We start from the raw sequence: 72,089 nt of genomic DNA, 5'->3' as shown, positions 1-72,089 counted from the left end.
TGGCCTGTAATTAGAAATTAGTAAGTTTATACCAAGAGCATCAAATAACTGGCTTTCTTTGGTCTTGGAAAAGAAGGAAAGGTACCAAGTCCATCATGACTCACTGGGGATAGTGAGCTGTAGTATCAAGCCCCACTGCTCCTCGAGCCATGACAAATGTGAGAAGTTTGATTAGACCACCAAATTGCCCCAATTCTACCTAACTGTTTAATTTAAGTTAAAAGAATACGAGCACCAGGTTTGTTCATTAAACAAATTGTCTGTAATCAGTGGCAAAAGAAAGAAATATGAAGTGCTAAGTTTTAACTCTATAATTTAAAGTCTGCCGCTTCTTAAACCACTATATACAAACACACACACACACACACACACACACACACATAAGACACACAAAAACATGGATTTTAAGGGTGAGATAAAACAGTTCAATAGCACCAATTCGGAGTTCAGGATTAGATGGGTTGACTTTGATTGCTTTCTTCCAATTTCCATGCAGGTTGTTGTGGCTGACACAAAGTGGTCGCCCAGCACTTTCAGTCTGTGGTTCTCTGGTTGAAACTTGCTTTTAGGTGATTTTTCCCCTTTTCCTCCTGACGGTGGTTTCTCAAAGAAAGTAGGATGCAGTGATGTGAGGAATAGCCAGCTAGCTACTATGGCAGGATTACTGGAGTCTTACAAAACACAGAAGAGAGAGGTTTCAGGTCTTTCCTCTTTTCAGGCTGGGAGCTGATCTACTGCACTACCTTATGTAGAATCTGGCCACGTGGTCAGGAGCCAAACAAAATGCCATCGCTAGGCAGTTCCCTCTTAAACCAGGTCTCCTTGCCAGCACCATTTTGTCCAACCTGGCACACACTGTTCCATAATGGTAACATTGTAGATTTTCTTCTTCCAAGGTAGTTTTTAAAGCCACAATCCAATCTTAAAGCCACAGTCCAAGAAAAAATAAAAATATGTTCTCTAAAAGTCCTAAATCAGCATTATGGAGAAAGCCCCCTTCAAAAACTGCCCTGCAACCTCCATGTCTTGTCCTCCAAACAGAAATATTGTGAAGTGGTTCGGAGGATGTGTCCATGATTCATCCTCAACCTCCAGAAGAACCTCTTGAAGAAACTCACTTCCTGCTGAAAATGAGGAAATCTATTTATAAGACTTAAAGGAGATGAGCTGCAGAACTCTGTCTTTGATTTTTTTTTTCTTTAGTCTTTCATGGAATGTAGGCCAGCATTTGTTGCCTATCCTAATTGCCCTTGAACTGACTGGCTTGCTAGGCTATTTCAGAGAGCATTTAAAAATCAACCACTTTGCTGGAGTCACATGTAGGCCAGACTAGGTAAGAATGGGACATTTCCTTCCCTAGAGTTCATTAGTGAACAAGATGGGTTTTTACAACAATCATTTCATGATCACAATTGCCAAGACTAGCTTTATTACCAGATTTATTAATTGAATTTAAATTCCACCAGCTGCTGTGTTCAGGATTTGAATCCATGTCCCTCGAGCATAACTGTGGCCTTTGGGTTACTGGGCTAGTGACATTACTGCTACACCACTATATCCCCTAGAATCAGTAATTTGTTTCCCGAAGAAACAAACTGTAGCTATACAGACTAGAGCTTGGAAGAGGCTGGGACAGAATGCTGTTAGGGGTCTCTCCCTTCATTGACATTATTCCTTGTTCGCCTACCATCCCCTCTCCACTGGACTTGATTGGCCTATAAAACATTGCATAACACAGAAGCTAACGTGTACATACAGGTATCGATGAATAGTTCTCTGTCAGGTATGGGGAATATTATAGGAATTACAGGAGACACTGGTTTTGTAAAGCATAGGCATCTGGAATTTCTGTGGAGGTTTTCCCGATTTCCTGCCATAACCTGCCACAAAAGATCATTGGAAAACCTGTAGAAATTGCATAAATATCTGTTTATGCCATTTCTCTGTGGTTTTTGCTAAACAGGCCATGGGAGATTCCCCTATGGAAATCCAACCCTGGATCTGTCCTGGGTAAACACAAAGGCCCTGAAGTTGCATATGGTCAATTGCACTGGATTTGCACTAAGTTGAGAAATTGTTCTGCAGAGCCAAATCTGCTGGAATTTGCAGGTGTCAGCTGTGACTCAGTTGGTAACACTCTTGCCCTGGGCACAAAAATCTAGACTGTTACTCCTGTTCAGTACTGAGGGAGTTCTGCGCTGTTGAAGGTGCTTTCTTTTGGTTGAGATGTTAAACCAGGGCCTCATCTGCTCTCTCAGGGGGATGCAAAGATCCCATGACACTATGTCTAAAAAGAGCATGGGAATTATTCCTGGTGTCTTGGACAATATTTGTTCTGCAATCAACATTGCAAAAAAAAGACAGATTCTTTGGTCATTATCACATTGCTGTTTGTGGAAGTATGTGCAAATTGGCTGCCACATTTCCTACCTTGCAACAGTGGACAGGGTTTTTCCCTCGTCAGGTGGGCTCAGCGGCGGGATCAGGGCCGCACTGCGATTTCACGCCAATTACAGCCTGCCTAGTGTGAAATGCATGCGGCAGTGCTGGTGGTGGGGGGAGGAGGGCAAGAGCGCAAGTTCATGAATGTGTGCTGTGTGTGCTGGAAAAGCTCCCTGAGGCACAGAGCTGCCTCAGGGGGAGGAAGAGGTTTAAAAATTAAAAATAAAGATTTTTAAAATGTTAAAAAACATGTCACCTCATGTGACTCTGTCACATGAGCGGAGACATGTTAGAAATTAAGGTAAATTTTAAAAAAAAATTTTAATGACGGAGCGAAATCTCATCCCACCCATGGATGAGGTTTTGCAAAAAATGCAAAGGCTGCCTGGCCTTTTCGCCTGCCCGCCAATTGTAAGGTAATGGCCTTAATAGGCCTTTTAATTGTCAGCAGGCGCACTGCCGACTTCTGTGCATGCCTGCCAACCGAAATATTGCGCAAGCCTACGATGATATCGGGACGCTCGCCTGATGTCATTGCGCATCATTTTACGCTCGAGCGGGTTGGGTGTGTGCCCAACTGCTCAGTGAAAAATCCTGCCCAGTGAGTACACTACAAAAGTACTTCATTGGCTTTAAAGCGCTTTGAAACTTTGTGAGATGTATTACATAAATGCAAGTCTTTCTTCCTTTTGCATTAAGGTTCCCTGGCACAAATTTTATGTAAAAAAAAGTACTATGCTAGGAATACTCAATAAGTAAAGGGAAGACTTTAAAAAGCCAAGCTAATAATTGTCTTGTGTGGCACTACCACTGTGCTAAATGGGATAGATTCAGAACAGATCTAGCAGCTCAAAAGTGGGAATCCATGAGGCACTGTGGGCCATCAGCAGCAGCAGAATTGCACTCAAGCGCAATCTGTAACCTCATGGCCCAGCATGTCCCTCACCTTACCATTATCATCAAGACAAAATAACTCAACACTGGCTTAATGAAGAGGGCATGCCAGGATACCTAAAAATAAGTTGAGAACCTGATGAAGCCAAAACACAGCCCTACTTGAATGCCAAACAGCAGAAGCAGCTTTTGAAATACAAAGCTAAGCGACTCCACAACAATATGCAGCCTTGCCACATTCTTTCATGTATAGTTGTGGACACTATACATATTATACATATATAGGAGGAGGTTCAAAAATACCCTCATTCTCAATGCAAATCACATCAGTACAAAAGACAAGGCTGAAGCATTTGCAACCACCTTCAGCCAAAAGTGCCGAGTGGATGATCAATCTCGGCCTCCTCCTGAGGTCCTCATTCTTCAGGCAATTCAATTCACTCCAAGTAATATCAAGAAATGGCTAAAGGCACTGGATACTGCAAAGGCTATGGGTCCTGGCAACGTTCCGACAATACTACTGAAGATAGGTGTTCTTATGCCATGCCCTTAGCCAAGGTGATCCAGTACAGCTACTACACTGGGATCTATCCAGCAATGTGGAAAATTGTCCAGGTATGTCCTGTCCATGAAAAGCAGGATAAGTCCAACCCAGCCAATTACCACCCCATTAGCCTACTCTCGATCATCAGCAAAGTGATAGAAGGTGTCATCGACAGTGCTATCAAGCAACACTTACAAAGCGATGACCTGCTCACTGATGCTCAGTTTGGGTTCTACCAGGCCACTCAGCATCTGACCTCATTAAAGCTTTGGTCCAAACAAAAGAGCTAAATTCAAGAGGTGAGGTGAGAGTGACTGCACTTGATATCATGGCGTCAATTGATTGTATGCAACATCAAGGAGCCCTGGCAAAAATGAAAATAATGGGAATCAGGGGGAAAGGTCTACATCTGTTGGAGTCCTGCCTAGCACAACGGAAGATGGTTATGGTTGTTAGAGCCCAATTATCTCAGCCCCAGGACATCAGTGCAGGAGTTCCTCAGGATAGCGTCTTAGGCCTAACCATCTCCAGCTGCTTCATCAATCATTTCCCTCCATCATAATATCAGAATTGGAGATTTTTGCTAATGTTTGCACAATGTTAAGCACCATTTGCGACTCCTCCAATACTGAAGCAGTACATGTCAATATGCAGCAAGCCCTGGACAACATTCAGGCTTGGGCTGACAAATGGCAAGTACCATTCATACCACACAAGTGCCAGGCAATGACCATCGGCAACAAGAGGAAAATCTAACCATCTTCCCTTAAAATTCAATAGCATTATCGTTGCTGAATCCCCCACTATCAACATTCGTGGGGTTACTATTGACCAAACACTGAACTGGACCAACCATATAAATATTGTGATGAAAAGATCAGGTCTGAGGCTGGGACTTCTGCAGAGAGTAACTCACCTCCTGACTCCATCATTCACAAAGCACAAGGCAGGTGTGTGGTATAATACTCTCCACCTGCCTGAGTGAGTGCAGCTCCAACAACATTCAAGAAGTTTGGCACCATCCAGGATAAAGGAGCCTACTTGATCTCCATCCCATTCACAAATTAAGCATTCACTCCCTCCACCACCAATGCAGGGTGGCAGCAATGTGTACCATATACAAGATGCACACCAACAACTCACCAAAGCTCTTTCAACAACACCTTCCAAACGTGTGACCTCTGCCAACTAGGAGGACAAGGGAAGCAGATGCATGGGAACACCACGACCTGCAAGTTCCCCTCCAAGCCCCCCTCCAAGCCACAAATCAACCTACCCTGGAACTATATTGCTGTTCCTTCACTGTCACTGAGTCAAAATCCTAGAATCCTTTCCTAACAGCACTGGGAGTACTTGCACCAGATGTACTGCAGCAGTTCAAGAAGGTAGTTCACCACCATCTTCTCAAGGGCAATTAGATCCCTAAATAAATGCTGCCCTTGCCAGTGATGCCCACACCCCATGAAAGAAGAAAAAAAACACACTGGGGAAGCACGAAATAAAAATGGAAGTGCTGAATGGCTTGTGCGATTTACCCAATTTTTCAAGAATGCATTTGACTGGCATGGATAGACAAAAAGGAACAAGTTAATTACACAGAGACTGTACAATTTCATTCAAATTCTTTCAAGGAGATTCAACAAACCGGTGAGAGAGAGAGAGAGAGAAATGTGTGTGAGACAGAGATTGGCTCTATGAGGAGAAGCTGTATAAAGACATATATAGTGTCATATGGACATAGGAGGCACTGGCATCGAGTGCAACCACTTTCACCCTTAAAACTACAGTGTCACAGAAAGTTTAATGATCTGACCAGGGCAAATAAGGTAACACAAAGGCCACTCTCTCATTTCTTCCTTGGATTTACTGAAAGCAAACATACTCTCCCAACTTGCAAAATAAAGAGTTTCTCAACTTTACTCTGATTAACACAGGTTTGTTAATTCTGGATTTTACAGTATGTGTTACTATTTCCACTAAAAGTAATCACTTCCATGCAGAACCTTAAAACCCCTTGATATGATTAGAGGTCTTAGCGGATATTGCTTTTCATTGGAAGCCTTTAGCAGTCTCTTTAAACGTGCTGGGATTGAGTCTTGTGCCTCTTTAATACAATTTGTTTGAGAAGTGCCTGGAAGTTTGAGTCAGAAGCATTCAGTAATCTTCTGTACCTGGGTGTTATGCCAGTGGCTATGTTTGGCTTCTGCTGCAGGCATTATTGAGGAGTATTATAAACAGATTGATGAGTCATATGGTGAAGTTATCTAGGAGCTAAGCATGTGAGCCAAGCACGCTTTCTTCCTTACCTTATTATTCCACCCCCTTATTCTGCTGCTGAAATGTAAGGCTGAACTGTCATCTTAAAGGCAGCAGCCCAGTTTCAATGGACTCCAGAGATTTAATCCTATTTTACACAGGATTTATGCTAATCACGATCATAATAGGCAGTCACTTATAATGTTTTTAAGTAAAGGCCTTGTTGCTTCACTGTCAAAAATGGCCCAAAACTTCCATTCTCTGGGGGTGGTGGGAGGGATCGTACGCTGGCCGTACACCAGAAGGTGCACTGAGGGACCCCCGTACTGCACGAAAATTGCCCGGGAAGTTTAAACTTCCAATGGACAATTTCTTGAACCTGGAACCATCCGAAATTCTGATTTAAGTAGGAGACTTTGGATGGTTCCAAATCTCTTAGCAGAATAGTTACCCAGGAAAAGTTGGAAAGATTAAAACCACTTCTAACTCCTGGGTAATTATGGTACTGGCCCCCTCTGACCACCTCACTGGACCCCCTGACTATCCCCACCCCCAAACCCCCCACACCATCAACACTACATCTGTTAAAAGAGGGTGTGGCTTTGCTTCCCCCTACGATGCTGCCCTTACCTGAAGGGACTCCACAGCTGTTGCGCTGCACATTTCTCACAGGTCTGGGTCGGAAGATAGGGAAAGAAGTGTGCAGCTCCCGACCTGGGTAAGTAAAAGAGAGCGGAGTGGCAATCCTACTGTGTTCTGGGCCATAGATATGCACTTAAACGGCACCTTATCCTATTTCTTAAAAACCTCAATGAATTTTACTGAAAATTTAAATACTCTGAAAGGGAATGACCATTGTTTTTAGGGAAATATAGTAAGCACATTGCTCATGGTAAGAACTCACAATATCTAGGGCAGGGAAGAATTTCTTCTGTGGACCTTTTGTCCACCCAAGTAAAATCAGCTCTTCAAAGAGAACAGTACCTGCAAATTTGCTACTGAACTACAGCAGTTTGGCACATCAAATGCAGGAGTATTATGAGTTTAATATTTCAATTTACTGTCCATTTCTGTAATTTTACTTTGATATGCCAGCCATACCATGATTTTTGTATGTATGGTTTTAGCTGCACTTCAGTTAGTTGCACTCCCAGCTCTGAATCAGGGGGTAGTGACCTGCGCACACAAATCTAAGCTGTTACTAAGGGAGTGCAGCACGGCCAGAGGTGCCATCTTTCAGATGAGGTGTTAAACTGAGGGCCTGTTTGCCCTCTCAGGTGGACATAAAGGATCCCGTGGCACTATTTTGTAGAAGAGCGTATTGATTTGTCCCCGATGTCCTGGCCAATACTTAACCTTCAAGCAAAATTACAAAAATAGACAAGCTGCTCATGATCATATTGCTGTTTGTGGGAGCTTGCTGTGCGCAGATTGGCTGCTGCATTTCCTACATAACAACATTTCAAAAGTACCTCATTCTCTGTAAAGCATTTTGGGAAATCCTGAGGTTCTGAAAGGCTCTATATAAATGCAAAGTTTTCTTTAATTACAAAGGGCTGAATCGTCCCAGATTTGCACTAAATGTGGAAGCAGGTGTGAAAAGGTCATTTTGCCTGTCGGCCACAATGGCAGGTTTTCACACTGTATTGTCCCCTTCCCAGAGCGTCCTGCCTTATTAATAATGCATTCACAGGGAACACTCTGGATCGCTGGCAGGTGGGCTCGGATTTGCACGCCATACTGTGACTTCAGTGTTTCCTCACTCCAGGGGCTATATTTAAAGTGCACCAGAGCATAGCCAACTTCATTTCTACAGACCAGGACTGCTCCAGGAGACAGATGGCCCCGAAAGCAAAGAAAGCGGCAGCCCCAAATTTAGCGATGCCTCTCAGGGGCGCAGTGGATGGCCACCACAATGTTCTCTACCTCTGCTCTGGCCACAGGAGATCAACCAGAGTCACCAACCTACCTTGGGAGGTCGTGGAAGCGGTGGTCAGCGCCACTGGAGCACAGAGAAGGTCTGTCATTCAGTGTAGGAAGAGGTTGAATGATCTCAGCTGTTTCGCTAGGGTAAGTCAACCACCTCATGACTCTCGACTCACACATTCACAAACCCAGCACACATCCATAGGGATCACACATCTCAAGGGGTAATACCGCTAACTCTCACACACACCTGCACATCTCCATCAGGTGCAAATCCTCAGGAACTTGTGTCCTTGTCCCATCCATGTTTCCACTCACCACACAAACATTCCACGCAGTGCCATGCGTCCTGCTAACACTCCCTCCATCTGTTTTCATGATGGAGATGCTGGCTCAAATCAGCAGGGGGATGTCCCAGACCAGGTAGAATGGCCAAAATTAGGCCCCTCACTCACTTTGAGGAACATGCCATTGCACTGACTGGTGAGGACGTGGACTGTGCCTACAGCGACAAATGTCCACGTTAGGATCCTGCACCACATCATCCCTCCCTCAATATAACTGTGAGTGCTCCGTCTCCTGCTTTTGATTCTGCTGCCATGCACTAATTATCTCTACTTTGGTTCACAGGGAGCTCTGCAAAGCAATCGACACCCTCAGCCAGCCAGCCTCTCAGCACCATCCACTTCCTCAACTCCAGCCAAGAGGATACCTACTCCATTGAACAGCTGGAAATAAAATAAGCAGCCTGAAAGATCCATCGCAGCGCTTACCCACACTCTCCACCAGCACAGAGACATCTGCCTTGGTAGGACCTAGATCTAAAGCAAACTTAGGTTCACATTTTGGTGGTCACCGCACGGACACCTGTCCGCAGCAGGAGAAGACAGGTTCAGCTAAGCTCCCCAGTACTCGAAGGACTGTTGGAGAAGAGGCATCTGTGAGGTCTGAGTCAGATGACGAGCCTCTGGATTAGACCTTCCAAATCATCCTGGAGAGGCAGCAGAAGGTGGAGTGACATGCGAGTCGGAGGAGTGCGTCCATCCGCTCTCTCGTGAAGTGGTGCCCATGTGTGCATGCATGGAGGTTTCCATGGGAAGGATGGCAGACACCATGGAGAACCTGGCCCAGCAGAACATGGAGATGTGCCCAAAGCTGCACTCCATCAAGGGAGCCATGGGTGACTTCCTGCAGTGGCAACGAGAGATGAAAACGGGGCACCTTGATGTCCCTCCAGGTGCTCCTTTCCCTCAAGCAGTCAGGCTGGGGCTCTCGGGCACCCGAAAAGAGGTGGAGTGGCAGCTGGGCACCCGTGGGTCATCCACTCAGGAATAGCATAGTCTGTCCACTGCCTGCGTGTCCCCTTTGCCTGTGGCCCACTCAACATCACCCTCTGCCACTGCAGAGGGAGCAGCTGGCCCACAGGAAGACAGCCAAAGCAAGCCATGGCCCTCAAGGCCTTGATTCACCAGAGGACGCACACTAAAGTCATCAGAGGCAACAGGGACAACCATTGCACAGACTGTCTCCACCCCAGCTGCGGATGTCAGGGCAGTACCTAGAAGAAATGGTAGGCCTAGAAAAGCTAGGAAATTCTGATCACAAGTGGTTGCACATGAAAACATTTTGTCACTTTATAACCTGAAAATATATCCATTTTCACTGAACAATTTGTAACGTTGTCTTTCAGCTTCATTGGCAGGCTTTGCAAATCCTCCCACTGCATCCTGCCCACGAACAAATCAGCTGCATGCAGCTGGCACACAAGTGATTCTGGAAGGAGAAGTGTGTGTGTGGCAGGGCCTTTCGGAGCCTCATGCAAGCACTCTCTTATGCACGCAGGACCTTCATCCATCACACTCATCTTATTATCCTGGGGTTCTCTTTCAGTTGTCCATTTGAGCTGATCTGCATCTCTGCCCACCCACTGACTGCGCCCCCATGCAGCACCTATGCGCATCCAAAACGAGGCTCCGCTCACTTTTGATTTTGACAACCATGGTTGTAATGAAGTATTCTGTTGGTTCCCCATCCTTTCCTCTCCCCCAGTCATCCATGTCCTTTCCTGCATCACTGTCGATCCCCTAGGTATCACCTTCACCTCCCCACCATCATCTGCCAACCTGAGCCCTTGTATTTCCAGAATTTCCAGGTGAACATGCATGTGCCCTACCTTTCTGAGAATCCCACCCCCATCCACATTGACCTCCCCAACCTCCTCCTTCCCACCCCCAAGGTGCGTGTCTGCCTCCGAGGCCCAACCAAACATCCTCACCGTCCCTTCTACCTCTACAATTGCACCCTCACCCTGCCACCCTATCGACTCCCTCTGTCCCCTCTCATACTCACCATCCCCTCCTCCCTCGCCCACCCTCAGTTCACCCCCCAGAAAATAATCATTGACTCCACAGAACCCTCCCTTGCACATTCAGCTGGACATCACCACCCCACCCACTTTACTCCCTCCTCCACACTTACTCCCTCTTACCCCCAGACACCTTCCCCATTTTGAACTCTCTCTGCCCCCCAGACACCTGCTCCACTTTGAACTCCCTACTCATCCCAGACACCTTCCCCCCCACCAAACTCCTTCTCCCCTCCGCACCCCCCCCGATACCTTCCCCCCTCAAACTCCTTCTCCCCCCGAGCTCCTTCCTTTGCACCTTCCTAACCCCTTACACCTACTTATCCACTTGCTGCATTCGCCCCCGTTACACCCTCCTCCCCCACCCGTACTCCCCCCACCACCCCCCAACACCCCTTGAAACCGATTTTTGGCCTTCTCACCATATTGTCCCACCCCACCTGCCATGACACTTGCAGCCAATGGGACCAGACTTTTCTGGCCAAAGTGTTAGAAATGCCTTCATATTTTAGTGGGTGGGAAAAATATACAAATTTTGAATGCTGTAAAAGAATTAAAAGAACTGGACAAATTCATGCCAATTTCATTGCCTGATTCAAATAGCACTGAATAGAATGCACAATAGTATAAAAATGGTATAACGTCTGATCGCATCAAATACTTCATTTCCATTTGTTAGAGTGGTAGGTTTGAATTACTTAAACTAACTTCTCACAGAATGCTTTGACTTATCATTGGCCACTAAGTTAAGAAGCATATCGTTGGTGGTTTGTTAATTGCAAACAGGTCAACATCATAAGTGCAAGTTTGAATCTTGAATCCATTAAGTAAACTTGTTTAACAAAGTCATTTCAATGGTATCTCAATGAACCTTGCAACTATATAGAGAGAAAAATTCATTTTTATGAACATATTGTTAAATAATAAGTATGGGGTATTGGAATAACTGTGATACCTAGGAGAAATCACCTTTGCCATAAATGTTCATTTTTTGCCTTGACTGGAAATTTTGCAATTTGAACTGAGACAGACCAAACTTCATAAAAATGCAAGGCTACATTCCAAGGTGAAGGCGAGAAACCAACAAATCACCCTTAGAGGAATGTGAAGAGAGAGACATTTCCTATAACCCAGAAACCCATTGAAACATGTAAATGTCTAAGGAAGAGACATTAAGAATTCAAAATACTGGATATTGAAACAATGGCTGCCACAGACAGACCAATCCAAAACCTCTTGGAGATACACAATGGGTGAAGTATTTCAAGGCAAAGTTGCTGAACCACTTGAGAGAGATTGCAGGTGACACAGGCCCTGTCAAAAAAGTCATCAGCAGAAGAAACAGGCTGAAGGCTGCTCTCTCTCCCTCTTTCTCTTTTGGAATAAGTGTGTCACCTGGTTTGAGAAGCCAACTCTACCAGAAACCTATCATCGAACCAAGATTTCATTATAATTGCAAGATCTTCTACACCTGACCACATCCAAGAAACCAACTAACTTAAATCAGACGCAGCATATAAAATCTATGTCTCAAGGACAATCAAAGCATAGTTAACCGTATATTCTTTTACTTAATTTTATTGGACTCTAACTTCCCTTATTTCTGATGCCTGTGTGTGTGTGCCCAAATAATTGCATGAGGGACAAATGTCTGACATTGCATTTTTATTATTTTTCTCGGGATTAGTGGTTAATAAATTTGCTCTTTCTTTGACTCAAGAAAACTTTGTTTGCTTGGCTCCTTATTGCTCAGAGCATAAATGGTTAAAAATACATTCTGATTTGGACAAGGCATAACCTCATGAAAAAGAAACATAAACCTTTGTTGTGGCCAGCTGAGGAGATTGAATGGCGATGGGGGCAGGGTGGGAGGTGTGGGGCAGATCCCTCCTTCTCATTTGGCTGAAGCACAGTAATAATTACTGTTGGTAATCAGATGATGAGCAGTTGGGGGAAGTGAACAATTACAAATTCTCAATGCTATTGTGGACAGTCAAAAGTGATACTGCATGACAATATAAACATTCCAGCAATGAGCAGCTTTTATTTGTCTAACCTTTGAGAAAAAAGATTCTATTTATTGAAATATTCCTGTCACCTTGCAAGAACACAAGGAAGAACACTCATGGTCAGAACTGTAAAATTTTAGTCAACAGTAAATCTCTTGGCCATCTTTTCTAGTGAGATCATTATGTCTCATCAATGATGATTAACATCCTATAAAAGCCTTTAGTGGACTATATTCTAATCCACATTGGCTACTGTGGTATAAACCAGTGGTTTAATAGTGTTTTGTCAGCCAGAATATTTCATGCTACTTATCAGAGTCACAGTTCCTCCAATGAGTCAGTTGTGGTCACTTTTGCAAAATGTGAAAGCCAGCAAATTTTATACAAATGCTTTTAAACACAGCAAAACTAATGATAAACTCATTATTGATCTCCAATGTCTTTAACATGAGGCCCGATTTTTGCATTACTTCTGATTGCTCAATAACCTTTTTTTTCAGTCAGAGGAGTTGGGAAAATAAATTTCACGCTGAGTTCAGCTCTAGCTGGTTTCAGCTGTGATAGAATTTGGGAAATTATAATTGTCTCTAGTGTTCCTCCTTCAGTAATGGGTGAGTGTAAATTGGAGCGCCACACTCGCTTGTCCTGAAGGCATTTCACTATGTTCTCCTCAAATGCCAAAATCACTTGATGACAGAGAATTCTCCATTTGGGTCTATCCAAGGTTGTTTTTTCTCATGTGTTGAGATCCAGCTTGGAGGCTCTGAGGTTCGCTTTTATATCTAAGTTTGGCATGTCCTGTGGTGCGGGTTGCAAAGTGAGTGCGATGCAAAGCCAATGCCTCCATTCACTCCTCCAACACTGACTTCATATGCAATATTTGCAATCAGTTATCCAAGTTGAGACTTGGCCTAATCTCACACATGAGACGACATCAACCTAGACTGTAAATTGTTTTTTTTTTTTGCTGAACACTCATCTTTTAAAGCGATGGGAGAACCCATCATCAAATACTTTCCAAAATGTGTTCATTGTTTTATGTAGACATTAGGTTAGCCTATTTGCACATAGCAAGATCTCACAAACAGCAACGAAATAAATCACCAATTAATCTATTTTTTGGTGATGTTGGTTCCAAAATAAATGTTTGCCAGTACATGGTGGACTCCCCTGATATTTTTCAATTAGTGCTATGAAACCCTTTATGTTCACCTGAGTAGGTAATCAACGCCTTGGTTTAACATTTCATCTGAAAGATGCCGTCTCCAATAGCACAGCACTCCCACAGTAATGTACTGAAATCACACCACATCAGCAATTAATCTAACAGTTATGGCAATTACTGCAGCTCATGTTTCATGTCTAATAAATAACTCAACAATGTTGACCTGCTACTTGTTTTCTAAAATATCAATTAAGGCAGTTGTTAAAGGGTGTACTTGACTAAAAAGAGGCCAGTTGTAAGATTATTAAGCTACTGAAGAGGGTACTTCCTCCTATCAAACAAGTACCACATCGGCTAGTTGAAGAAGTGAAACCACAATCCCCGATAACACAGAGACTCAGGCTTCCTTTACCGGTTTTATTCAAGCATATGCAAGGGAGCCACAATTATTCCTAAGAAGGAAGACCCAGCAGCTATCTGATTGATTACATTTCACTACTTTTGTACTTTTTCTTATAATACATTTGAGTACATTTGAATATATCCAATTGGTAACCTACACATAGGTACCATTTTAAAACTATCCTATTGAGTACATAAACATGTGATTTTGCTAACCAATTATTCTAAAGGGTGTATACATAATAAATTAAAACACGTACGCAAGACCTTGGTTCTCACAACTCAAGACTGCTGTTGTTTCATCAAAGGTCCCTCTGTCCATTGTATGTCCTCCCATATCTAAGCTAAAACCATCTGCCCTGTCCTTATCTGAGAGAGGAGTATACCTAAACTAACTTTATGTTATGTTTTATCTCCAGTCCAGCTCTCAAGGCTTCATCGCATCATTGCACTACTTGAATGGCTCTGCCTGTGGCTGGACATTGACTCATCTCTTGAAACTGTGTAATTCACAAAAACTCAAAGCCCCTTTGTGTGCAATATACATCTACTTACCCTCAGCTGTCATTAGGTTTAACATTCATGGCTGCTTGGAGATTTTAAGTGCTCTTCAGTAAATTCTTACAGTGTTCTCATTTAGCAATTTTAATTTTCCCTTAACACTACCAACCTGAATATTAACTGTTAAAATCTAACTTTATTAGAAGAAACTCACATCCAACTTTATAGTTTACTAACACTTGACTTTATTAGAAACCCTTCTTTGTAGGATAGGAAAGTGAGAAAACTTAGGAATAGAGCACAGTATAAAAAGATGCCAAGGTAGTGGGTTTCTGAAAGTTTATGTCAAGTTTTGCTGTTTACTGTAGCAAAAAGCTGAGACTTTAAAGGCCATCTGTGAGAAACAGCTTGTGTGAAAGTGGAATTTAGATGTCTCTCTCTATGAGACAAGGAAGCATGGAATGTAAAAACATTGAGAAACAGTAGTAAATATAAAAAAGGCATTAATTATGTGAATATGTAAGTTTAGCAATGGCCACATAAACTATTCCTGGTTGGTCAAGGAAAGCATGCTCATATACAGGGCTAAAGAAGGTCAGAGAAAGGGAGGGGTTAATTAGACATCAGCCAGGATAAAAGATGCCCGGATTTTGCCTCTGTATGGTGGAGTGAAACCATCCAGAGACAGAACAAACAAGACAAAACACAAGTGAGAGAGGGAGAGGAAGAGAGGCTTGAAGGCCAAATGACCAAAGTTACAAGAGAAACCCATTGTGTGCTCTTTCCTTGACACAGGTAATATAATTCATGTTAATCTGTAAATCATACTCAAGTTTATTGCCATATTTTATCTGAGGATTTAATAAACTTGCTCTATCTTAATCTCAATAAAGTAATTTCATGACTGAACTTTTTGCCAGTTTGTTCCAATAACAATTAAGGGTTCAAGAAACCCCCCAAAACCAGCATCATCTACATCACTATTGTCACTAGTAATCTAATTGTTATGATGTTTAGTGCAAGCTCTTTTTTATATATAATAAACAAATGAACAATATTGACCTGCTACTTGTTCACTAAAATATAAATTAAGGGAGATATTAAAGGATATATTTGACTAAAAAGAGGCCAAAATGACATTTTCCACATTAAAGAACCTTTAATTTCACATGCACTATTTTGTTATGCTTGAAGAAGGATTTCATATTTTTACCAAAGCATTCAGTGCATCAGTCATCTATGTGGGCTTCACTTTAGTCTCTATTTTATGTTCAAAAACCTCTGATTACCTGTTTCCTTTTGTCTTTCTGTACAAGTTGTCTATATGGGGGCAACTATGAGACAAAACATCTTTTATTGGCTAAAAGCTGACTTCTCAGCCAATCAAATGTCAAAGGTATAAAAGTCAACATGACTATGCCAACCTGTCTGATGGCTCTGTTGAATATTTTCCAGGAGATAGCTTACTCTGTGGACAGGGGGAGGTTAGTAGATGCTATGGACCAATTTTTTTCTTCCCCCAAAATTGCTGCATGTCAGATACAGTGCTGCCTGATCTCTTCATCAAAATTTCCCTTGATTAATTTAGCCACCTTCCATCACACTTTTGAAAAACTCAGTGAAATCTTTGAAATACCCCATTTTCTCAAAAGAAACAAATCCAATCTTTTCATTGTTTCTCAGAACTTACATTTTGTTAAAGGTAACAATTTCCTCTTTATGATTGGGTGATCAGATTGCATTTACTTGAGGAAGGATCTGACCACCATTTCATACTGAAACCTTTGTGATATATATAAAGTATCAAAACAGGAAAGACTGCTGATAGATGAGTAATCTTGCTGGCAACCCCATAGCTTCATCCCGCCTGGAAGAATAAACTCATCTAGACCACAGCTGAGATATGCCTCAAACAGCAAATATATTTTCTTCAAAGTTATTTTTTTGTTGTAACTTTAGAAAGGGCAGAAAAATTGGGAAGAATTTCCATGTGTTCAGTTGCATCATTTTTACTTCAATGAAAGCTTTGCATTGTCAATGGTCTTGAGAGGTATTTACATGAGAGTTTCCTGGGTCGGATCATTTCATAGAAAGAATAACTCAGACAAAAAATTGCATTGGAGTAGAGTATTGTATAAACCTCAAGTAAAACTGGTCTCATCTGCTGTAATGCATGGAAATTCACGTGCAGCCTTGAGGCATGATAGATACATTAGAATCAGTGCTTGGCTGCAAATCCTGCGAACATTTATTAGGCACATTTCAAGTATGTCTACTTTAGGGACAGCTGACACACACAGAAAAACAAGGCAGTGGTATAGCTTTAAAGCAGAGATGCTACAATTTACCCTATAGGTCCCCTCTGAGCAAATTGGGATCATGAGATGCTGGGTGTCCAAGGAAAGCAGCCTGAAATGTCACTCATGGCACCTGGAGGGAAGTGGCACCAGCACTGAATTGCAACTTTCACACCAGGAATGAACAGTGATGCAATAAATTGAATGACCTGACCAAGGTAGGTAAGTTAATAAACAAGCCATACACCCCGTTATTCATTGGGCCCCTCGGCACTGAGCACACACTTCCCAATATTGATGTTTCCAGTTGAAATCCTAGACAAGAAATGCTTCAATAGTGACCGAGGTTAAAAGTTATTGGAATAGGTTTTTCCAGATTCAGCACTTATCATTTCAAAATAGTTGAATTGTATTATACCAGAGATGCTGGCTGTATGTTTTTTGCTTCTATTTAATTAAAATGTATGTTTTATGCTTCTCTGTAATTATTTCCATACAGATAAATATTATCTTAGCCTAATCAAAACAGTCTGACAGTCTAAACAATATAAACTAGATGAAGAATAAAGAGAAAATAAATATTATAATTCAGTTTCATCTAGCAAAACAGGGTAATTTACCACACAAAGTAATTGCTCCATTCATTATCAGTGGCAGTGTTATAAATGACTGAAAGAAAAGTATTAGTTCCACTTTTCACTAACTTGTCCATCACATACTTACAAGAACAGCATTATGATATAACTCTTAACATGCAGTAATGACAACTTTGAACACGACCAGCATAAATGTTCTCTTTATTTTAAAAGTGTTAATCTGAATAAGTGGTAAAACCTAATGATTACTGAAGTGTTTTGTTAAATCAACAAATTGTCTCTCAGCTGTTTCACGGTGTTGAGACGTGTACCTGTTAGTCAGCCAAGGCCACTTGTTGAGTGATTCCAGCTCAGTGGGTAGCCAGAAGGGATGTGTAACATTTGGGGAGCTACTTGTAATGCAGTGGGAACCGTAAGAAGTATTTTTGGCACAAAATTTAAAAATAAGAAAATTTACAGCTGTTTTATTTTTCAATGACAACTTTAAATGAATGAACGAATGCTCAGTTTTTCTTTTATGCTAATCACACTCTAATATACTGAGCATGATTGAATTTCCAGATTAATTTATGCAGCATCAGGGAATTTGTAGAATAATACTGATCATACAGTAAAGAAGCCATTGTTTTCAAACTGGAAATGAAGCACCATACCTGCAGGGGGGTGGGGAGGGGGATGAGCTACATGGACTGCTTCGGATGCTGAGCCTCAACCACAAGTGCAAAGGGCAGTGTCAGCCCCCTAAGATGCTTATCTGAGGAAGGCATGAGGTAAAATATGTATTTAAAAACTTAACAACTCTCAGGCTGAAAATAAGAACTTAATCTGAAATCAGCCCCTCTGGGGTAAAATTCAACTTTGACGGGGACAGAAAATAGATAGTAGCAGATTGACAGTCCATGTTCTATCTGATTTTCCTATCCTGCACCCTCCCACATTTCAAATTACAATAAATGTGCCAGAAAGCGTGCAAGGCTAGGCAGCCAGTGCAGGTGTGAGGTGCAAATACCAGCAGCAACACTATCTTATGTCCTAGTCATACAATATTGACTGTGTACTAAGAGGTTCCCATGGAAACTCAACAGCTAGTTATTTTGGTCAGTCTTTCCTCTTGGGAAGCATCAAGAAAGAATAATCAATTACGTTTGCTTACTGTATATAGGTTGTAAGGCATTCGATTAAGCTCCACATAAGAGATTGTTAATAAAAATGAAGGTGTATGGGATTAGAGGCAATCCATTGGTTTGGATAAGAATCAGTTAAGAGGTAGGAAACAGAGATTAGGGATAATGGGATATCTACTCTAATTGGCAAAACATATATAGTGATGACCCTATATAGATCTGCACTGGGGCCTCAGCTTTTCATTATATGTATAAATGACTTGGATGAAGGAATAGCGAGCTGTATATCCAAGTTTGTGAACTACACTGTTAGGGGATGTGGCAAATATTGTGCATGGGTGCAGAGATTTTCAAAGGGACATTAATAGATTAAGTGAATACACAAAATGGTGGCAGTTTGGATTTCTATGTGGCAAAGTGTGAGGCCATCTGCTATGGATTTAAGAAAGAAAGAAAGATAGATCAGAACACTTTCCAAATAGTAAGAGCTAGGAGCGCTTAGAGGGATTTAAGGATCAATGCAAACATTGTTAAAAGCTGGTGGACTGGTTCAAAAATTGTTTGTAGATCAACATTTGTAGAATGTTGGTGTTTAACTCAGGAAGGTTGGAATACGGAGGTGGGAGTTATATTGTAGTTGTATGTACAGAGGTCTGGTTAGACCTCATCTTAAAATCTGTATTCAGTTGTGGGGATGGTAACTCAGAAAGGGTGTATTGGCCTTGGAAGTGCAGATTTACCAGACTTATTCTGGGACTAGAAGATTATGAAGACAGGTTGCAAATACTAGGCTTGTATTCCCTTGAATATAGAGATTAAGGGGTGATTTGATTGAAGTGTTGAAGATAATTAAAGGATTTGTTAGGAGGGATAGACAAACTATCTCCTCTGGTGGAACAGTCCAGAACAAGGATGTTACTTTAAAATTAAGAGCTAGTCTGTTCAAGGGTGATACCAGAAAGCAAATTTGCACACAAAAGGTTGTGGAAATTGGAACTCTCTGCCCCCAAAAGGCTGTTGAGGCTAGGCCAACTGAAATGTCAAAACTTGAGATTAATAAATTTTTGTTTGCTAAACATATTTAGAATTGTAAAACCAAGGTGGGTATGTGAAGTTAAGATACCAATTAACTGTGGTCTAACTGAATGGCAAAATAGGCTTGAGGGGCATAATGATAAAAGAAAAAGCCTTGCATTAATAAAGCACCATTTACAACCACTGGAAGTCCCAAAGCGCTTTACAACTAATGAAGTACTATTTTGAAATGTTGTCACTGTTGTAAGAAATTTGGCAGCCAATTTACACACTGCAAACTTCCACAACCAGCAATGTGATAATATCCAGATAATCTACTTTTAGTGACATCAATTGAAGAATAAATACAGGCCTGGACACTGAGGATAAGTCACCTGCTCTGCTTCTACATCCACTTGAGAGGCCAGACAGGAACTCAGTTTAAAACCTCACTCAAAAAGCATCACCTCTGGCAGTGGAGTTCTCCTTCACCATTATACTATCAGATTGTTGTAGTCAATCCCTGGTGTGGGACTTGAACCCACAACCTTCTGACTCAGAGGTGAGAGTACAAGCAACTGAACCACAGCTAATCTGTATCTTTTCCTATGCTCCTATAGGTGACTAATCAGTGTTGCTGAGCACACCAAACAAACTTCAAATTTCCAGGAATAATGCTACCTAGGAAGTATGCATTCACAAGCCAGGAAATATGGAGCTGCAACACTATTGGATCTCACCTATGCAGATACAAATGAAACTGGGGGGTTCAATGGGCAGATCAGATACAAGGAAATTTAAGACCCTCTTATTTTAATTCGTTTAAGGAATGTGGGAGTTACCGGCAATGTCAGAATTCATTGCCCGTCCCTAATTGCCCTTGAGAAGGTTGTGGTGCCACTTTCTTGAATCTCTGCAGTACTTGTGATGTAGGTACAACATAATGTTGTTAGGGAGGGAGTTACAGGACTTTGAACCAGTGACAATGAAGGAATGGCGATATAGTTCCACACCAGGATGGTGTGAGGCTTGGAGGGGAACTTGCAGGTGGTGGCGTTCCCACATGCCTGCTACCCTTGTCCTTCTATGCAGTGTAGGTCATGGGTTTGGAAGATGGTGTCAAATGATTGGATGATGTTGAGCTTCTTGAATGTTGTTGGAGCTGCACTAGTCCAGGCAAGTGGAGAATATTGAAACATACTCCTGACTTGTGCCTTTTAGATGGTGGACAACTTTTGAAGAGTCAAGGACTGAGTTACTCTCTGTGGAATTCCCAGCCTTTGACCTTCTGTTGCAATCACAGTACTAATGTGGCTGGTCCAGCTCAGTTTCTTGTCAATGGTAATCCCCAGGATGCTGATGGGAGGGGTTCTGTGATGCCAATGCCATTGAATGTCAAGAGGAGATGGGTAGATTCCCCCTTTTTGGAGATGGTCATTGCCTAGAACTTGTGTGGCCTGAATGTTCGTTGTCACTTATCATCCCAATCTGAATCTTGTCTAGGCACAGGGTGCTTCAGTATCTGCAGAGTTGCAATTGGAGCCGAATACTGTGCAATCATCAGCTAACATCACCATTTCTGACCTTATGTTGGAGGGAAGATCATTGATAAAGCAGCTGAAGATATTTGGGTCTAACACACTGCCCTGAAGAACTCCTACAGCGGTATCCTCAGAGCTGAGATGATTGGTCTCCAGCAACCACAACCATCTTCCATCATGATTGTTATGGCTCCAACCAGTGGAGAGTTTTCCCCAGTTTCCCATTGACTTAAATTTTGTTAGAGCTCCTTGATGCCACACTTGGGTCAAGTGCTGCCTTGATGTCAAGGGCAGCCACTCTCATCTCAACTCTGGAATTCAGTTCCTTTGTCCATGTTTGGACCAAGATTGAAATGAGGTCAGGACCTGAGTGGTTCTGATGGAACCAAAATTGTTTGTTGATGAGTAAGTTCCACTTGATTGCACTGCTGATGACCCCTTCCATCGCTTTGCTGATGATTGAGAGTAACCGATGGATGGTAAATAACTGGATTGGATTTTTCCTGCTTTTTGTGAGCAGGACATACCTGGGCAATTTCCACATTGTCAGGTAGATGCCAGTGTTGTAGCTGTCCTGGATTAGCTTGGCAAGGTGTGTGGCTAGTTCTGGAGCATAGGTCTTGAGTTCTACGAATGGAATGCTATCGAGGCCCATAGCGTTTACAGTATCCAATGTACTCAGCTGTTTCTTGATATCATGTGGAGTGAATCAAGTTGGCAGAAGACTGGAAACTGCGATGCTGGGGACCTCAGGGGGAGGCCAAGATGGATCATGCATTTGGCACTTTTGGCTGAAGATAGTTGCAAATGTTTCAGTTTTATCTTTTGCACTCACATGCTGGGCTCTACAATCATTGAAGATGAGGATGTTTGTGGAGCCTCTTCTTCCAGTTAGTTGTTAAATTGTCCATCACCATCCAAACCTTCGCATGACAAGGCTGCAGAGCTTTGATCTGATCCATTGGTTGTGGAATCGTTTAGCTCTGCCTACTGCAAGCTGCTCCCATTGTTTGCATGCATGTGCTGTAGTTTCACCAAGTTGGCACCTCAGTTGTTGTTGTTCCTGGCATGCTGTCCTGCATTCCTCAATGAATCAAGGTTGACTCCCCAGCTTGATAGTAATGGTAGGGTGAGGGAAATGCCAGGCCATGATGTTACAGAGTGTGATGGAATAGAATGCTGTGCTGGCTCACAGCATCTCATGGATGCCCTGTTTTGAGCTGATAGGTTTGTTCTGATTCTAGCCCATGTAGCACAGTGCTCAAGCCACACAACAGGATGCATGGTGTACTGTATTGAAAATTGCATTATGCATTTTGTCCTCTTAAAACTACCACACACATGTAATAGCAGAGGAAGTCTAGAAGGAGAATAGAGGAGTCCATGTTTTAACATCATGTGCAGCTGTTCTGCTCCTTGCTGGACCTTACTATTTCTTCCAATAACATCACAGACAGTATCAGGCAGGTGGTCACTCCTACCAATACTGTTATGGACAGGTGTACCTGTGCAATGTGAAGATGACATCAAGTAGGTTTTCCCTCTTGTTCTTTTCCTTACCACCAGATGCAGGCCAAGTCTGGCAGTTATGTTCTTCAGGGCTTGGCCAGCTTGGTCAGTAGTGGCATTACCAAGCCACCTTTGATGATGCATATCGATGCCTACTCCCAGTTATATTTTGTAGTCTTGCTACTCTCAGGGCACAATTTTCCCGTGGGCGTGCGGTGGCACATCCACGCGTTAAAATGACATGCGGTGACATCGGACAAGCGTCCCAACATCATCGTGCGCCATTGTGATATTTTGTTGGGCGGGCGCGTGATGATACCTGCTGCACGTCCGCCATTAATTAACGGGCCACTCAAGGCCCTTGACTCACCAATCAACGCCGATTTTTTGGCACCTGTGCAATCTTCAGGTCGGTGCACGAGCGCAATGGGCAGGCGGGTAGGACACATTTATATAAACCTCATCCACGGGCAGGATAAGAGGGCTCACTGGAGTTGCAAGTGTGGTCTCTCAAGTATTGATTTTTCAAAGTTTTTGAAACTTGCCTGTGTGATCTGCAATACTTCAGGACGCACACCAGCTGCTTTTTCTGGACTTATAACCTTCAGGTCAGCACTCTGCTGTGAGGAATCTTTTTTGGGCCTGCAGGTTTCAGTAAGTCTTCCCTTAGCCTGGGAATGGGAGCTGAACTGACCATGGGAGGCACCTCCCCTGAGGAGGAAGGGAGGTCTAGAAGGGGGAGGGGGCCAGGATTGCACATTCAGCCTCCAGGGGAGCCACCTTTGGGAGGGCAGGCACAGGCACAAGGGGTGCAGGGCCAAGAGGCAGACCAAGGCAGAAGGGGCTGCAGAAAATGGCACTATCCTGCTGCCAGGGTATACAGATGGCGAAGCAGCTACCTCAATACGTCTGAGGTGCTGTGCCGAAGGAGGCTCCGTCTCTCAAGGGAGACAGTCAACTATATCTGTCAGATGATTGGGCCTGAGATCTCCCCTAACTGTATGGGCAGACACCCCATGCCAGTGGCTCTAAAGGTCACAATTGCTCTCCACTTCTATGCCTCTGGCTTCTTCCAGGGCTCAGTGGATGATCTTTGCGCTGTCTCCCAATCAGCTGTCCACACTTGTGTCAAGCAGGTTACAGACACTCTGTTCAGCCGTGCATTGACTTTCATTCACTACTGTTGGGATCAGGAAAGCCAGACACAGGAAAGGATTCCACTCCATGAATGTGCGGATAGTGTGTGATCACAGGATGCTGATTCTACAAGACTGTGCAAGGTACCCAGGTAGCTCCCATGACACCTACATCCTCAGACATTCCCAGGTGCAGGGGCGCTTCACTGCTCCGGCCCGGCTGGATGGATGGCTGCTGGACGACCTGGCGGGCTGAGTGCGCCCGCCGTCGCCCACCCACTCCTGCAATGCATGGGAGTCGTGAAGTACACTGGGCGGGTCCTAATTGGCCCACCCACGTAAAATGGTGGCGATCGGGTCCATGCCCGCCCGGTTCCGCTCCACCCCTAACCCCCGACATCAAGAAAATCCTGCTCTCAATGTTTCTTCCAAGTGGCGTTCAACATGGAGGAGCACTGATTCATCAGCTGAGGGTGGGGATGGGAGGGCATGGTAGGTGATAATTAGTAAGATGTTTCCTTGCTCACGTTTAACCTGATGCCATTCAACTGCATAGAGCCCAGAGTCAATGTTGAGGATTCCCAGGGCCAATCTCTCCTGACCCTATACCCCTGTGCCACCACCTCTGGTATGTCCTTTTCCACTGGTGGAAAATACCCAGGGATGGTGATGGAGAAGTCAGGGACATTGGTTGTAAGGTATGCTTTGGTGAGTATGATTATTTCAAGCTGTTGTTTGACTAGTCTGTGGGACAGCTCTCTCAATTTTGAAAGATGCACAATTTCTTTGTATAAACAAAATGCATGCCAAGGACAGCAAGTAAATTCATTGTTAAGCAGTTAGTTGTTATATCATTTGCTGTTAAATTTTGTCATGGAACTATAATAATTTTCATAATATTATTGTGGGATATTGTAAAGTAGGTTTATAGGGGTCAGTATGGATGATTTTGTCTGTGTGTGATTTAATTGAATTGGACTTAGCTAGACTGCAAGCTTGAAATTATCAAAAGGAGTCAAGTGTAGAAGGGTACTTGATATGCTAATGAGTAAACATGGATAAGGTATATAAGGTGTGAAGGTATGCACATAAAGTGTGAAGGTAATTTGCATTTTTAGATGAAGTAGTTGTTTGGTTTTCAAAGGATGTTTGCAACTGGCAAGATAAGCAAGGCCAAGCAGTGTGTTTATTTTTCCCAAAAGGAAAGTGATCATGTTGGCAACATGAAAGATTTTTGTATAATGTAAAAGTAAATTTGCAAAGACATAGGGAACAATAGAATTTACAGATTAAAGAGAGAGAAACATACAAAAGAGGAATGAAAGTCTATGTTGGGGAGCCATTTAAGATCTAACAGGAATGTGTGAAACAGCCTTGAAAAAGCCTCTAGCCATTTTTTCGAAAGTCTGCTGTGTCCAGTAAATAAAATTAGAGAAAAACCTTTGGAATTACACTGTTGAGTGGGTGTTGTGGTAACTTGCTGACTCGCTTTTTAAATCTAAAATCTATTTTGGACTGTTGCCTTAAAGGGGGTGTACAGTTGAGAGTTATGTTAATTAAGAATTTTAGGATTTGTTGTAGTATTAAATAACTGTAATCTTATGAATGCGCTTGAACCCTTTTCTTTTGTTAATAAATAGTTTAATCTAATTTTTAAAATCTCTAAAGGCCTTAGTGGACTCATTGCTTCTGAATTCAATGCACACATCTTATTGTAATAAATACAAATTGCAAAACCGTTGTGATAGCGTGACCAAGTTCCCCTTGTGGATTTGGTCTGCCTGGCACACATCACCTGTCACATCATAACAATTTGTTCAGCAATCACAATATATTAGTTTAGATCAAGACATATGAAAACTCTATGGCAGCAAATGGGTCATTTTTCAAATGACTTTAATGATGAGAAAAAGTTACGTTATTACACAGGTATTTTTCCAACAGAATGTTTAATAAATAGGTTACCTTTTATTTACATATATTTCTCATTACATTTGTTACACTCTTCCAAGATCTGATTAAACTCAGGATTGGATGGTTGTGAAAAGTCATTCGGATCTAATCGCTCACAAACATTGCAAAGTTCTATGAGCGAGACTCAAACTAAAAATGATAGGTTACTAGATTTTAAACTGATATTTTCTACAAATCTGGACTCTAAAAAATAAAGATCTCAGAGCAGATGACAAATGTTTTCAAACCCTAGCAAACCAATTTCAATTTGTACCAGAGTGGAATCATAGCTAACTGATCATTAAGGCATCTCTGTAGACCATGCATGATAAATCCATTGTTAATATCTATAGACAGATTATTCTATTGCAGGAAATATTAGATGATTTGACTCACATTGTGTCTCATGTTTGGAGTGTGATTAATGTACTGCACAATTAACCTGCATTTTTAAAAATCAGTGAATTGTAAGAATTGCCATTTTTTCAGAGAACAAGTGCGCTCTGTAATATTTTCACCTCCTTTGTATTCAACACCAGGGAGGCATATTAGGTGTCAACTTTCTGACCATTATTTAAATGGTTGCCGGATCAATTCCACAGCTCTTTGGTCAAAGGAACGGAAGCAGCTCTGAGAGTTTCCCTGACCTTTGGTCAGTATTTCATTTATGATTTTCTTCTTAATTCATCCTACATCAATTCGTATCTTTGCTACTTTAATCTTCCAAATTTAATTTATTCCCAGTGAGACTCAGTTGCTGCTGGAGGTAAAATATAAAGAGGGTCCTGACAGTCACGTTGGTAATCAGGATAATTTCAGAAAAACTGCATATCATCAGGCGCTTAAAGGTCAATCCCAGAACCCTAGGGCTGAATTTTCATTTTGGGGCAAGGAGCCTGATGTGCAGACCATCAGTTCTGTGTCCTGACCCCACATGGCTTGTTCCAGACAGGTCGATCTCTATTTTCAAAGGAATGGCATGGCTAGGGAGTGGGCTCACCAGGCAAATAGGGATGGCAGGCAGGCTCTTGAGGCTAGAGGGCTGCCCCACCGCCATCTGGAGAGGCATCCCCTCCACTGTGTGGCCAGCTGTGGCCCAGTGCTCATTACAGGTATGGGAGTGGGTTCCTTGGGGGTTCAAATGAGTCCCCCCACCTCTTTCAAGACCTGAGCCCGCCACATTAGACTGGACCTGTCCCAGGCTGATGAAGGCTGCCCGCATACCAGTTGGAAACATTAATGGGCCCTTAAATACATTAGGTCACAAAAGCAAAATACTGCAGATGCTGGAAATCTGAAATAAATACAGAAAGTATGCTGGAAATACTCAACAGGTCAGACTGCATCTGTGGACGGAGAAACAGAGTTAACCGGCAGGATTTCCTGACCCCTCCTGCCAGTGGGACTATCCTGTCTCATCGAAGTCAAAGGAGATTTGATTGGCTCGCTGTATCTGCTGCAGGGAAGCCATGGCAGGGTCGAAAAATCCTGGCCAACGCTTAAGGTTGATGATGACCCTTCATTACTGACCTGAAGTATTAACTCTGTTCGTCTCCACAGATGCTGTTTGATCCGCAGAGTATTTCCAGTACTTTTCATTTTTATTCCTTAATTACATTAATTTGAACTAAATTGGCTACCCACTGCTTGTTGGTGGGTAGCTGTTCATGATCCGGCCAGCTTCTCTGAAAATGGCTGCAGTTTGGAATTGTGGTACTGCATTGACACGATGGTCAGCAGTGCCAAATTATGGGCTGCATCCAAGCTTGCCCCCACAGACATTTGAAAATTCAGCCCCTAGTCTTGGTTTCCACATAATTCTCACTGTAAGACATGTGTTGTAATTTATAACCTGGCAACCGACTTCGTTCAATCCCTTATAAGAATTGTGATTAAAATGATTAACATGATTGAGTTTTAAGTCAGTGATACATTCCATAACAGCCATTATGTCAGCTCTATGACTACTAATCTTGTATTTTGACATTCTAAATGAAAACTTGTAGCATAGTTATTATTTTCATTTAAAATGCAGAAAAAGCAACACAGTCTTACAGTTTGGAAACTATAAATTTAGAACATTATTATCTGAATCATTTGATCACATTATGGCCTTGTAAAATAACTGGTACTCATTACTGTTTAATGTGAACTCTCCATCTCAGGTAAAATGAAGAATACTTTGAAATTTTGATATTGCTAAATGAGAATGTCATGCTCGTTTATTGATACTACAAATATATGTAGTGTAAGTGTTAAGGGTTTAATTCATGGAATTAAAATTCAGCACTGATTCCGTGAGATCACGCCTAACATAAGCAAATTTTAGATTCCAGTCAGAGCCAAAAATAGGAAAGGTACATAGCAGTAAACCAACCAGCCTGAGTAGTTGCCTATTCTTTCCAGCTGCCTGTGCATGAACTCCTCTCAAAGGTATCAACTTGAAACTGTTACTGCTGAATCTAACGGTGTCCTTCCTGCACTTCCTAAATTCTCTCTCCTCCATCCAAATTTGTCAATTCTTGTAACTAAAGTAAGATTGATTTTGCTAGGATTTTACTTCCTCTGCTTTGGCAGGTGATTCAAAATTTCATTTGTGATAGTTAAATTGTGCCTTATGTTTTCATAGAAGAAATGGTAAGAAAGGTTATGTGATAATTCAACATAATGCTTGAAAGTTCACAGGACAAAGATAGGTAGTCGGGTGCCACTAAACCAAAAATATAATCCCTTAGTTATTGATGGTTGTTTTCTGCACACTGGTGGCTTGCTCTTGATGTGCAAATACAATTGTAGCATAGTATGAATCATCAGAAGAGATTGAAGATGCTAGATTCTGACGATCAATTTTTCCGGGGATCTTCAGTACAGCATAGTCCATGGAGAACACTGTGGAAATGGGGTCCTCTGCTTTCTGAAATGAATTGAAAGAAAATGTACATGAATAAGGTTTATTTTTTGATTCGTGCATTGTATAAGTTTTCCAGATGAAGAATCTTAAAGCGATTTTAGGCTTGCATCAGCCTAAATTTGCATCATTTGGAGTCATAGAGTTACACAGCACAGAAACAGGCCCTTCGGCCCATTGTGTCCATGCAGGCCATCAAGCACCCATCTATTCTAATCCTATTTTCCAGCATCTGGCCCATAGCTTTGTATGCTATGACATTTCAAGTGCTCATCCAAATACTCCTTAAATGCTGTGAGCCTGTTGTGAGCCAGGATCTCCCCTGCACCTTCTCCAATGCAATCACATCCTTCCTTTAGTGTGGCGACCAGAACTGCACACAGTACTCCAGCAGTGGCCTGTTAAGCTCCAACATAACCTCCAAGCTCTTATATTCTATGCCTCAGCTAATAAAGGCAAGTATCCCATGTGCCTTCTTAACCACCTTAACTATCTATGCCTTCAGGGATCTATGAACATGTACGCAAAGGTCCCTCTGATCCTCTGTACTTCCTAGGGTCCTACCATTCACTGTGTATTCCCTTGCCATGTTAGTCCTCCCAAAATGCATCACCTCACAATTCTCAGGATTAAATTCCATTTGCCACTGCTCTGCCCATTTTACCAGCCCATCTATATCAACCTGTAATCTAAGGCTTTCCTCCTCACTATTTATGACACACCAAATTTCATGTCATCTGCAAACTTACTGATCATATATCCTATATTCACATCTAAATCATCAATGTACACTACAAAGACTGATCCCTGTGGTACACCACTCGTCACAGGCTTCCAGTCGCAAAAACAACCTGCGACCATCACCCTCTGCCTCCTGTGCTAAGCCAATTTTGGATCCAATTTGCTAAAGTGCCCTAGATCCCATGGGCTCTTACCTTCTTGACCATTGTCCCAATGGGACGTTGTCAAAAGCCTTACTGAAGTCCATATAGACTATATCAAATGCACCCTCCTCGTCTACACAACTCCTCGAAAAATTCAATCAAATTTGCTCGATAAGACCTCCCCCTCACAAAGCCATGCTGACTATCCCTGATTAATCCCTGCCTCTCCAAGTGGAGATTAATCCTGTCTCTCGGAACTTTTTCCAATAGTTTCCCTACCACTGATGTTAGATTCACTGGCTTGTAATTACCTGGTTTATCCCTCTAACCTTCTTGAATAATGGTACCACATTTGCTGTCCTCCAGTTCTCTGGCACCTCTCCTGTGTCCAGACAGGATTTGAAAATTAGTGTCAGAGCCCTTGCAATCTCCTCCCTTGCCCCACATAGCAGCCTGGGATACATCTCATCTGGACCTGGGGATTTATCCACTTTTAAGCCCCCTAAAACCATTAATACCTCCTCCCGTTCAATGGCTGATTTGTTCAAATATATCACAGTCCCCCTCTCTGATTTCTACATCTACATCGTCCTTCTCCATAGTGAACACATTGAAAAATAATCATTTAAAACCTCACCTACATCCTCCAGCTCCACCCACAGATTGCCACTTTTGTCCCTAATGGACCCCACTCTTTGCTTGGTTACCCTCTTGCCCTTAATGTATTTATACAATGCCTTTGGATTTTCCTTTATCATGCCTACCAATTTTTACCTCTTTGCTCTCCTAATTACTTTTCTAAGTACCCCCCTACACTTTCTATATTCCTGTAGGGTTTCTGCTGTCTGTTTCTGCCATAAGCCTCTTTTTTCCTTAACCAATCTTCTATATCCCTTGACATCCAGGGTTCCCTGGACTTGTTGGTCCTACCCTTCACCTTTACAGGAACATGTTAGCCCTGATCTCTCACTATTCCCTATTTGAATGACTCGCACTGGTCTGATGTAGACTTTCCTACAAGTAGCTGCTCCTAGTCTACTTTGGCCAGATCCTGTCTTATATTGAAATTGACATTCCTTCCCTAAAGAGCATTGGTGAACAATGGTAGGTTTTTATGACAATTGGCAATGGTTTTGTGGTATTGTCAGGCTTTTAATTCCAGATTTTTATTGATTTAAATTTTCACCATCTGCCATGGTGCGATTTGAACCCAGGTTACCAGAGTACTGCCCTGGGAATACTAGTCCAGTGACAATACCACTACACCACCCCCTCCCGGTATATCCATATGCAGGTCTTAAATTTGGATACCTGTACAATCCTGAACCACTTATGTGTCTTAAGGACCAGTCAGCCTGACGTCGGTAGTGGGGAAGATTCTAGAGTCCATTATAAAAGATTTAGTAGCTGGGCACGTGGAAAACAATGGCAGAATTGACAGAGTCAGCATAGATTTATGAAAGAGAAATCATGCTTGACAAATCTACTGGAATTTTTCGAGGATATAACTAGTAGAGTTGATGAAGGGGAGCCAGTGGATGTGCTTTATTTGCACTTTCAGAAGGCTTTCGACAAAGTCCCACCAAGAGATTGGCGTATAAAATTAAAGCGCATGGGATTGGGGGTAGTGTATTGAGATGGATAGAAAACTGACTGGCAGACAGGAAACAAAGAGTAGGAATAAACGGGTCTTTTTCCGAATGGTAGGCAGTGACTAGTGGGGTACCGCAGGGATCGGTGCTTGGACCCAGTTATTCACAATATATATTAATGATTTAGATGAGGGAATTAAATGTAATATCTCCAAATTTGCAGATGACACAAAGCTGGGTGGGAGGGTGAGCTGTGAGGAGGATGCAGAGATGCTTCAGTGTGATTTGGACAAGCTGAGTGAGTGGGCAAATGCATGGCAGATGCAGTATAATGTGAATAAATGTGAGGCTATCCATTTTGATTCCAAAAACAGGAAGGCAGATTATTATCTGAATGGCTATAAATTGAGAGAGGGGAATGTGCAACGAGACCTGGGTGTCCTTGTACACCAGTCACTGAAGGTAAGCATGCAGGTGCAGCAGGCAATAAAGAAGGCAAATGTTGGCCTTCATGGCGAGAGGATTCGAGTACAGGAACAGGGATGTCTTGCTGCAATTTTACAGGGCCTTGGTGAGACCATACCTGGAATATTGTGTGCAGTTTTGGTCTCCTTATCTGAGGAAGGATGCACTTGCAATAGAGGGAGTGCAGCGAAGGTTTACCCAACTGATTCCTGGGATGGCGGGACTGACATATGAGGAGAGAATGAGTTGATTAGGATTATATTTGCTGGAGTTCAGAAGGATGATGGGGGATCTCATAGAAACCTATAAAATTCTAACAGGACTAGACAGGGTAGATGCAGGAAGGATGTTCCTGATGGTGGGGGAGTCCAGAACCAGGTGTCACAGTCTGAGGATATCGGGTAGACCATTTAGGACTGGGATGAGGAGAGATTTCTTCACCCAAAGAGTGGTGAGCCTGTGAAATTCGTTATTACAGAAAGTAGTTGAGACCAAAACATTATATGTTTTCAAGAAGGAGTTAGATATAGCTCTTGGGACAAAATGATCAAAGGGTGTGAGGAGAAAGCAGGAGCAGGCTATTGAGTTGGATGATCAGCCATGATCATAATGAATGGTGGAGCAGGCCCGAAGGGCCGAATGGCCTACTCCTGCTCCTAGTTTCTATGTACATATCATCTCGCACATACCTAATTTGCTAATGGGAAGGAACATATGTCAGGTTACATGTGCAATTTCTTAGAATATTTAAATCTTAACATTGCAGGTGACGCAGTGAGATAGATTCTAGCTCGAGCAACTAGTGTAAATACCTTACTGCCCTGTTTACACCAATGCTCTGGTAGCTGGCATCAGGCCGTAGTCCCTTTTAATTTGCAAATCCAATTCTACCTGATTGCGATTTTGATGGAAACCTGGTAAAGCTTATGCCATGTATGATCTGCTCAGTATTATCAGCTTGTATGCAGGAGAAACACCAAAAAAGCAAGTTGAAATGGTGTTTTTATGGCTTGGAGGAGCTTCTCCTCTCTGGTAGATGTAGAAGATCACACAGCACAATCCCAACAAGAGCAGGGGTTTTCTTCCAGTGTCCTGTCCAATTTTTATCCAACACTTATAGTCATTTATTCTTTGCTACTTGTGGGACTTGGATGCATTCATGAGTAATTCATTGGCTGCAAACTTCCTTCCTTCTTCAGATACTTATTTTTTCATGGGATTTGGGCATTGCTGGTAAGGCTACCATTTGTTGCCTATCTCTAATTACCATTGTACTGATTGGTTTGTGAGGCCATTTCAGTGTCAACCACATTACTGTGGGTTTGAAGTCACCTGTAGGTAAGGACAGCAGATTTCATTTCCTAAAGAACATTAATGAACCAGATGGGTTTTATGACAATCAATGATACGTTCATGATCATTATGATTGAGTCTAGCCTCCACAGAATCAATTCCAGGTTTTATTGAATTTCAGCTCCAATAGCTGCTGTGGTGTTATTTGAACCCATGCCCTCAGAGAATTAGCCTGGGCTTCTAGATTACCAGTCGAGTGACGTTGCTACTATGCCACTGTTACAGCTTGTGAGCTACATGAGCTTGTTACAGATTGGGTACTCACAGGGCTATCTCAACCATGTCTTCTCTTAATAGCAATTAGCACTATTGAGCCTCTTCTACCCTTTGGCTGGGAGCAAACTTGCAACAAGGCCCACATTATTACATATTACTATTTCTTATAATCTGCACATCCTTCTATAGACTTTAATCCATTTCATAGTCAACATAAAATAGAATGGCAGAATCACCTCTGCTCCTCACTTTTACTTTTTGTGGCTGGTGAGAATCATGTTATTTGCTGGTATGGAAGAATATCAACTGAATACCATCCTATACAGTGACATTTGAGCAAATGTTCATTGCACAGATTATCATCACTTTAACTGAATAAATTCACCATGCCAACAGTAGGATCAGAGCTCATAGAAATGAAACCAGCGAATGATTTAAATCCTGATATTATGTGATGATTACCGAGAACACAATTACCTGACAACTGACATCTGCTGCAGGAGGACTGGCATCCGTACCTATAAGAAGCAAGAGACTTGTTAAATACAAATTCACAAGCTGCATATGATACATCCGCAAGTGGATTGGATGGGAAAAGCACCATCTGCTCCAAAATAAACCTTTGTACTGTGTGATATCATTCTAGAAATCACCTCTTACCAATGTGAAAAATGAAACCCCCTAGCATGTATGACTTCTTTTCTAACCAATCTCTGTAAGTTCAGTAAGTGGTCACTTGTACCACAAATGCCTTATTACCACATTCGTCACATGTTGGTTAGTTATCACACTGCTAATCAACAGGAGCTGGACGCAATCATTTTTGAACGTATTTTTTACAATATCTATTTCAGCTTTCAGGAAAAAAAAACTGGACAAAGAGATGGCAGGGAAATGCAGGTCTCAGCTTTCTCGGTTTAATGGAATGAACACTGTGAATGATTATAACCTACTTAAAATCAGGGTATTAATAGACTGAAGTAGAACCAAAGCACAAGTAAATACTGAAAGCTTTAAGTAGCTAAATTACTGTTGTGTCCTGTGTAAACTTAATGCAAGTTCTCATTTTAGAAATTATGAACAACCTGCCTTTGAATTTTCTAGGTAGTTTTCAGAATATCATAATTCTATAGCTGATTAGGTGAGAGCATACGTATCGATAATTTAAACTGTATATGAATGCCTGAGCAAGGTCAGCAGTAGTGGTCGATTCAATCTCCACAAATAGATGGAAGGCATTAATTTCTGTGTCTATCATTCCTCTCATTTTTTTTTATCTTGGTTTTCCACCGATTTTCCATAGTGGAACGTCAGGACAGGGGACTATTACAAATGTTGGTTTAGTAAAGGCACAATTTTTTCTTTTTTGTTAAAAAAAGGTGTTAATATACATACAGTTGCAAAGCCTTCTGTCAGTAGATCTTACTACGCTCATTCTTTTGTAAAAGCTCCAGGAAAGAGACAAAGTAGTCCAGCAAGGCAGAGTAGAACATTCCATTCCACTCAGAAATGATCTTTGCTCTCTAAGATTTCAGATTTAGTCCTTGTACTTGTGTTTATGTTGAGATAATCGTAGGGAAGGGGAACATGCTTTTCCTGGAAGAAAAGATTTTTGTCTCAACTTCACGGACCAGTTATTCCGTTTCTTTTATGGTCAAGTGGCTTCTAATAGAACCTAAAGTGTACCTTTGGAGTTCAACACTGCTCCTGATTTTAAATGGATGTCATGTGTATGAAACATCAATCTTGGAGCGAGGGAAATCATTTATTAAAGACATGGAATAAAAAGATACAGTAAAACATGTGGGGTCAAACATACTGCAGCTCAGCCTTTGAAACTGTAACTAAAGCAGTGCTCTGATAGTAATCCATGCTCCTTGTTAGTGTAGACTAGGATCTTCTGACCCCTCCCACTGTAAGTCCTTGGAATTTTGGCTGGACTGCCACATCCCTGCAGCGGGTGCCACTGCAGCGGGGCCTGAAAATCCCGGTGATGCCATGACTGATGTTTTTATTGGCTCATTTAAATCAGGAACTGGACAATTAATCCTGAAACCTGGACTAATAATCCAAAGAATTTTAGTTTAAATCCCATTCTGGCAGTTTGGGAATTTGAATTCAATTAACAAAATCTGAAAGTAAAAAAAAAACCAATGTCAGTTAAACAGTCACTATGGGCAGGATTTAATTCAGCCTGGCAGAGCAGGAATGATGGCAGAGAGGGACAGGAGAATTGGGCGGGAGTACCCGGGTTGGGAAAACTGGCCTCAATTAGGTTGGGAGCACAAAGGACCCAATGTGGGAATCTTGTCTGCCGGTGGGATGTCAATTAGGCTCATTAGTGAGCCAAATGACACCAATTCTCCCTAAACCCCTGGAAATTTAGTGGTGGTTCAGGGATTAAATGGGAGTTGCATGGCTCTCCTTCATCAGACAAAGACTGCCCAGCAAAACCCTGTTGGGCATGCTAGCAGCCTCCTGGATGGAGGAGTCCCTTGTTGTCAGGCACTTAGTGCTTGACCATGGGACCTGGAATTAGGAGGGGGGAGGGCCACTGAAAGGCCTTTGCCCTCGCCTCTGACCCTCCAGCCCTTCCACATTCCCCTCCCCGCAACCACCATCTTACCCTCATTGACCATTGGCCTGGGGTCCCTCGTTGGCCCTGAGCTTCTGGTGGGTGTATTACCAGCAGCTGCTCCCAGTGGCACTGACAGCAATGAGGAGTTGTCAGCTTTTGATTGGCAAGCTCCACTCACAGGGTCCTCAGTACAAGGAAGGCTCGACAGGGCCATTTAAGTGTCTGATGGGCACTTAATTCTATTGGGCCTCCCCCATGGACTGATGGGTGTTCCTCACCAGTTCTTCTGACAGTGGGTGAGACCCCCATCGAACCAATTAAATCCTACCTGACAAAGCTATTGGATTGTCATAAAAGCCAAAAATGATTCATTAATGCCCTTTAGGGAAATAAACCTGCGATCCTTACCTGATCTGGCCTATATATGATTCCAGTCACAAACCAAATAATATGGTTGATTGCTTTCTGAAGTGGCTTTGCAAGGCACTCATCTATAATACTAACTACTCAGGGCAACTGGGGATAGGTAATAAATGCTGACTTTGGCAGCGAGGTCCACATGCTGAGAATGAACAATGAAAAGAAAAGGAACTCTGTCTGAGCTTCAAAATAGGCTGTTCATCTTCTCAATTTGGAACTATTTGTCATAGATTTGTTTGTACGAACATAAATAGTTCGATCCTGAGGAGATTTGAACTTCAGATTCTCTTGATTTCTATTCTAAAACCAAACAAGTCATCTTAATAATATTACTGTTCATTTAAAAATAGTCCTTTTGTTTTCTCTTTCCCTTCCTACCATTCTTAGTGCCTGGACAGAGGCCAACAAGGCCTCTGTCAATCTTGCTCCGTAACCATCTGCTGGAAGAATGACCCAAGCTGACTTGTCTCTTAATTTTCATCCTCCTAACAGGGAAGAATCTGACTTCATTGTATTGAATTTTTTTCCCCTTGGTGCCCTCTTGTGTATGACATCTTGGAGCTTTACTTCTAAGGGTATGACCGGGGCTCAGAAATTTTCCAAATGGGACATTATCGATGCAAACCTACAACACGTGGACCATTGTACAACACGTTGACACACCAATGTTGTATCTCATCCAGGTCAATCCATAGTATATCCATCTGCAGAGGAAAAATATGTTGGGCTCAAATATTATTTTACCACTTGCCTCTATTGGGGTTTCCACCAAATATGTTTAATTTGAGATCTTTCCCCAGTAATGGCAACACTCAAAAGGTAATTTTTACAATCAATCCCAGGAAATCCATTGCTTGCTATGATTTAACTAAAGGTTAGATTATGAAGGTAAAAGCTAATCTTTTGGATACTGCACAATTTAAAGGCCAAAAGTATTGCAATAGTGATTCCATTTCGACTGTGTGACTCCTTAACAAATTTCCTCTAAATGGTGTTGTGACTGTAGATTTTGTCTTGTTTTTATTTATAATAAAACATGATAAAAATTTCAATGCTAATAAATGCCATAGATGTTGCAATCATGCAATTGCATTGTGATGTTGACTTCGGTTTCCCTATCTTTGTACAATCACAGTAATATGTCCATCTCTGTCAGGACTACAGGAACACCAGAAAATGATAAATAACCTCTGTGGGAATAGTAGGAAAAAATAAACTGTGGTTTGGTACAATATCAAATTCCATTTCGCCTTCAGTCTCTGAAAATGTTAGATGATAGATAAATGCAGATGGTTTAAGATAGATAAGGTTTATATGTTTGGAAAGTACAAGTTTTGAACCATATGGTTATATAATATTTGACCAGTTTGCTTTAGAGGATTTTCTGGTGTATCTACTTGAACTATAAAATTAGTTAAACCAATAAAAACCCTTGTGCTATTTACCTTGTTTTTTTGGTCGGTATCTGAATAAAATGTAAATTAGAAGACAGATGATGACGAAGGCAGCTATTACTGCTGCAACGATTATCTGAATTCTAGCTCCATTATCCTGGAATTCTTCAGTCATGTTGTCTGTGTTGTTTCTGCTTCCTGGGGTTGGAATCTGCTGCTCTAAAATTGAATAATATTTAATTCAGTGCACAATAGGAAATCTCAATTCTCCTATAATTCTCAATAACATTTTACAGAACCAGCCTGTGCCAACACTTCAAAACAAATTTTTTGCCTGTAATTGAAATCAAACTTACTTTTAAAAAATTATCAATTTTTCCAGCCCTCTATCACCTTCACATGGTCCATCTCCGACACTTCCCTTCCCCTTCTTGACCTCTCCATTTCTGTTGATAGGCTGTCCACCAATATTCATTACAAGCCAACTGATTCCCACAGCTATCTCGACTACAGCCCCTCACACCCTGCTATCTGTAAGTACTCCATCCCATTCTCTCAGTTCCTTTGCCTCCATTGCATCTGTTCTGATGATGCCGCTTTCCAAAACAGCGCTTCTGACATGTCTTTCTTCATCTTTATCTGAGGCTTCCCCCCCCCCACCCCACCCCACCCCCCACCCCACTGTGGTTGACTGAGCCCAAAGCCGTGTCCAACGCATCTCCCGCACCTCTGCCCTTACACCTTCCCCTCCCTCCCAGAACCATGATAGGGTCCCCCTTGTCCTCACCCTTCACCTCACCAGCCTCTGCATTCAAAGGACCATCCTCTGCCATTTCTGCAAACTCCAGCATGATGCCACCACCAAACACATCTTCCCTTCACCCACCCTGTCAGCATTCCGTAGGGACTGTTTCCTCTGGGACACCCTGGCCCACTCCTCCACCACCTCCAACACGTCATCCCCTTCCCAAAGCATCTTGCCATGCAAACACAGAAGGTGCAACACCTGCCCCTTAATCTCCTCCCTCTTCACCTTCCAAGGGTCCAAACACTTGTCTCAGGTGAAGCAGCGCTTCACTTGCATCTCCTTCAATTTGGTCTACTGCATTCCCTGCTCCCAATGTGGTCTCCTCTACATCGGGAGACCAAACGCAGACTGGGTGACCGCTTTGCGGAACACCTCCAGTCTATCCACAAGCATGACCCGGACCTTCTGGTATCTTGCCAATTCAACACACCATCCTGCTGTCATACCCACACGTCTGTCCTTGGCCTGCTGCAATGTTCCAGTGAAGCCCAATGCAAACTAGAAGAACAGTACCTCATCTTCCGATTAGGCACTTTACAGCCTTCTGGATTTGACATTGAGTTCAACAACTTCAGACCATGAACTCTCCCCTTGATCCTCACCCCCCTTTTTTAATCCCCCTTTTTCCATATTAATTTTTATTTTTTATCAACTTATTTTTATTTTTATTCATTTATCTGTGGTTTTATCCCCCTTTTTATCTCCCCTTTGATCCCACTTTCTATCCTTATCTCACCACCACCCCTCCCCCAATCCCGACAGGGCCACCTGTTACTTGTTCCATGTTGTTCTTTCACACAATGCTACCCTTGTTTTGCTATTATCACATTCTACTTTCTTACCTTTATGCCACTATATCAGAACCTTTTTAAGCATTAACCACTACAATTAACACTCCCTTTTTCCTTTAGATCATGACATCTTTGTCAATCAATCCTTTGCTTCCACCTATCGGTGGCCTTCTTTCCAGCTCCACCTGCCCCACTCCCCTTAAACTATAAATTTCATCACACTTCCACTTCTCTTCAGCTCTGAAGAAGGGTCGTACGGACTCAAAACGTTAGCACTGTTTCTCTCTCCTCAGATGCTGCTAGACCAGCTGAGTTTTTCCAGCATTTTCTGTTTTTGTTTCAGCTTTCCAGCATCCGCAGTATTTTGCTTTTATTGCTCATATACATAATTTGGAACAGATTTTGGACCATCATAATAACAGTGAGGCCAATAGCACTTGCTGTTGGTCACAAAAAAATGGTACAGCAAATTAGGCAAGGCTCAGATCTGTATTAAATGCCAACATCCAAAAGTTGCTGTCCAAGTTGTGATGCTCCGCCACAGCTTTGCGAAGATAATGTTTCGCTGTTGCCTAACCATTGAAATTTGTTGAATGTTGTGAATTTGCTGTACTTGCAGAGTAAATATCAACTAACCTTGATACCGAAAGTTATATCTTGGAATTTCAAGTGTAAGTACCATTTTAACAACATGATAATTGTTAATTACTACCAATGAATCTCAACAGTGCTAAAAATGAACAATTTAAAGTGCAGAGTCACATTAATTCATTGTTATTAGAGAATTTGAAAATGTCAAATTAAAAAAAAGTTATGGAACCTACTTAATTTTCATTCCCATGGATTTCTGAGGATGCGATTTCGTGAGTGGATTTTTAATTATTGTGAAAGCCACGCACTTTTCTATTTTCATATAAAAAGGAATTCTGCCTTTTTAAGCTTATAATAAAAATCTCACTTTAATGGCCAGCATACAAATTTTTTTCTTACATAACATAAACTTCAGACTGTTATAAAGCTGATTGTAAACCCGATTAAGATCTCCAAGACCTGCGTTGCAAGTTGATTATCAAGAACTTTGGTGGGATATATGTTGACTGTCTTTCCCCATTCTGGGTGAGCTCATATTAAGAAATGCAGAATTGAATGCCTATCTTTTTCATAAATGGTATATAATAAGCAAAAAGCAAACTGTATTACAATTTAAAATAACATTGGCAAAGAAAAATGCAATTTTTTTGTAGCATGTACTTTTGGTACAGTTCAAAGGGTGAAAGAAATCTTCAGTGATTGCATAAAATTTTCACGGAAAAGAAAATAGGGCACAGTGCAAAACAGGCTGCCAATTTATCTTCAACTATTTTGTCATTTAGCTGTAGACCAGTTTTACCCTCTCTGACATTATTCTGGAAACAATTGAGGACCATAACAGTCTTTCTTTATGTAATGACTGCAGGCTTTGAAAGAAATGCACGGCACTTTCATTTAGATGAAGATTAAGTCAACAGATATGCACACTGCAATCCTTCAATGTTGCACTGCTTCCTGTTACACTTTAGAGATAATTATCAAAGAAAAAAATATTAACAGTCAAAAAGTGAGATATGATGACTTAAAAAGACTGAATTTCCCTACCGTGAGGCTGATGGTGGAAGCTACATCCCTTCTAAAAACACTCTAGTGCCTAATAGCTAAAGAAAAAAGAAGGTTCCATTATTGGCCCCAGGCGAATAGTGTCTAAGGAATTTTCCTTTTAACTATTAGCTTTAACAGTGACAATTACTAAGTACACATATTTTTATTTAATTTGTATGCTTTTTTTTAGTTGAACATTGTGCCCAGTTAAACAATTCATGAAATACACTGGGAAACACCTTTACACGCTTTTCTGCATAATAGAATGTGGTTCTATCATGGAAACTGATCTTTCCTCAAAAATGTTTAAGACAGCATTAGTTCATTGACGGTTTTTGGACTTTTCTGAATGATGTGAATGGAATAGTACACCCGATTCTGAAGGTTGTTTGTACTATGAAAGACTTAGTACTCTGACTTTCTGATGACTCACAGCCTGGGTTTTCATATCCATTAAATCACCTAATTACTAATATTCACCTTTGCAATACAAAGAACAAAGAAAAGTACAACACAGGAACAGGCCCTTCGATCCTCCAAGCCTGCGCCGATCTTATTGCCTGTCAAACTAAAACAAAGAACAAAGAAAAAAAAGAAAATAAAGCCTTCTGTGGCTTACATGGGTTATTTTTAATTTTGAGATTATATGCCTAGTAAGCCAGATTGTTTCCCACCTGTGTCCCTTTGTCAACATGACCATTTGTCTGACTTGTATCAGTGCATAAAATCCCTATTTTTCAGTTGATCAAGCATTTTGAAAATATTACTCAAATGGTTCCTAAATGAGGAGACACAGATCAGTTGAATTTGGAGGCATTCGTTCTACTGTGTTTGTTACTGGCTCCACAGACTCACAAAAAAGCCCAAGGACAATCGTAGGAATATAGGAACACAGAAGGTTTATGGCATAAGAAAAGATCATTTTGTCCATTGCGTCTGTGCTGACCAAAAAGGAGTGATCCACCCAATATTATTTCCTAGCTCTTAGTCCAAAGCTGTAGGTTACAGCACTTCAAATGCATATCCAATTTTTTTTTTAAAGTGTTTAGGCTTTCTACCTCTAAAGTAAGTTCCAGGCCACCAATAACCAAAATATTTCTGCAAATTCCTTCTAATCTTTCTACTTTAAATCTATGCCCTGTTGTCACTGACCTCTCTGGTAGAAGGAATAGGTCTTTCCACCCACTCTAACTAGGCCCCTTGTAATTTTATACACCTTAAATAATCTTCCCTCAGTCTCTCTCGTTCTTTTGTCATAGGTAAAGTTTTCCATTCCTGACAACACCCTCGTAAATCTTCTCTGTACCTTTGTGTGATCACATCCTTCCTGCAATGCAATCTGTATCTGATCTGTATGCAGTACTCTAGGTGTGGTTTAACTAGTGTTTCATTCAGTTCTGGCATAATCTCCCTGCTCTTATACACTATGCCTTGGTCCATTAAGGTAAGTACCCCATAAGCCTTCTTAACCACATATTTACCGGTCCTACTACCTACAAGGGTTTGTGGACATGGACTCCAAGGTCCTTTTGTTCCTTTTCTCAGCATCCTTTCATTTATTATTTCTTGTATACCCTTGCCATGTTTGCCCACCACAAATGCATAACTTCACATATCCCTGGATTGAATTCTATCCATCACTGCCATTTATCATTTGGAAACTTTATAAATAAATTGTTGGTAGTTTGGTAAAATTGCATCTGTTTAGTGTTTGCAATAAAAATGTAAAGATCCGCTTTGCATTTATGATTTCATTACAAATAGCACATACAGAAAACTTTCCCCATGGTCTTTATAAAACTGCCCTGGAGCCTATGGCTAAGAGTTCCTGGAGAGCTCCCTGTTGAGTGTCTTCACTCCTATCCTGGGGGATCAAGTCAGCCTCTGATCAGCAGTTCCTGCTGATATGGTGAGGATTCCCTGTGCCAGCTATTTCTTGAACATCAAGGTCGCAAAAAATCTCAGGGATGTGATCAAGTAGTTATACCAAGATTGTACCTGTTGGTGATTTCTGCCGCTGACCTTGCCCAGAGTGTGGAGGGTCAGTTGAAGTACATCTTAGTTACGTGGCGTCAATTGACACCTGCTTGCTCAAGGAGGCTAGACTAATAGAATTTCTGTCCAGACCCTGTAGGGAGGAACTGAATTCCTCCCTGCCATATTAAAAATGTGCATCTATAGTCCCAATTTCCCCCTTATCAAGGTTTACCTCCCCAAGGCCTGGACCCTACTGTGGACACCACTATTGTTTGAGTTGCAGTGGGAAAATGTGAGAAAGAATTTCAATGCCTGAGTGTTTTTATTAAATTAATTAAAAGTTCAATTTAAGGCACTGAAAATTTAATGTTCTATTTCATAAAGTAATATCTGAGCCTCAAGAAGTTTGTTCAGTTGCTATGCATTTCTGATCTAACTGACTTATCTTTGTCGTATTAGAGTGGATCTACCTAGCACCAACATTGGAAAACAAACAAATAGCCCCCTTTATGGCAATAGAAATAACAGTAGTGTTCCTGACATTAGTTTCCAGAAAATAAACAATCTGCAGTAGTTCCTATTACACAGCAATTAATCAACTATGTGACATGGATTTAAAAAGTAAGATTGAAGCTGGTGGTGGGAGTCAATTTGGGGTATTTTATAAATATATTTTTGAAAGTGACTCATTGGTTGGAAACTTGGAACATGAACTTTTTTCATTTTTTCAGTGGGGATATTAAATAGCCACTGGAAAATGTATCATGTACATGCAATACAAGTATTTCAATTAGGTTAAAGTAACTTTTCCATGTCAGTGGAAGTTAGGATTTCTATTCCATAATTCCAATTGCATTCTTTATACATTTTACTCAAGAATTCTAAAAGATACCCTACCTGAAAACTTTGACAGAATGCATAAATGGGGGAGAACTCACATCAGTTTCCACAGCTAATAACAGAGGCACCTGCCAATATTAAGCTGAGAAGAGATTTTGACCTGAACCCAGAACAGACTACAACATATCAACTGCAATGTAAAAAGCTTTTGATAGGGTCAGATAATCTCAAAGAATATTCACCTATCTTTGAAATGTGCACTAAAAGAATGAAAATGGGAACTAAAATGATGCACTGTAGCCAACCATTTAAATAAGAAGGAAAGAAATGAAAAGCAAAGGTCAACACAGTGATGGAGAGTGAAAAAAAAGACACATCTAAGCTACTTGGAATTAACTTGACCTTTTTTAACCATGTGCATTGGCACACTGTATAGCTGCAGCAACCTTTACAATTCCCAAATCTGGCTTATCCACAGCTTTGTGAATACAATTATGTGCATGCTTATGTGTGTATGTTGTTCTCTTTGTCTAGCTCCACAATATGGGATGGTTTTACTCAAGAAAGAATATCATGAACCCAGTTAAAAGTCCTTGAAGTACCTGTGCAAGGACAATGAGGAGGAAGGACTCCAGAATTATCTTGTTTTTAAACAGTTCACTCTCATCGGCAGTTGCCACTACATAAAGAGAGAGTTGCTGTTAATGGAAACACTAATATTTTTGGTATTATAAAAATGCTGAATAGAATCACGGCTTTATGCTTGGGCTTAAAATAAATTTGAATAATGTTATGTTATTTTCTTGCAAATCATTATATCAAGTTTTTAATTTGCACTTTGAAGTTCAGGATCAGGTTCAGCTGGCTTCTCTTCACTTTAGATTACAACAAGCTCACATAACCAGTTGTTACTGCACAATGAACATTTGAATTAAGTACATTCTGGTCCGAAAATAAAACATTTAATGGAGGATATCCGAAATGTTAAAAGCTACAATATCTACTACTGATGGGTTGTTTTAAGCACTCTAACCTGATACCATAACAGATTAACCATTTTAGGCAATTAATAGCAAACCCAATGTGTGAAATGAGTAGTGTTGTAATGTGCAAAATATAGGAAAATATCCATGACTGTTGAATTAAGAAGGCAGCCAATCTATTGGGGTTTTCCTGTAGAATTTGTCATCTGAGCTGCAATGTGCAGCATGTATATTGCTAATCTCTGCACCAAAGAATTTAACCCTTAACTACATTATACTAGTGATTTTTAAATAATAATACTGAATATATGTAAATATGAATGAATGTTAAAATTCAACAATTTATCTGTGAGAAGATTTAAGGTATTTACTTAGATGCTGGAAAAAGGTGGAGACCTACCAGTAACAGTGATGTTTGTTGCATTGGCTTTATTTATAATGTCAATGCCTAATAAATTGCCTGATAATCTGAACAGTTCACATCCGTATGTCCCAGAGTTGTTTTTCATCAGGTGCTTAATTGACATTGAAGCTGTGTGGTTGCCAAGGCTCCATTGTAAAACGACATGGTCAACAGCTGTGGTGTTATTTGTCTTCAGATTGATTTCTCCAATCTTTAATCGGTTTTGATCTATGTATCTGTACCATACCAGTCTTAGGTCTTCAGTGGCATTTCCATTGGAAAGTTTACAGTGGATTTCAGCTGATTCCCCAGTTTTCTTCTCAATGGTCGTAGGATACTGTGATAGTGTTAAGGATTCAACTGAAAATAAAAACCACAGAGGCATTTATTCACATGTTGGGATGGGATAGCTCACATATTTTTCATAATTCATAAATCTGGTCAGTTAGTGTGGTCCAATACTTGGTACAGTGCGATAAAATTCATTCCATACTGCTCTGGCTTTGTGGAAGTAAGACTAAACCAGTAGTCAAGATAGCCTAATAATTACAGGAGACACCTCTCTAAAATCAGGCTTATAAAAACCGTATATTCTGATAGGGATCTATATTCATAATTCCATTTTCCCATTTTTTTCCATCGATGTATACAACATTGTTCAACTTATGTATATTAAATTATTCTTTTGAATAGTATATATGTCCCCTAAAGGACATATACTCCTCCATGCTGGCTTTCCAACTATTTGCTTTGGTTCAGACCACAATTCGATTATCTCAACTTTCCATTTGTTTTCAAAATATATCTGTATTGCAAATTGGCACTGCATTGCCATACACTTTAAATATATGTATTCCAAAAATATTCAGACTGGCTTGCATTGAGTCCTGAGACATTTGAAACTGATTTGAACAAATTTTCTTTGTAAGCATGCGGAAACAGTGAGCAACATAAAGCCCAGTACCTTCCTGTTGAATATCTACCACCATATCAGTTTTTCTTTGTATAGTCATCAATGCTGGACTTTAACAGCAGCCCATGATAAAGTCACAGCTTTATCAGTGTAGCCTTCAGGATTACAATTTACTTGGTTTTATGATTTACTTAATGATTTCCACCACTAGATAATTCTTGATGTGACATTACTTCTTAGAATGAATTTTGAAAAAAAAATCATACGAGCGTACATATGAACATACGTAATAGGAGCAGAAGTAGGCCATTTGGCCCCTCAAGCCTACTCCGCTATTCAATAAGACCTTGACTGATTTGTTTGTGTCATGAGAAAGATGGAATCAGATACAGGGGAAAGAAAATCTCTGCGAAAGCATATGTTTTACCCAAGTCATTAATTTGATCCATTTTCCAGAATGTGACAGAGAAGAATACAACATATACCTAATAAGTACTCAGGATTCATTCTTGTGGTTTGTGATTGAAAATGGAAATGCAGGATTAAATTGCTGCTTAAACTGACTGCCAACTATTTGCTATTCTTTATATTAACCAGCTTTTTCCTGCTATTTATTTTTAGATTGTACTCTGGGATGTACGCATGCTAGAAATAATTTCATACGTTAATGGCTAACAAAGAAGACAAGAAACATAGATATTGAAGCTATACGACATTAAATGATGCGATACAGTTACATTTAAAATTTGCTATAGTTACTCAATGAATAAGATAATTTAATGGTGTTTTGTTTAAAAATTAGAAGCTTTTCACTGCTGGGAATGAAATACTTTTTCTACTTAGCGTCAAGGTTAAGTGATCACAGATCAGATATCGCTTTGTTAAATGTGGAGAGTTGTTTCTGAAACACAGTCCCAATGATGAACTTTAACCTCAATCTAAGTAAAGTATTGAACCAGTATGCATTTTCAAATTAATTAGCCCTCTTAATGGCTTTTGAAGCTGCTAATTTATTGTCAACTTGTTGGATGTTCTGTATTTGCATTGCGATTGCCTATATTTGGAAATCAATGCTTATACTGCGGGGTGAGAGGGTAGTTGGATGAACCCCTTAAATTTCTATGGCAGCATTTTGATATGCCTTTTAATACGTACATTATAGTTTTCTAAATTCCAACTGCACTTAGTTAGGCTCACACACATCTTCACATGTCCTCACTCAGGCTAACTGTGCCACATTTTGGTCTAAAGGTCTTTTTTTTTACTTGCAGGTATGATTGGTGAATGCCGCAATAAAGGGCCAGCTGTATAGGCTTCAGGAATGGACAAGCATGATTCGGTTTGCAATGTCAGCATCAAACTGTATTCGCTAAATCAAGTTGGAAGTTCCTGAGCATTTTTCTCACCCATGGTTAAATGTTGGGGAATGAGGATCACTTTTTATTTACAAAATGATCTAGCAAAGGAAGAATGTAATCAGAATCAAACAGGATTAATATTAGAGCTCCCAAGTTTACATATTTGCCATATATTTTACATATTATACATTAAATATATTGCATACTCATTCTAGACATAGAATCATTGTAGACTGCATTGTGAACCAGACTTAGGCCTATAGTGACGTGCTACCATAAGGGAGAATCATCTGATCTTGGTGAAAATAAATCGGTGCTGTGAAGCTCTGGGGAAAAATGTCACTCTCTGTGTCTTGTACTAATGAGCTGCGTGTATTATCAGGCCAAATTTGTCTGTCAAAGTAACAGGGAGGCTAAAAGGGCTGATCGTTATTTAAGCATCAATGATACAGCAACTTCAGAGAATGGGCAGATGCACGGTTAATTTCAACGCCTAAAAGGTGCTGCCCGAGTTCCAACTTTTTACCATTAGCTTTGCGAAAGTGACATTTTGCTGTCTGCCTCACCATTGAATGTTATAAAGTTGCTGTATTTCTGTGGTAGATATGAACTAAACTCACCACAGAAATTTAAGTTTTGTCATAACAAGTGCAAAGTATCTGTTTATTACTGTCAATCAACCTCTCTGGAACTGGAAATTAATGGCTAATAGTGTGAAGTCTCATTCCTTTATATATTAATTGTTATGGCAGATCTTTAAAAATCTCATTTAAAGTTTAAAACTTTGTTTTTACTTTTCCTTTCGGTCTCTTTTTCTCTTAATCCAACTTTTCTTTCCCTGTCTTTATTTCTCTTTCTATACCTGACCTGACACTAAATTCTCCCACTCTACTTTACACTTTCTTCTCTGCCATCCCTTCATTTATTTCTCAATCCTTCAATCTCATTGGTTAAAGAGATACACAGCTGCTTGCTCTGTTCACTCAGCTCCCAGATGGCCTGTTTCCCTTACTTCAGAACCTTGAGCAAAGCTTGAATCTGTATAACATTCCACAGGAAATTTGCAGAAACACAATTTCCTGCAAATGTGGCTCAACGTTCTTCTATATTTGAGTAGAAACATGTGACGGTATGATTATAATTTACTGTTACAAAAGAACAGGGCAAATATGCTTCTTCACTGAATTGGACATCATTTATGAAAATAACTAGAAGTGTGTTTGTGCTGGAACTTTAATGTTGCAGTAAAACTGTTTAATGAGTGTTATGTGGCATTGTAAGTCTGGAGTAAAGTTCTGACCAGCTTGCAGCCCCAAGGAGACCATCTAAAATCATTTGGATTTGAAATTGCACAGTTGGACTTGAAAATATATGGCAGCTTCTTACATCATCAGGATATGAAAGTACTTCACAAATAATAGATTACTTCTGAAGTGGAGTTGTTTTGAAGGCAATGTAGTCAGTGTCAAAGGGCTATTGGGTGTTTTTAAAAAATATCTAGAGCCAATTCAAATGTACAAAGATGCAAATATACTTAGTTAATAAAACATTTAACACTGACATTGGTAGTTAAATTATGAATGCGCCCTAAGCTGTGTTATGTATCCTGATCCTAGAAGTCAAAGCATATATCTTGATAAATGTGATGGGTTCTCTCTAAAGTGTATCAAGCCATAAAACATAAGAGTTGAAATTCCTTTTTTAAAGAAAGCACAGATATTGCCAGCATTTTTTTTTTACAAAAATGAATAGCTTTCCAGTGAAATCCCATTCCTAGGATCAAACTATTTCAAGGCTGCAATTGTGTTGGTGCTATGTTCCCATTTTTCATTAAAAGAGGAATTTCATGCCCAAACTTGTTGCCCTCTTCCCCTCATCCTATCCTTCCTTTGCAGTCATTGGTTCAAATCCCAAAGCAATTCATTGGCTCCCATGATCAACTGCATGAGGACCAACTGAAGAAATTTAAATTTCAATAGCTTTGGGCGAAAAAAAAACCCATAACATTTTGTGTTCCTACAGACAAGCGTAAAGTTTTCCTATATTAACCATGATTTCATTTCTTTTGCAGATTACAAGCTGCATGTTGCGGTTATCAGTTGCTGCATGACAGCTGGAGTAAGCCAAGGGAAAATAGTTGCAGTGGGGTGTGACCCAACCAGGCTAGGGAAAGAAGCAGCAAGGGGAGATGTCAACTACAGCTTTTTATTAACGTTCTGCCAAATGCAAATATATATTTAAATTGAACTGACTACCTTATTTCATAGTAAATATAGTGTTAAAAGCCCAAGCTCCTACTCATTCTCATTCACACCAAACAGAGCCTGTACTGTTGACTGTATCAGTCTTACCTATTAACTAACCTGAGAATCACTTTTGTGGTTTGTGAATGCAGTAAACCTTCAGCAGTTGACCCAGATTCTCACCTTTACTATTTTATTATTGCCCATCTTAATGGCCCCATTTGACAGCTTACTGCCCATTATTTCATTGGAGCCCCTATCATATTGGTGGATCATAGTAAGTGACAATTCAAAGGCACCAAATCTTTGGGCTTGCAGCAAAGGGAATGCAATGTGCCCAAAATAAATAATGAAAGAAACTTTGTTTTGGAAATTGCAGTGAGTGATTTTGTTGCTCACGCACTTAAAATACCGTTAAAAAATTCTTCTCTCCACTATTTTAAGAGAACTGGTTTATTTTAGATGAATTAATATTACTAAAATACCAAAGAAAGGAATTTAATTAAAAAATGCATCATACATTTCTGCAATGATAATGCTAACAGTAATTTCCAGACTATTGTGGAAATTAATTGCAAATAACAAAAGACATAAGAGTGGACTGCACTTATGAAGGGAATGTACTATATCTTTAGCCAGTTTTCACTGCACTGAAAGTTCTATATCAATTTGAATTAATCAAAATGTTTGAAAAATCTATTTCCTTTTGACCTAGACACCTCTTTCAACATAAACAAGATATAAAAAAACCACAAAATAAAAAAAAAGTTGTACTTACCCAGAGTATATTGCCACAAAGTCACAGAAAACACCAAGAAGATTTGTTGAACAAACAATATCATGGCCATCTCTTTCACAGCTCCAGGGAGAAAATAGCCATTAACAAGTCAAGGTGATTGAACACTACACACACTCTTAATACTCAGTATATCTGCAAGCTAGTTTCCTCCACAAGTGAGTAATGCTTTGGTTCCGAGATTGTACCACCACCCCCACACAAGTTCAAGCCAGTGCTCTTGCTGTGCTGAATGGGAGCTCCCCTGCTTGGTTTGCAGATCTTGCATTTTCTTTTAATGTGGCCCAACTAACTGAGGGCGGTCTCTGAAATGACGTGGTCCTCCCATTAGGAGGGGTACCCATTACGAAATTTGCTTATAGCATCACCCTTGCAGATGATTCCTGAAACAGATTGTACAATTACCGCAATCCCTACCCGCGCACTTTCCCCACATTTTCCTACATAATAAACAACACAGCTTGAACAGATTACATGATATGTGCTAATTGGGTTATCCCTTTTTGGGGTGTTTGCTTCATTACATATTGCTAAACAATGTACTTATAAAAATGGTGATGCACTTCAATGGCTTAACGACATCTGACAAAATATTGGTAGAAGCAGAGATGGTAGAGATAATGAATGGGGTGGAAATTGAGAGGCAGGAGGTTCTGGAAAGGATGTGTTGTGCCTAGAGTGGATAAGTTTCCAGGTCTGGATGGCTTGCATTCCAGGTTACCAGGTTGGAGACAGCAGAAAGGCTTGCGATAATCTTCCAATCTTCCCTAGATATGGGACAGTGCAAGAGAATTGAAGGGTGGCAAGTGTGACACCCTTTTGCAAGAATGGGTGTAAGGACAGTCCTAGCAACTGCAGGATTGTTAGTTTAACATTGTTGGTGGGTAACATGCTAGAAACAATAATAAGGGGAAAAGAATCAACAGGCATTTGGAGAGGTTTGAGTTAATTCAGGATAGCATAGGTTTGTAAGTACAGATCATGTTTGATTAATCTAACTGATTTTTTTGATGAAGTAACAGAGAAGTTTGATTAAGGGAGTATATTGGAAGTTGCCTATACAATTTTAAGAAAGCTTTTGACAAAGTACCTCATAAAAGATTGGTTAACAAAATTGAGACTCATGGAACTGGAGGGTCAATGTCAATCTGAATTAAAAAATTAGCTTAAGGATAGAAAACAGCACATCATGGGGCAGAATCTAGTGGAGGTGATGGGAGTCTCAGCCACCACTGAGGAGCCAGCAGGATCCTGGCATTGCCTCTTTTAAGGAGGGCCTGCTGCATCTTGTACCACTCAAGCACTTGAAAGCCAGTGATGGGCCTTCCCCCAGGATCAAGGATCTCGAGGGCAGAAGTCCCGTCTGCCGAGAGCTAGCAGCCAATCTGAGGCTAGCAGCTCTTATGTACTCAGCAGCACCACTTGGAGGTGGTGGCTGCCGCCGGTACTACATACCCCCTTGGCCTCGGATTGAGGAGGTCCCAGGCACAGGTGAGTGAAGGCGGGAAGGGGATGGCTCTCAGCAGGGCTATGGGGATAGCATGGGGGCATGGAACTGATTGGATTGCTACAAGGAGATGTGACATGGATTCAATGGATTGAATAGCTTCCTTCTCTGCTGTAATGATTCTCTGGCAGTAAAGTAATTTTCTGACAGAACTGAGGGGAATGCTTTGATCAGGAAATACTGCCACTAGAATTACATTAATCTGGCTAATTTAGTATTTGAATTAAACAACCATTTGTTAATTTGACTATAACAATGTACAAAATATCTCCAAGGTTGATACAAACCAGTGAATCCTGCACCATCTATCAGAAACCACTAACCACTGCATTTGTTCTACCAAGCATTGATTGACTATTTATATGGAGGGTAAATATTAGGAATATCTAGACAGTAAGATCTGCATTCAGCTTCTGCCAATCTTCAGTCCGAATTGAAAGGGTTGAAGAAGAGTTGTCTCTCCAGTGGGGAATTTTTAGGCAGCCTCTGTTCTAGGAACAAATACACTGCTTAAAAAACTTACCTCATGCACAAGCTATGTCTGCACCCCTTTGGGTATATCTAATTACCTTGTTATAATTTTTTTATTGTAGTGTAAATATTTTATTGTGGTAGGAGGTTCACTAAAATAATTATATTAGGGCTGAAATTTACATTCGATCATGTACCCTTTACTCAGCTAAATGCCCTTATCCAGTCAGAGTTGGAGGTATTGCCCTTTCAGGCTCGATTTTACAACTACGAGGGTTGTTTTTACAGCTATTACTTTGTATTTGACCAGTGTCAATACTTATGTAGAGTCCTCCAATCATATTCCCACTCATATATCAATGGAGTGGAATGGGAAGAGTGGAATAGCATGTGGTTTACACACAAAGGCAGAATTTGATGTAGGCGACGAGGCTCTCGCCCACTGTTGGACAGCAGGCGAGAGCCTAGTATCACCTCTTTTCGGGAAGGCTAGGCAAATTAAGTGCCAATAAGGTATTTAACTGCATGGGCAGCACTGTGCCTTCCCCAGGGCCAAGGACTCCAGAGGGAGGCGGGGGGTTGAAGTTCCGTCTACTGAGAGCTGCCGGCCAATTAGAGCCTGGCAGCTCCTCATGGCTCGGCCGTGATAGGTGAATGATAGTAGGAGGGGGATTGTGGGGTGGGGCAGCAAGGGAGAGGGGACTCTCAACAGTACCTATCCCCCACACTTCCCGAGGTTGGGTCCAAGCACACATCCGGCAGCCACTGTATGTCTTGTTGGACCTGGGTCTCCAAGGCGGCTGCCACTCTTTCCATGGAGGCAGCCAAGTGCTTGCATGCCAGAGCCACGACAGAAGGCAGAACATGGACGGACTCCTCCAGCCTTCAGTTCAGTCTGCGCAGGGCCTCTGGCAACTCTGCCTGATGTTCCCCTGCCTGTCTCTGCATCTCCGACAGGTCTCTTTGGGCCGAGTCCAAAGGCTTGTTATCTGCATGGGGCTAAGCAGGGGCCTAGTCTCCAGCAGTCCTCCGAGTGTCAGAGACCTCGGCTGTCATTTCCTTCACCAGCAGTGGATCTATGTCAGTGATGTGCCCACTAGATTGTGACTTTGAGCCTATTCTAGAATGTGGATCCACCGAGGTGAATGTCACTGCACTGGTGGAGAGTTCTGATGCATCCTCCTTGGTGGTGGGATTGGAGGTGGATCTGTGAGTGCTCTGTATTGTGGACCTCCCCCTTTTCTTGCTGGTACCTTGAATAGAGAAAAGAAAGATTTAGTGGATGCCTAAGCAGGCTCCTTAATTAAAGCAATATCTCACTCTGTGGCCGAAGCTGACAACTGCAGACTGGAGGCAAAATCACTGGCTTCCTGGGGGAGTCCTATCTCACCTTCAGCACAGGCATGGTCCTGCTCCTCCCCAGCCATCCCAGCGGCCTGCTCCTCATACAAGGTTAGGACTCTGATATCTGGAATGCCACCTCTGGTCTTGGACCACTTCTGCTTATTGTGGGCATTTTTCTCCTGCAGAAAAGCAGAAGGATTGATTGCCATCCTAATGGTTGCATGAGCAGTTCAGAAGCATGCAGGCCTATGGCAGCTGCTCAGCCCCTGCCAGTAAATGGTTAACAAGCAGGATGTCCTGCAACTGATAGAAGATTGAGAGCATGAAGTGGCTGACACACATTCAGTGCAGATGTTCCATCTGCTGCTGAGTGCTGCAACCCCAACTCCTGATTGAGATTCCTGTGCACTCGCAAACTTACACTGCCTGATACCCTTAGGAGTGTCAGTTTGCAGTGAGTAGATGGTGCCGTTGTGGAGTGCACCAGGTTACTCATCCTCTTTGTGCACTGTTGGGTATTTCTGTGTGGGCCCCACAGGCGCTAACCTCCACTGTGATCTCCATCCAGGCCACCATGGTCAGACGGGAAACCTGCTGCCATTCTGGGAAACAGAACCTCCCACCTTTCCTGGACGGCCTCCAGGAAAGCTTCACTGAACTGTGGGGCCGCACGTTGTCTGCTCTGGGACATCCTGGGCTAGTAATCCGAAGCTCCTGGCCTGCAGTGAGTGAATGGCTTTCTGGGTGCCATTTAAAGATGGCACCCAGACCTCTGACCCCACAAGTACATGGTGGCCCCCCCCCACCCCCCCCCACCCCCAACACCTCATCATGAGATTTAGCAGGCTCCTCGTGGATGCACAGTTAATGAGATGAACAGAGCAAAATCAGGCCTGGTCAGCTGTTCTGCCTCACAGCGAGAATCACTCCCATTTCCACACCCACGACTGAATTTAGGGTCTTGTGTCAGTGATTTGGTCAGTGGTCAGAGCCAGGAGAGTGTGACTGCAAGTGAGGCAGGTAAGGTGACATGGAGGGCAGGTGTGCAGGGGCCTCAGCCTTTTTAATTGTTCAGTAGGTTTGAGGTTCTCTCAGCTTGCTTGTATGAGAGTGGGGGCTGCAAGTTGGATGAGCAAACTGACCATGGCACCGTGGTACAGGAAGCCATTCAAGTCGGGTGAGCAAAAAGGAATGTAGTTGTAGTAGGTGATGGTTTGGGGGGAGGATTGACGCTATTCTCTGCAGCAAAGAGCGAGAATCCAGATGGCTGTGCTGCCTGCCCAGTGCCAGGCTTCGGGACATTTGCTCAGAGCTGGAGAGGAACTTGCATTGGGAGGGAAAGGATTAAGTTATCATGGCCCATGTAGGTACTAATGGCATAGGTAGAACTAGGAAAGAGGTTCTGTATAGAAAGTATAAGGAGCTAGACACTAAATTAAAAAGCAGAACCGCAAAGGTAATAATCTCTGGATTATTACCTGAGCCATGTGCAAATTGGCATAGAGTACATAAAATTAGAGAGATGAATGTGTGGCTGAAAGACTGGTGTGGGAGTAGTGGGTCCTGGTTCATGGGGCACTGGCACCAATACTGGAGAAAGTGGGGCTGTACCATTGAGAAGGTCTACAATGAATTGTGATGGGACTGGTGTTCTAGCAAGCCGCATAACTAGGGAAGTAGAGAAGGTTTTAAAGTAAACAGTGAGGACAAGGGATCAAATTTGGGAAGATGTGTTAAATCAAAAAGTAGAGAAAAGGCAAGAGAGAAAGGTATTAATGTGCACAATGATAAACAGACAGAGACAGGAAGGGACAGAGAGTACAAATCTAAAAATAACTTAGCAGATAAGATGAGGGGTTACAAAAATAATATAAGGTACAAAACTAAAGGCTCTGTATCTGAATGCACACAGCATTCAAAACAAAACAGATGAACTGATAGTGCAAATACAAATAAGTACGTTCTAATATCTATTACAGAGACATGGCTGCAGGATGACATAGAGTAGGACCTGAATATTGAAAGGTACATTACATTTAGGAAGGACAGGAAGTGAGGAAAAGGTGGAGGGGTGTCTCTGTTAACTAATAATGGTATTAGCACATTAGAGAGGGCTGATCTAAGTTCAGGAAACCAGGACGTAGAAGCAGTTTGGGTTGTGATGAGAAATGATAAAGGCAAGAAGTCACTGGTATTGTGCAATGAGGTAGGATTAATTAATGACCACAAAGTGAAGGTAACAGTGATCATAATATGTTTGAATTTTATATTCAGATTGAGGGAGAGAAGAGTGGGTCTAAGACTAATATTTTAAAATTAAATAAGGGCAATTATGAGGGAATTAAAGCAGAGCTAGCTAAAGTGAACTGACAAATGAGGTTAAGGGATAGGTCAATAGAAATGCAGTGGAAGACATTTAAGGGGATATTTCAGAATACGCAGAATAGATACATTCCAATGAGAATGAAAAGTTCCAAGGGGAGGACCCACCATCCATGGTTAACTAAAAAAGTTATAGATAATATCAAACTAAATGAAAAGCATATCATTGCACAAGGATAGGTGGCAGGTCAGAAGATTGGACAGAATATAAAAAACAACAAATAATGACTAAAAGATTGATAAGGAAGTAAAACTTAAAGCACAAGAGAAAGCCAGCTAGAAATATAAAGACAGATAGTAAGAGTTTCAACAGATATTTTAAAAAGAAGAGATAACAAAGTAAGCATTGGTCCTATGGAAAATGAGTCTGGGGAATTAAGAATGGAAAATAAGGAGATGGCAGTTGAATTGAACAGGTATTTTGCATCGGTCTTCATGATGGAGGATACAAATAAGATCCCAGAAGTGAAAGGGCGGAAGGAACTCAAGAAAATTACAATCGCCAGGGAAGTGGTGCTGAGCAAATTGCTGGAGCTGCAGGCTGACAAGTCCTCCGGTCCTGATGGACTTGATCCGCGGATCTTAAAGGAAGTGGCTAGTGAGATAGTTGATGCATTGCTTTTAATTTTCCAAAATTCCAGAGATTCGGGGAAGGTTCCATTAGATTGGAAAATAGCGAATGTAACTGATTTATTCAAAAAAGGAAGGAAACAGAAAGCAGGAATCTAAGGCCAGTAAGCTTAACATCTGTCAGAGGCAAAATGTTGGAAGTTATTATTAAAGATGTTACAGCCAGTCACATGGAAAAAAATTCAAGGTAATCAGGCAGAGTCAACACAGTTTTGTGAATAGGAGATCTTTTTCTTGATAAGCAAGGAGGTGAAAGGTCATCGGGGGTAGGTGGGAATGTGGAGTTGAGGTTTTAATTAGATCAGCTATGATATTATTGAATGGCGGTGCAGGCTCGAAGGGCTGAGTGACCTACTCCTGCTCCTAATTCATACGTTGGTATGTTCATATGTTGGTATCTGCATGGAAGAGCAATCTCAACCAGTCAAATTCTCTTCCCTGTGGACCCATCTATGTGGTTCTGCCTGAAGGAGCTCTCTGCCAGGTCTGGCCCCACTTTGGGAGCAGGTGTGTAAGGGTGACATTAGTGAAAGGTTAGATTGGATATTGCTTCCAAGTTGCCATGCATACGGACTTTGTGAGGGCATGGGTAAAATCAAAATTCTACTTGCAGGTGCCCGAGGTTGCAGGAGAACGGAGTGCTGTGCAGGTTCTAATGTACTCATTCAGTGCCAGCGCTCCGTATATTAGCACAGTTTGGCGCATTTAAATGATCAAACCACCAGCTGAGCAGACATTAGGCAGTGCAATTTAATTCAGTTATCGTAAATCAAGGTACATTAGAGCAAAGTATAATGTTTGTAACCAAAAAAGAGCTGGGGCCTTCCAACCAGCAGAGGATAAAAAACATCAAAAAATAAATGAATTGTCTTGGCAGTTTGCCTGGAATCAGTTATCAGATTGTCACGGGCCTGTCTTCCATGTCATCCCACTGCTACTGCCTCTGTATGTGGCTCGGTGACATCCTGGCCCCTTTCAGCTCCATCCCCTTCACCATCCTCATCATCGGAGGAGACAGCTGAGTCCTCTATGTTTCCCTGAGCCAAGACATCACCCCTTTGTAACGTGAGGTTGTACTCTGTAGTGAGTATTGGAGAGCCTCGCCTGGCCAGTTCAAATATCTGAACCTCATCTTTCGGAGGCATACTGCCTGCTCAGTCATGGACCTGGTGGAGGCACGTGCATCACAGTAGCTCTCCTCAGCAGTACTCTGCTGACGGCGAATTGGCATCATCAGCCAGGTCTTCTGGGGTATCCCTTGTCCCCAGGGAGCCAGCCATGCAATCGCCAAGGTCCTTCAAAAACCTGTGGCACCTGGGAATGGGCCACATGTGTGTAGTCAAAAGTGCCTTGCTCTTGTGGAAAACTTGAGATTGCTGCAAAACCCAATGATCTTGCAGCCTGGCTTTCATGGCCCAGGCAGAATTGGACAAATTGTTGCGCTTTCCTGAATCGGGCATCTGTTACCCCCTGTATGATCTTGTGTGTCTCTGATTGGGAGATGCCACACAGGTCCCCAATGGAACCCTGAATGGAACCACAGGTCAAGAATAATGCTGCGTTGACCTTCAATGGCACTGGCATGGGATTCCCTCCAAGTCCTTGTGGCTTCAGGTCATTGTGGAGAAGCTGGCAGATGTATGCAACCACATTCCAGGACATCCAAAGGCACCTCTGGCATTCTCTTGGGCTCATTCGTAGATAGCTGCACTGCCTGCAATATATGCTCGCTGTTGCAGTGAAGCCTAGTCACCAGCATCCTGACCTTCTTCAGGCCTAACTGCCTCTTGCTGCTCAGGCCATTGCTCCTCTGGCCCTGTGCCAACCTGCAATGGGCCTTCCTTCTCCTCATCTGGACGATAGCCAGAAGAAAGGCAGGGTTGCCTGGAGCCTGCATCATCTAGGCCTCAGTGGATTTGTGAACAAATTGAAAGAATAAATGCAGTGAGAATATTCTTTACAGGTTTGACTCTATCTCAGAGCCACCAAGCCAGGGCTAAGCCCTGTACCTGGCTTCTGTCTAGACATAGCAATCGTACCCTACCCCTTCCAGGCGAAGGGCATCCTGAAGAACCAGAGATAGTGTTGCTGCTGTTCAGACATGACTGTGCATGGAAGCATTGTGCTTTGACCAGGGAGATGAGAGCCATGTATATGAACCCTCCCTCTGACCCTACTCAGCTTGTCTCCACTACCCTCCTTAGAGAGAACATTGCCTTGGCAGTATTGAAAGACTAACCACATGAGCCCTTATAAGCCATGACCATCCACTTGGGAGGGTGGAGGTTTGGAATCAGGAGTTTTCTGCTGTCCCTTGGAGGCCTCCCTCCCTTCACCGCTGTCTCTGACCACAGCAGATGGCAAATGGCAATAATAAACAGGAGCTCCACACCTTGCTGAGATCTCCTTGTTAGAGACCCATGAGTTGGGAACAAACCTTCTGCCGCATGGTCTTCACCACAGAGAGGGGAACACAACTGAGCACTGTTCTCATCCAGCTGCCTCATGATTATTCGGGTGTCTCTTTAGTCAGCCAATTGTGCTAACTTTGATCTCCACTCACCTGAAAAGACCCTCCTTCCAGGATCTCAGTTTTACATTGACTGTTGCATAGGTGAGAATCGAAAAATGGTGCACATTTCTTTCAAGACTCACTCTGCCACCTTCTATCCTCCCCCATCGCTCAGCAATTTCACCCTATCGCCCTTCACCCACCCAATATAACCATTCCTTTCCCCTCTGTCACCCTTGAACCTCACCCCATTACCCTTTTACCTATTACCATGCACCTCCATATGCCTTCCCTTCCCCCGACCCTACACCCATTACCGTCCCCATGCCCACCCTGATCCTGACCAATCCATTACCTGAGCCATCTGTTTTGTCTGTGCCTGTGATTCCTTAGTGAAACCTTCACCTATCCGACTATCACCCTGGACCTACCACCCTACAGGATCCCACTCCTCCTCTTACTGTGACTGTTTCCTCTGTTGCTCTGTACCCTCAGTTCAACCCCAAGGATCCCATCATCAACAGCACTGACCCCGCACACTAGGAGCACCTCTTTCCCAGCATCCCTGCCTGGAAACAATTCTCCCTCACACAGGAGCCCCAAACCTAAGAAAGCCTCCATTCCACATCGCTGCACCCTCGCATTCTCTTGCTGCCTCTCTCCCTGCCTCGGACAGTCTCTTCCTTCCAAAGAAAGACTTCCTCCTACCCTGGACAGTCTCTTCCTTCCACCTTTTGCCTGCTTCCCCTATTCAGCCTCTGCTCCACTGTACCCCAGTTCCACCCTTTCACCCGTCACCTGCTTCCCATGTTCTTTTCTTTTGGAAAAATATACTTTATCCATAAAATATCTGAAAGAACATTAAAAAACATTTCTAAATGGCCATCACAAAAAATGCAATCATATTCAACTCTTCCACATAGATCATGAGGTTCTTCAATACAATCAATGAACATTACAGACATTTCAATATGGTCATTACAGACAGTCAGACAGTGCAATGGTACTCAAGTTATCAACATAGATCATGTTGCACTCTGAGGTGCTTCAGTACAATTACTACACTACAATAAGTATTCACTGCATACATTCCTTCTGAGTGATACAGCCCGAGGTATCTATACAATTCCCAGGTGCACTATGGCAGAAAGGTCTTAGACAGAGACTTTTCCCCATTGTGCTTTTGAGGGCAGCTGTCCCAAGCTTTAGTGCATCCCTTAGCACGTAGCTTGACCTCATATTCAGCTTTCACATAACCTGTCCTCCTGGCATCCGACATGAGTCAAATTGTACGCACTCCCCAAGAAGGCCAAAGCAGCATCTACTCACCTTAAAGTTGTGAAAGAAGGCAAGTTCGCCAGATGCACGACGCTTATATACAGTGGTAAATGTGAACATTCTGATTTCTCACTGGCAGGGAACTTAATTTGGAGGGAGAACTTAATCCCAGTGAGCTGGCTTTCAATGAGCATGCATGACATGCTAATGTATGCAAATGGACTTCTCAACATTGTTCATCGGGAAGCTTGACCTGCCTTTAAAGTCCTGAGAACAAAATTCCTAAAGTCCACCATGCCGTTGGAAAATTGATTTTTAGCCTCACGCCAAATTAAGATCCCTTGCCTGCCAAGCTTCCTGCTGTTGGCGGGAACAGAAGTTTCCACCCACTGATCTGTATTAATCTTGGTTATATTTTATACATTATTACAGTCAGATTATCAAACGGTTGTCTAATTCAAATGCTAAATTAGCAAGATTAATGTAATCTGGTGGCAGTACTTCCTGATCAAAGCATTCCCCTCATTTCTGTCAGAAAATTACTTTGATTTTGTTGCCTTGACAGAACTGTCATTTTGTGCCTCTTTAGACACCTATTATACAGTGCTTTAGGGACTTCAACTATTTCAATAAAGCCAGCTCTTCAAACTCAACTTGCAGTAAATCTAAAGCCATCTGACCCCAGTAAAAAAAAATAGGCTATGTAATTAAGGCCCACACTCAGTCAGTGGAACATTTCCTGAGGTCAGACAGCTCCAGACTGTTCTCACTAAAATGATTGCCGAATTCGCTGGGTGAATTCCACTGATTAGTGATTATGATATAATATTAGCAGCTGCAGAGATACAGACTAGAATACATTTGAGCACGACAGTCTCTTCATAATGGTATTTTAATGGATTTTAAAAGTATGAATGGTAAAAAAAAGGTGCAGTGTAATTAAGTAATTAACTTTGAGTAATCCAGTCAAATCTAGATTTACTACCTAAATTTATTCACAGGTGTTTAACTGGAGACTACTGCAACCTAATATACACGTCAGAATTGGGTAATAGTTTTGGCCCATTTCTGGACCTCAGATTGATTATGCACTGGAGTGTGGTATAAGGGTTTGGCACACAAGTTAATGTCGAGTTAATGGAGTTAACGTCGAACTGAATACAATACCACCCACACAGTGATGCAAGAGAGCACATGACCCACACCCAGGACCAGTCAAGTGTTGGACAGAGCCGTGTGCACGGTCAAGCATTGAGACAGCTCTTAGCTTGTATCCTTTACAGTATATTTGCAAATAGTTCTAAAAGTCAATAAAGACTCATAGTTAACCTATGTATGACTACAAAGGCTTCTACAGACTTACCGAACTGTAACCAATACCCTACAACATGGTGGCTGCTTGTGGGAAAACCCAAGACATCAAAAATGCAGAGAAAAAAGAAAAGTGCTGGAATACTGAGAAAAAAATCAACAAAACATTCTGACCTGAAAAGAAGCTCTAAAAACAGTGAAGCAGAGGAAAAATCACCAGGATAAATCTCCCAAGTAAGGCTTGGAAGCTGGAGGCAGAAATTTAAAATTTCCTACTGCAGCAGAATCGCCTTTGGAAATCCAGTTTCAAACCCCAGAGTGCAGAGTTAGGGGTGAACTAAATCTTTTAAAATTCCAGGCTACAGCAAGTTCTGAGGAATCTTGAAATAATTCAGAGTCAGAAATGCAGTTTGAAAAATCCCATCACTAAAATCCAATCCCCAAGTTGGTACCTGAGCATGTGGCATCTGAGCTTGGTTCAAAACAGAAAAAATAGTTAATTGAATAATCTGGGAGAATCACGACTTCTAAACTCAGCTGAGAGCCAGTAAAAGCCAGGATTCAACCAATTTGCAAATTTAAAGTGCTGAGCAAGAGAAATTTGTAGGCATTCGATCCAGACAGCCATTTGAAGGACATGACCCCTGAGCTATAAGAATATAAAACAGCTAAACCTCAAAGCTACACACAGAGGTGAACTGTACAGAAAATAAGTGGTTAACTGCAACACACAGAGGAGTGAGCTAACCAAAACTCATCAAGACACTGAGAGAGCCATTATCATGGACATTGGCACAGGGCAGCTGCTGTTACATATCACAATTAGTTCCTGCCAGGAATGAAAGGAATATTCACACCTCAGTCAAATGTACCGCCCACGTTAGCATGACTTCAGGATGGCATGTTTCGCAACAGCCTTTAAAAGGCGTGCATCTGGTGAGTTGAATTTCGAGGGGAACTCGGAAGTGAGGCACACAACTTTACGCAGAGCTCACGAGCATCGCCCTTAGGACATCAAGGTAGAGATGCCGCACATTCCAATGGCGGGGTGGGGGTGGGCAGTGGGGACAGGCAAGTCACTTTCCCGGCTGGCTTTCAGTGCGGTGCTGGGGCAAGGGCTGCAGTGTGGGTGAGGCCGAGCGGTGGGCGGAGCAAGGCACTACAGACTGAAGCACATGCCGGGGGGATGGGGTGGGGGGCATGGTGGAGGTTTGTGGCGTTGATCGGACGACAGACTCCTCCATTGAGCACTGAGTGCAGAGGCTCATCACCTGAATTGGACTCAGTAGATTTCTTGCCTCGAACAGTCCTTCGAGTGCTGGTGACCGAGGATGTCCCTGCTGCCGCCTGCTGTGAAACAGATTGTGTACTGTGCTCACCAGATTGTGACCTTGAGGCTGCTCTACATCGAGGCGTGTGTCGCTGCATTGGTGGAGGGTGTGGGTGAATGCCGTGACTGGTCTTTAATAGTGCTGCCCTCAGGGTGCTCATTGAAGGTGCTCTTGCTGCTGGGGTCAGAGTCAAGGTTGCCTGAGGGCAATGTGGCAGATGTGCCCAGGACAGGAAGTGGAGGTTATTAGTGCTTGGCGGCTGTGTTGAACACAGAACAATGGACTCAGAGTGGCATTGAGGAGGCCATAAGACCATAAGACATAGGAGCAGAAATTAGGTCATTCGGCCCATCGAGTCTGCTCCGCCATTCAATCATGGCTGATAGGTTTCTCAACCCCATTCTCCTGCCTTCTCCTCATAACCTTTGATCCCCTTACCAATCAAGAACATATCTATCTTGGTCTTAAATACACTCAATGACCTGGCCTCCACAGCCTTCTGTGGCAATGAATTCCGTAGATTCACCACTCTCTGGTTAAAGAAGTTTCTCCTCATCTCTGTTGTAAAAGGTCTTCCTTGACTCTGAGGCTGTGCCCTCGGGTCCTCTCTCTCTCTCACTCCCTCTCCCTCGAGAAAGGCATGATGTGGTGCAGTTTCCTCATTTGGGTACTTGCCACTGACCTCGCCACTGCTGCATTGATGTTCTCTTCGGCCAGCTCCAACAAGCGACTCTTGAACAGAGTGAGAACCTTAATGTTTGGCACTTCACCCCAGGTCTGAGACCTCTCCCATTGATTGTGACAGTATGAGCAAGATGCATGCCAGGCCAAATGAGAAGGATGCCAGGTGTGTGTGTGTGCTGAGTGGAGCCATAGATGGGATGAGGAGGCGATCGGCAGAAGAGATCTGGCCAGATGGAGATGTGAGGATGTGTGTGAGAGAGTGAGTGCTGATGTCCCTTGATCTCGCAATGGGTGAGATACCAGTGAATGTGTGATGGGCTTGTGAGTGAGTTGAGATTGATGAGGTGGTTGACCTACCCTGGTGGCACAGATGAGATCATTCATTTTTTTTCTGCACCGGATGGCCGACCTCTTGTGTGCAACATTGGCACTGAGCACCTCTACCACCACCTCCCAAGCTGGAGCAGTGAGGCTGATGGGCCTCCTACAGCCAGAGCAGGCCTCCACAACATCCAGAAGGCGTCCCAGGGATGTGTCGCTGAATCGGAGCCTGCACTCTTCTTGGCTTTCAGGGCCATCTCTTCACCGGAGCAGTTCTGAGCTGCAAGCATTGAGAAGTGTGCACGGCTGCATTTTAAATCTGGTGCCCGGCGTGAGGGAGCAGTGTCTAATTTAAAATACGTTAAATGCCCTTTGACTGAAATGTCCACATTCCAAAATGAGATCCAGTGTGATTCCACTGATTGCATAATTTTTGAAGCGTGAAGGGGACGATACAGCTTGAAAACCCGCCATGGTGGCCAGCGGGTAAAACATCTTTTTTCACGCCCGCTACGGCACTTTGTGCAAATCTGGTACGATTCTGCTCATCGGCACACTCCAGGCCAGAAAAAGCAATGCCCAAACTGGTCAGCAGAGCAACCATGCCAGCAGTATGGAGCAAATACCCCCACAGAGATCAATGTTCTGCAATTTCGGTCCAATGCTTTCAGCGCAACAGGATTGGACACTTCGACAAACTGTATAGGCAAAAACTCTGAAACGCACAGAAGGCCCAAAGATTATTCACAAGGTCGGGACTGCAAGCCCAGAGGATGCTTAGCCATGCTTCTTGGGTGAGATCAAAGATCTTGTTTTCTCATTTTGGAATGTGGACATTTCAGTCAATGGGCATTTAACATATTTTAAATTATTCACTGGAGTCAGTGTAACAGTCCTGTCAGACAAAGAACCATGACTGGTGTCACAGCAGCTGAAGCTGCCCACGACATCCTCTATATAAGGCAGGAGGCTTAAAACTCCCAGTGAAAGTCACCCTGCAGGTGACACTGAGATACAAGAATAAAACAATCCACGAGTCTCTCTTTGTGATCCACAACCAGGACTGTTCATTACTAAGACACAAAGCATGTGTTAAGCTTAAGCTATTCCAGAAGATTGAGGTCAGCCAGCGAGGGCTTGGCTCTAAGTAAAACTCTTCACAGGACTGGGGTGACTGAAAAACGCATGCAGGATCACTCTGAGACCACATTAGATTGCCCGCCCACTAATGAAACAAGTGCAGCTGCATCTGGATGAGATGACAAACAAGCAAGTCATCTCCCGAGTCATAGAACCAAGCACATAGTGTTCTGGGATGGTCCCAGTCCCAGTCCCAAAACCGAACGGGTCCATCTGTATCTGCGTTGACCTGACACAGCTCAATAAAGCCGTAGCCAGAGGAGTACATCCCAAGTCCTCAGTGTATGAAAGCTTGACCAAGCTCCCAAAGAGCATGGTATTTTCAAAGCTGGACACCAACAGCGGCTTTTGGCAACTTCCCCTTGACGACAAGTCAAGGCTGCTGACCACAGTCATTACCCACTTAGGAAGATTCTGCTTTAACTGCCTGCTGTTTGGAATCACATCGCACCAGAAATATTCCAATGTTCAAAGTCAGCCATTTTGCAAGGCCTACAGAGGATCATTTGCCACATGGACAATGTATTGGTTCATGGTGCAACCAATGAATGAACATGACAAGACTCACTGCATCCTTACAGTGCCTGCAGGAAGCAGGGCTGAAGCTGAGTGACAAATGCTAATTTTCTGAAACATCAATTGGATTCCTGGGCCACATTGTCAGCAATAAAGGCATCAGGGCTGACCCACAAAAAACCAAGGCTATCAGCAAGTTCCCAACCTCATCCTCAATTCCAGACCTCCAGCGATCCTTGGGGCTGATGAACCAGCTGGCAAAATTTTTACTGAATTTGGCAAAGGTCACAAAATCCTTGAGGCACTGACTTAAGAATGATCAAGCATAGTGCTAGGACTCACATCAAAAGTAAGCATTCATTCGCATCATGGTGATGCTGCTTTCTACGGACATTCTGGCCAACTATAACCCATCCCTGTCCACCACCATAGCAGCGGATGTTTCGTCCAGAGGCCTGGGAGTGGTCCTATTCCAGGAGCCACTGGATGCAAGTTGCCGACCAGTTGTACTGCATCCAGAGGACTGTTGGATATGGAGATGAGGTACGCTATCATAGAAAAGAAAGCCTTCGCAGTCACGTGGGCATGTGAGAAGTTTTCAGACTCAACCTCAAGGTTACAATCAAAACAGAGCACAAGCCATTAGTCTTCTTATTGGACGAGGTGCCTCGCAGAACCCAGAGGCTTCGCCTGCACTTCATGAGGTTCACCTACGAGATGGTACACATCCAAGGTAAAAACTGGACAACAGCAGACACACTTTCAATGGCCACAGTGGGCCTGCCGACAAAACAGGGTGTCAATCCCATCGATCAATTGGAAGCGTACTCCCAAGTGACAAGCAGACACGTGTCAGCAACCACAAGTAAATACTGACAGATCCACCAGGAACAAATGGATGATGAGGAGTGTGCCTGCATCCACAGATACTGCCAACAAGGATGGCTTCAAAGAAAAAACAGAGGGACCATGAAAATCTGGTTCCGACAACAAAAACACTCTGTGATTATAGATGATCGCCTGGTCTACGATATGTGTCTGGTCATCCCAGTCTCCCTGTGGCCAGACACCCTTCAAAAAATACACCAGGGCCATCTGCACATCTTCAAATGCCTGACACAGACTGCCTGAATTTTGCCCAAAGTCAATATGGACAGATGGATTTCAGGTGTCCCTGACATGCCCATGCTTTCCATGTGAGGACAAATGTGGCAGTGAGAGCAATTTCTAACCCATTTTCTTTGTATTCTTATCTTTGTTTCACTATTGGCTCCTCTTTGTAACATTTTGCTATTGTGATGAGTGAATGAGTTGGGCATTGGAGCGTAGGAAAAGGCCAATTAGGCACTCAAGCCTGTTTCACCATTCAATGAGATTCCTTTAAGGATCATAACTGCTAATCTCTTTCATTTCCTCTAAAAATCTCATGTGGAACCTTATCTAACACCTTCTGAAAGATCAAATAAAGCTATCGACTGGATACCCACCAATTTATTGTATTCCTAGTCTAGAGGTCTGCCCTTTTTTTTCATACAGAGAGTGAGTTAACTTATGATCTCTGCAATAAACATTGATCATGTCCTATAAAATGCTACAATGCATTAGGAAACTTTAGAAACTTTTATAGCTGTCTAGATAGTTGAACATTCATCCACTGTCCCACACCTTAAGACCTTACCTTGGCCTGTCACTGGCCATCGTGCTTGGCCACAATGTCGAAATAAAAATCATCACAAAATAAATGTTCCAAATCAAATTTATGAGTGAACTCATGCCACAAAGCATACAAACATAAGCTAATCACCCTTATGCTATCCCCTAATGCCTAGTGTCATTCATGTGCCTTTGCATGTTGTAGTGCTCCAGTGCAGTCCTGTCCTAGAAGCTGCAGCATGATTGGTGGAAGGCTGCAGATTTTCAGTGGGAGGACACTACACATGGCGTTAGAGTTGGCTTTTGAGCAGCTCTGGCCCCAGAAAGCCCAGTTTCAGACTGCATCAACTCGGCATGGGCAGCTGCAGTCTGGGTTGGCTGGTTGATGGGCCAACAGCAAGAGCATGGACAAAATGTCAGTGTTTGGAGGAAAGTGCTGTCATCCGAGAGAGAACAGTAAGAGTTACTGCCAATCCCCTGGGCGGCACGTCAACAATCCTAGTATACTGTTAGAGAGTGGATTGTGATATCCTGGAAGGTTTGTTGCACTGTGTAATCCACAGGCATGATGGCAGCAAGCTGAGCTTGTATGACAGTGATCTGAGCTTCCACCGCAGCACTGGAAAATTGTGTGGCTGCTGCTTGAGCTGAAATGGGAATTGAGATACTGGCCATCATACACTGCATCACGGCATCATGTTTGCAAACAGAGTTGACCACTACTTCCATGCTCGAAAGGATGGGCTCCAAGCTCTGCACAAAGTCCTGTGCTAAGTTGGTCTCCTCCATGCTGCTTGATGTCGAATGCAAGCTTTCTGAAAGGTTTCCCCATGCATCACACATTTTGTTGTGCGTACTCATCAGCGTTCTTTTGTAGGCAGCTCCACTGAAGTCTTCATCTGTCCTCTGCAGTGAAGCTCGTGTACCACCTCTCCTTCCAGAGAACTGGTTCCTTGCCTCCTGTCCTGGCTGCTGTGCACTTATGCTGAGTGCCTCACCACAGAAAGATTTGCCTCTAGTAGATAGTTTTTAGATAGAAAGCAAAGAGGGAACAGGGTATTTTCGATGTAGTATTGTGCCATGAAACAGATTAGAGAATAACCTTGAAGTAAAGGAACATCTGGGGAAGAGTGATCAAAAATGAGCAATTTAATGAAGTCAAGAACTTAATTCTGAACAAAGTAAACTATATCAATATGAAAGGCAAGTTGACTAAGGTACGCAAAAAATAAATCAAACTGTTCACCATTTCTTCATTTTAAATCCAAGCACTGTGAAAGTACCATCAATTTGTCCAAAGAAGCATTAATTGTTCCAAACCTTAAGGAGTTTAGACTCTGGAACAGCAAGGCAACGTTGAGTCTCATTCTATTTTCTCTTCATCAATTTCTTGGTCATCCTTTGCTGAATTCTAAAATCTTCCTAATCCTTAGGCTTGCTAATCTTTTTGGCAGCATTTAAGCCTTTTCCTTTAATCTGATATTGTCTGTAACTTCGCTTGTTAGCCATAGTTTGACCACTTTTTCCATTTGGTTCTTATTCTTTAAATGAATGTATATTTTTTTGTTAATTATGCATTATTCTTTAAATGCTCGCCATTGTTTATCCTAGTTTCACAATAGAATAAGTATAGACTAGCAAGAGACAAAAAAATGAATTGTAATATCTTTTGTAGGTATGTCAAAGGAAGAGATTAATGAAAGTAAACATGGGTCTTCAGAGGCAGAGCCAGGAGAGATTATAGTGTGGAACCAGGAACTGGTAGAAACATTAAACAAATATTTTGGACTTCATTTAACTGACCCATTAGGAGTGAGGTGGGATGGGCAATAAGGTTGGTGTTGCAGTGCAGGGAACCAAAACTGGGGGTTCTCCTGCAAGCTTTGGAATTTTAATCTATAATGGACACTCATAGCATGCAAACAATGGGCACTTCCAAGCCCAATTTTGTGCCCATGATCTTTCAGTGCCTGTGAATCTTATATCAGTAGAATTTACGGCACATATCCATCTGCACTCAGTTGTCCATTTCATCAGAGACTGAAGGCTGTTCCTGCTTTCAGGCAGAGGGATCACAATTTGCAATCTCTCCGAGCCCAGGTCTGTTGAGGTAGACAACACACAAACCATTCTGCCTCCTCATTCATTCAAGAGGGACTCCCGCTGCTGCCTAACAGAATGCTGAACAGAGGGCCCAGCTCTGTGCGAGGCCAGCTTCAGCTTTCAGAGGTAGCCTTATCCTCTTAAACAGGAGCTGCATTGAGTGCAAGGAAGCTTCTGCTGACTGCCTGTAGGCTGCAAATGGAAAACTAAACAAATGGAGCACCAAGGAAAAGAGCGGGCTCTGAGGTTCACTGGTTCACAAGGCTGGAGGCCTTGGTGATGGAAACAAAAGTAAAATATTGCAGATGCCAGAAATCTGAAGCAACAGAAAATGGTGGAAATACTCAGCAGGTCAGGCAGCAGAGAGAAACAGAGTTAATGATTCAGGTCAGTGACCTTTCATCTGTTGGCTTATCTCTCAGCTTCCACTGCAGAACAGGTGGAAATGACCCAATGTCTCAGTGCTTCAATGGAAGCTCAGACTGAGGTCAAGGGGACCATGCCCACTGACATGTCGGATTGGATTACTGTCATCAGGTTGACAGGATTCGTGCTTCCACCACTTCTACTACTCTGCCAGTGCTCTTGCTGGTTGCCCTCAGCCAGCCGGACTGCTACTGCCCATGCCAATGTGGTGTAGCCCACTGCCAGGCAATGAATATCCAGAGCTGCTAGAGGGCATCCTACAAAGAAAGCTGTAGTTTCCCCAGTGAAAGTCTAAAAGCCATAAACCATAAGACCACAAGACAGAGGATCAGAAATTAGGCCATTTGGCCGATCGAGTCAGCTCTGCCGTTCAATCATGGCTGATAAGTTTCTCAACCCTATTCTCCCGCCTTCTCCTCATAACCTTTGATCCCCTTACCAACCAAGAACCTATCTGTCTCGGTCTCAATGACCTGGCCTCCACAGCCTTCTGTGGCAATGAATTCCGTGGATTCACCGCACTCTGGTTAAAGAAGTTTCTCCTCATCTCTGTTGTAAAAGGTCTTCCCTTTACTATGCGGCAGTGCCCTCGGGTCCTAGTCTCTCCTACTAACGGAAACATCTTCCCCACGTCCACTCTATCCAGGCCTTTCAGTATTCTGTAAGTTTCAATCAGATCCCCCCTCATCCTTCTAAACTCCATCGAGTACAGACCCAGAGTCCTCAAACGTTCCTCATATGTTAAGACTTTCATTCCTGGGAACGTTCTCATGAACTTCCTCTGGACCCTTTCCAGAGCCAGCACATCCTTCCTAAGTTACAGGGCCCAAAATTGCTCACAATATTCTAAATGTGGTCTCACCAGAGCCTTATAAAGCCTCAGCAGCACATCCCTGCTTTTAAATTCTAGACTTCTCGAAATAAATGCCAACATTGTATTTGCCTTCCTAACTACTGACTCAACCTGCAAGTTAACCTTAAGAGAATCCTGGACTAGGACTCCCAAGTCCCTTTGCACTCCAGATTTCTGAATTCTCTCCCCATTTAGAAAATAGTCTATGCCTCTATTCTTCCTACCAAAGTGCATGACCTTACATTTCTCCACGTTGTATTCCATCTGCCACTTCTTTGCCCATTCTCCTAACCTGCCCAAATCCTTCTGCAGCCTCCCCGCCTTCTCAATACCACCTGTCCCTGCACCTATCTTTGTATCATCTGCAAACTTAGCCAGAATGCCTTCAGTTCCTTCATCTAGATCATTAATGTATAAAGTGAAAAGTTGAGGTCCCAACACTGACCCCGGCAGAACTCCAATAGTCACCGGCCGCCATCCTGAGAAGGACCCCTTATCTCCACTCTCTGCCTCCTGCCAGACAGCCAATCATCTATCCATGCTAGTACCTTGCCTCTAACACCATGGGCTCTTATCTTACTGAGCAGCCTCCTGTGCGGCACCTTGTCAAAGGCTTTCTGGAAGTCCAAGTAGATAACATCCATTGGTTCTCTTTTGTCTAACCTACTCGTTACCTCCTCAAAGAATTCTAACAGATTTGTCAGGCATGACCTTCCTTTGATGAAACCATGCTGACTTTGCCCTATTTTATCATGCACTTCCAAATATTCTGAAATCTCATCCTTAATAATGACTCTAAAATCTTACCAACAACTGAGGTCAGGCTAATCGGCCTGCAAATTCCCGTCTTTCCCTTCTTAAACAGGGGGGTTACATTAGCGATTTTCCAGTCCTCTGGGACCCTCCCTGACTCCAGTGATTCTTGAAAGATCACCACTAATGCCTCCACTATCTCTTCAGCTATCTCCTTCAGAACTCTGGGGTATAATCCATCTGGCCCAGGTGATTTATCCACCTTCAGACCTTTCAGTTTTCCTAGCACCTTCTCCTTGGTAATGGCCACCATACTCACCTCTGCCCCCCGACTCTCTTGAACTTTGGGGATGTTACTCGTGTCTTCCACCGTGGAGACTGACGCAAAGTACCTATTCAGTTCCTCCATCATTTCTTTGTTCCCCACTACTACTTCTCCAGCGTCATTTTCCAGCGGCCCAATGTCCACTTTTGTCTCACTCTTACCCTTTATATATCTAAAAAAACTCTTGCAATCTTCTTTTATATTACTGGCTAGTTTACCCTCATATTTATTCTTCTCCCTCCTTATTTCTTTTTTAGTTGTTCTCTGTTGGTCTTTGTAGGCTTCCCACTGCTCTTTGCCGCATTGTATGCTTTCTCT

At 42.3% G+C, this 72,089-nt stretch overlaps 1 protein-coding gene across 1 annotated transcript; it reads right to left on the bottom strand.

Annotated features, from left to right (window-relative positions):
- Positions 1 to 25,600: 25,600 nt before the first annotated feature.
- Positions 25,601 to 50,462, bottom strand: LOC121289904. Its single transcript, XM_041209873.1, has 5 exons — positions 50,214 to 50,462; positions 44,919 to 45,281; positions 37,536 to 37,703; positions 33,570 to 33,610; positions 25,601 to 28,588 (listed from the first exon to the last, which is right to left on the bottom strand). Exons 1-5 carry the CDS (start codon positions 50,281 to 50,283, stop codon positions 28,406 to 28,408), a joined length of 825 nt encoding a protein of 274 aa, XP_041065807.1. The 5' UTR covers positions 50,284 to 50,462; the 3' UTR covers positions 25,601 to 28,405.
- Positions 50,463 to 72,089: the final 21,627 nt, after the last annotated feature.

The sequence above is a fragment of the Carcharodon carcharias genome, chromosome 2 (assembly GCF_017639515.1).
Source record: "Carcharodon carcharias isolate sCarCar2 chromosome 2, sCarCar2.pri, whole genome shotgun sequence".
Lineage (NCBI taxonomy): Eukaryota > Metazoa > Chordata > Chondrichthyes > Lamniformes > Lamnidae > Carcharodon > Carcharodon carcharias.
The sequence above is the reverse complement of the archived record's forward strand: the minus strand, read 5'-3'. Positions and strand labels throughout refer to the sequence as shown.

Coding starts and splice junctions, on each gene's coding strand:
- LOC121289904 (XM_041209873.1), bottom strand. CDS start 50,283: ATGGCCATGATATTGTTTGTTCAACAAATCTTCTTGGTGTTTTCTGTG. Junction 37,704..44,918: donor AACAAACATCACTGTTACTG/GTAGGTCTCCAC, acceptor ATTCAATTTTAG/AGCAGCAGATTCCAACCCCA. Junction 33,611..37,535: donor ATACCGACCAAAAAAACAAG/GTAAATAGCACA, acceptor TGCTTCTTATAG/GTACGGATGCCAGTCCTCCT.